This window comes from Haliotis rubra, unplaced genomic scaffold (assembly GCF_003918875.1).
Source record: "Haliotis rubra isolate DU_JTF1 unplaced genomic scaffold, ASM391887v1 Scf21, whole genome shotgun sequence".
Lineage (NCBI taxonomy): Eukaryota > Metazoa > Mollusca > Gastropoda > Lepetellida > Haliotidae > Haliotis > Haliotis rubra.
In genome coordinates, this window is record NW_025766114.1 from 2882883 (window position 1) to 2954971 (window position 72089).

A 72089-nucleotide genomic window follows, 5' to 3' on the forward strand; every position below is an offset into this window, starting at 1 on the left:
TAATCCCTCTACTTCACTGAGAAAGTGTAATCCCAAAGATAACGTATGATACGGGGAAATTCCTTGTTGGTGATTTTGTGTTTATGGGTGAAGGGTGGAATCCTGTTTTCGAATACCATCTTCCAGACCTATTACCTGGGTTGTTCACATCATGATGCAATATCTTCGTTTTCTTAGCTTTCAAAGGTAAACTCTTCTAATTACACTCATGTCAATATTAATTGCAGGGTGTCAACACAAATGAGAAGTTCACGTTTATCAATACATAGTGCGGCTTCGATGGTTTAATAAATAGCTATCAACATGAGAATAATTTACCTCTAGTCTTCTAAAATGACATAATGTCCCCATCAAGAAGAGCTACTCAATACTCATCAAAATGAAATCACTTGAAGAAGAAAATTAGAAAAGAATGCATGTGCTTGTAGTTCGCATGTATATAGTCTCATGTCACGAACCAATCAATTACTGGTCAAGTTGATCTTTAAAGGAAAAATAATTTAAAAAAAATAATCGATCATATAATTATAATTCAACGTTGGTTTCAGGGCGTGCCTCGGTATAGTTGTCTGTGTGCATTTGTTTTTTACCAATTTCGATTAATGTTCAATGTTGTGACGTTCATCACCTCCTTCAACCAATAAAACGCAGTTTGTTCAGAATTAACCGTCAGTGGGGTAATTGATGGATATATTGATTGTCGATTGAATACATGAGATCAGCCAACAGGAATGGGATTGGCTGTGCACGTCAGCCAATATGTATTGGTAATCAATGAAGAACTGAACATTAAACGAGTCGCTGTTGACATAATCATTATTTCAGAGTGTATAGTCGTTATATGAGGACAAGCCATCGGGGAAAGGTTTCGACACCCCCAAATGAAATACACCTGTTGAGCTGTTGGTTCTGCATTCAGTCCACCACATTCAGTCTGGATTGGAATCACCTTTGAAGATGTTGCTAGTTGAAGCTGTCAAACAGGTTGCTGTTGCTAGTTTTGTACTAGCGGTGCTACTCGTCCGGTAAGTCAATTTGGTTGAGCTCTTAGTGGGACACTAAAGCTTAAATCTCAAGCTACTGTGTGGTGATGAGCAATTTGATAATTGAAATTATGTGTTGTATGAAAATATATACTAGGCTATTATGTCCAGAAGCTATATTTCTATAGCAAAGTTAATTCAATTAAGGTACATACCACATTGACATTATTCGATATTTTGCTGTGTTTGTTTCTTTGTCTGTTTGTTTGATCGTGTGTGTGAGTGTGTGTGTGTGTGAGAGAGAGAGAGAGAGAGAGAGAGAGAGAGAGAGAGAGAGAGAGAGAGAGAGAGAGAGAGACTGTGTCTGGCTGTCTTGTTTGTATGTTTGACAGTTTAGTTATAGCATCCGAGGCCAAACTTTTCTATTCTATTCGGCAATGTCTGAAGCGGTGTTTTCGTTTAAAAATCAATTAAGGTCATCAAACGCATGGTGTACAACAGTCGATCCAAAACTTGCAGGTTGTTTTCTTGACGCGCATCTAATTTCTAACTGTGGGAAACATAACTCTTAGTTGATCTTATTCTTAAAGCGTCTTGTTTTAAAGCTTATACCCTTGTTCTTGTATAGAATATCCAACATTCGGTCGTGTCACGATGCCGACCAATAGCTGCTCACAGCTATAAACATCGTCATCAAGAACAAAAACGAAAATACAATTGTCTCCCATTATGCCGAGAGCATACATGTATTGAAACATGTTCAGGGCATGGTGTCTCATGTAAATGCCGCGAAAAACATTTTGTTAGCCATAAGCCGTAACGGTTCCTAAAGACTATTAATTAAAATAATTTTAACTTACAATGCTGCGGTTCGTTGAAATGATTGATCACAACTCTTCTAAGTTTGGCCTTATTGGTCTCTGATGCTATCGGTATGCACTAAACGGCAGTACCAGTAACTATATGCTGATTCTGTAATTGTGATGTGTCCTTGAAGCCGTTCTGTATATATTGATCTGAACAATTGAGGACATATACTGTCGTCATTACACAAAACAAGCCTTTGGCTTCTAAGAATGTCAGTCGCGACCACCTATGAATAATGCAGTTTCAGCTTCATAATCTCTTTGCTTTATGTGACGGTTGAATTGCGTAGCGACTATGTCGTGACACGCTAAAATCAATTATATATAAAACGTCTTGTTTATGTATTTATCAATACATGAAGCTGCTTAGGTTTTTTATTCAATTTTGACGAATGTTTTACCTTACAACGACCAGTCCATCATACTACATGCGTAACTAAAAGTGCAGAATTCCATAAATAACTTACTCATTGCTTGCATGGTTTGTGGGGCTATAAAGCAGCTTATGTCCTTTATTACTGATTTTGTTACGAATGCCTCGCATTGGCGTAAACACTACTTGCCCTTTCTTGCAAGCACGATTCCAAGAAAAAAATTTTAAAATATTTTTATAATGATTACATGTCTGATATACTGCTCTTAAGCATTAAAAACATGCTAGTTTCAAACCAACATCCCTTCTTTACACCGCACCTGGAAATAAAGTGGTGGTTTTATCATTATTACTACTCTATTCCATTGCCATAGTATGATGGAATGATCACAATATGATTTTTTACGTTTCTTTCCTAGGCAATCCAGAGGATGTCAAGTGATGGGCTTCACAGGCCTGACCAAATACAATGACCAGAAAATAACCCTCCCAATTGAACCACTGCAAACATTTGAATCTGTGAGAGATGATCTGGAATGCGCCAAGGAGTGCACATCCCTCGTTAGATGTTCAATGTTTGCTTTTAACGAGCAGAGTTTGGAGTGCTCCCTCTTTCCTGCTCCTGCCTTTAAATACAATTTTTTCCCGCTTTCTGCAATATCATCTCCCGGACTACGATATTATGCAGTCCATACAGGTAGGTGACATCTATAAAGGTTTAAAATAATTTTATAAGAAAAGCTTTTGACAATTGATGATTTGTGATTGAAATAAAAATAAGACCCCGATACCTTCATGGTAAAGAACAGTTGGAATGATGCTCCATAGATCAGAAATAAACCCTTGTTCATGACTTAATGAAGAAGAATATTAGGCGATTAGGTAGTCTGTGGAAAGATAGTAATGATTTGAATCTACATACGCAAACTAAGGCCAAGTAAATACTTCGATCCTGAATATATGCAATATAATGCTGACTTTTGAGAAAGTGATCACCGAAAGGTAGTAATGTGTGTGTTGTTGTTTTTGGTTTTTGTGTTTTCTGTTTGAAAAAAAACGAGAACCTTAAAATGAGGCCGCGTGTTTGGGACAGTAATATAAGGCTTTTTGCGGCGTTGGATTTACTCATGTTTGATCATGATTAAATGAGTCTCACGTCGGCTGACCAGCGAGAAACAGGCAACAATTTACATTTGACTTAATTATATATATTTTGATACGAGTAAGATATTATTTTGCATGACGTTGATATTTTTATAATATGTATCGATAACATAAACTACACAATGTATGACTTCACTAAATTGACAATTTGACATTCTTTACATTTGTATGTTTTCCTAAAGTTTTATCAAATTGGAAGCATTATTCATGTCTTTGCCTTCATGATAGGTGATGGAAGGACATGAAACATGAATGAAGTTCCAAGTTAAAACGCTAGTTCCTTTGAGGTGTTATGGGATACAAACTGTTATAAATATCGTAGATTTGAAACATTCTTTCCTTGCTTTCATGACAGGTGATGGAAGGACTTGGATCAAATTAATTTGAAACATGAATTCCAAGTTAAAACGCTAGTTCCTTTGAGGTGTTATGGGATACAAACTGTTATAAATATCGTAGATTTGAAACATTCTTTCCTCGCCTTCATGACAGGTGATGGAAGGACTTGGATCAAATTAATTTGAAACATGAATTCCAAGTTAAAACGCTAGTTCCTTTGAGGTGTTATGGGATACAAACTGTTATAAATATCGTAGATTTGAAACATTCTTTCCTCGCCTTCATGACAGGTGATGGAAGGACTTGGATCAAATTAATTTGAAACATGAATGGAAATTCCAAGTAGAAATGTTAATTCCTTTGAGGTGTTATGGGATAGAAACTGTTATAAATATCGTAGATTTGAAACATTCTTTTCTTGCTTTCATGACAGGTGATGGAAGGACTTGGATCAAATTAATTTGAAACATGAATAAAATTCCAAGTAGAAACGCTAGTTCCTTTGAGGTGTTATGGGATTATCCAACTGTTATAAATGTCGTAGATTTAAAATATTCTTTCCTTGCCTTCATGGCAGGTGATGGAAGCACTTGGATCAAATTAATTTGAAACATGAATGAAAATTCCAAGTAGAAACGCTGGTTCCTTTGAGGTGTTATGGGATACAAACTGTTATAAATATCGTAGATTTGAAACATTCTTTCCTTGCCTTCATGACAGGTGATGGAAGGACTTGGATCAAATTACTTTGAAACATGAATGGAAATTCCAAGTAGAAATGCTAATTCCTTTGAGGTGTTATGGGATTATCCAACTGTTACAAATATCGTAGATTTGAAATATTCTTTCCTTGCTTTCATGACAGGTGATGGAGGGACGTTGATCAAATTAATTTGAAACATGAATTCCAAGTTAAAACGCTAGTTCCTTTGAGGTGTTATGGGATACAAACTGTTATAAATGTCGTAGATTTGAAACATTCTTTCCTCGCCTTCATGACAGGTGATGGAAGGACTTGGATCAAATTAATTTGAAACATGAATAAAATTCCAAGTTAAAACGCTAGTTCCTTTGAGGTGTTATGGGATACAAACTGTTATAAATATCGTAGATTTGAAACATTCTTTCCTCGCCTTCATGACAGGTGATGGAAGGACTTGGATCAAATTAATTTGAAACATGAATAAAATTCCAAGTAGAAACGCTAGTTCCTTTGAGGTGTTATGGGATACAAACTGTTATAAATATCGTAGATTTGAAACATTCTTTCCTCGCCTTCATGACAGGTGATGGAAGGACTTGGATCAAATTAATTTGAAACATGAATGGAAATTCCAAGTAGAAATGTTAATTCCTTTGAGGTGTTATGGGATACAAACTGTTATAAATATCGTAGATTTGAAACATTCTTTCCTTGCTTTCATGACAGGTGATGGAAGGACTTGGATCAAATTAATTTGAAACATGAATAAAATTCCAAGTAGAAACGCTAGTTCCTTTGAGGTGTTATGGGATTATCCAACTGTTATAAATGTCGTAGATTTGAAACATTCTTTCCTTGCCTTCATGGCAGGTGATGGAAGGACTTGGATCAAATTAATTTGAAACATGAATGAAAATTCCAAGTAGAAACGCTAATTTCTTTGAGATGTTATGGGACACGAACTGCTATAAATGTCGTAGATTTGAAATACATGCACATTTACTGGAAATGTAATTGATGTGTATTTTAATGTCAGATTGGTGCCCGGCGAGGAAAGGCTTTTTCATAGACCGTGAATCAGAGCTCTGCTACTACCAGTCACAGGATAAGAGAACTTTTAACAACTCGGAGACCGCTTGTCAAGAACTGAGTCCAGGATCGAGGCTTTTGATGCTAAAAGAAACCAAATATCGAGAGGCAATTGCGCGAGTCATGAATTCAAATATACGTAAGTTTCCTGTTATGTTAAATCATTTGAACAAGAATGTTTATATTTTAAATTCAGCTGAGATAAGGGAAGACTATTCGACAATTCGTTTCCCATCACATGTTTATATAGTATGTGAGGTTTAATAAGAATGTGCTATTAATTTGTTTTGTATGAATGATTAATGGGGGCACTTTGGTAGCACAGTGTAATACGTTTGAATTGAAGTTTTTCTTGATTTGAATGATTTGGGTTTTTTTTCGAAATTTGGAGTCTTTGGCGTTACTTTGTTATTACATGTATTTTCGTAATAGTTCATAATTTTTCGGTATGTCAGTTACACCAAAAATCCAAATTTCGATTTGTTCCCCGTCACTTCGAGTTTTACCTCGTTATTTCGATTAGAGGGTCTGTGTCCTGTAGGTATAGAGAATAACCCGAGCGATTCTTCTTTTGTATCTTCCAAGAGAACTCTAAAAGCGGCGTAAAACCAAACTCAGTCAGTCCAAGAGAACACTACCGATTTGCCATTGACATTCACAGCATATATCTCCCCAATTCCATGATTCTGAATACCAAATCCTCGACGACAAGTCCTTTATTCGGATTAAGTTCTGACAATTTGCTCTTTCAGACTTGACTATGGACCACCTTTTTATAGGAGGCTTGGACCTGAACACCGGAGATGGCATCAAGACGTACCACTGGATTGATGGCACGGAAGTTGTCGACCCCTTCTGGTATCCAGGGGAACCGTCAGGTGACGCCAATAATCAGTTTTGTCTTGCGTACGCAGTTTTGAAATTACACGACATGGATTGCACGAATCAAAATCGATACTTTTGTGCAATACCCAAATGAGGAAATGTGTTCTTCGGTGCCTTCAGACCCATTCCGAGCTGGACATTATTACCCGCGCTACCATATGACGGGTTAATATGGAAGGTTAATATATAAATGTATTTCAATCAATGTGCATACTATGTGCACTTGTTATTTTGTTTAGAGAATGTCGATAACACGTTCAACTCTTCTTGAAATATGTCCACCTGTGCTGACATTTTAATAATGGTAAAAACAGATAGAGGGACCATGGTATAAGAAAGGACACGTGAGATACCAATTCGTATGGAATGGGACAGGTGTTGTTTGGTATCGTTGCAACAACGTTACACGCGAAATGCTGTCACAGCTGAACAGGAACGGTTTGTGGTTTGGGCACTGGATGATGGCTAGGATCCAGTTGAGCACACATTCTATAGGGTTTCAAGAGCACACTTCCGTAAATACAGACTTGGATACATTAATTTGCATGTACTGCACCATGTTCTATAGTATGTATGTATATGCATTCGTTGGAGATATGATGCAAGAGACCGTTCATAAGTTATGGCTAGGCGAGTGATGACGAATTTTAAGAGGCATGTACAATGTGAATGACACCACCACCACCATAATTGCCCCCTGCCCCCGTATTTTTGAGCATTAATATTTAATATGGTTAGGTATAAAATTGATGACCCCTACCTCCCAAGAACAATCTGGTGAACCCCACCCCCACCCCACTTAAAATCATCATCAACATCCCACCCCACATAAATTGTGAACGGTCCCTAAGATGGTCCATATATACTATTCCAAAAAAGAAACGCATAACCCAGAAATCTGTTGCGAAAATGTTGTATTTTCAAACATGTATAACTCGTCGACAAATACACTTTAGTACATGGAGTTTTGCATCAGTTTAGAAGAAGGTAATGTCTATACAACCAAGTGAATAATTTTAGATAACGGAGACGTTGAGCGCGATGGTGATCACGTAGGATGGTCCCGACGTCGGGTCTCCTGGCTCTCAGTCCAATCTCGCTCAACCTGTTCCGTACAGTTTGACCGGAAGTCCAGGCACCCTGGCTGCTGTGCTCTCACCCGTGGCAGTACGATCACGCAATATAGTACCCGGATGTATTGATCTTGGGCTACAGTGGTGACTCGAGGTCTCCCTGTACGGGGACGGTCATTTGTTAAACCTGTTTGGTTGTAACGAGCTGCAAGCAGTGATATCGTGCTCAGACTAACATTCAGACGCCTGGCATCAGAAAATTGGTAATCTCCAGCCTGCATTGTTCAATGGCGATGTTCCGTGTCGCAGCGTCAAGACGTGGCGTAGTGATTTGACCTTGAAACTCCCTCAAAACGATTGCCGATTTCCGAAAGTAATCTTGATTTTTATTGCCTGACAGTGCATGCTCCTTGCTGCACAATTTCAACTGGAAGGTGACTTCTGTTGCGTTGTGGCGATGCCTTTTTACTTCTTGTTAGAAATCTCATCAAAATCAACCTTATTCAGTAAATTCGATTTTTCACTTGTGCAATAGTGTAAAATCATGTTGTCAACACTTTTGTTACATATTTTGACGATTGTTTGAACACAATTGGTAATTAATAGATCTTTTAAAATACAAAACACCTATGCGTTTCTTTTTTGGGATAGTATATGTTGCTATTTCAAACTTCTAATCACCATGAAATAATTACTTATTGAAATGTAACTAAAGTTGAGGTGTATATTTTCAAATATTTTCAACACCGCTGCATCACAATGTAATTTCATATAATGTACAATCAGCAAGTGATGCACTTGCGCAGAGACGCCTAATGACACTGAGCTAAGCAAACGCTTAAGACCTGCTTGCGACACAGTATCTCCTTCAAGAGACAAAATTTCGAAATGTTGGTACGATAGAAGGGGACGTCATATACGAAATGTCCCAAATGTTTGGGAATCAAAAAAGTGTAATTTTTCAACTGAGTGCTGTCAAAAGGGTTGGGTCGCAAGAGATAAGCTCTTCGTACTGTACAACTGAACTACGCCAAAAAATCAAATCTGATTCTGTTATGGATACAATATCCAGTAAGGTGAATTTCCAAATCTACTGTAAGGAAAAGGCGGCTCAATGCAGCCCGCCTGAAAGCAAGGCGAGCTGACAAGGGCATGGCCAGTGCGGCCTTCCAAAGACAATTAATAGCAGGTTGGGCATGGCAACACTAGGGACGGGCTATGGGGCAATGGCGGTACCCTACGTTTATATCGAGGCTTTACCATCGATTCACAGATGACAGAATAGATTTTTTAGCAATTCCAGTGAATCTGCCAGGACAACAATTTTAAACAATGATCAATAGTTACGGGGCCGGTAGTGTTATAGTGCAGGGCGAACTGATTAGGTTTTTGTGAATTGGCATTTGAGTTGCCAGCGATTTGTTGAATACAGTTCGAGTCCTGTCGTTGTACCATTCGCTAGAAATTGTAACTTTAAGATGACGTCATCGATTATCTTCAACGAGAAGTCCTCCATCATATCTCTAATATATTATGTGTGGGATGTTTTCGGGGCAGCTCGTCGGGCAGAATAGCGGGCAATGCCAGGGGCAAATATGTACAGCTTGATAAAGTGTAAGTCATGAATATGCCGTGCATGCATCGCCTAACATGTTCAGCGGCCAGCTATTAATATACAGACTACAAATTGATTTTACTGCACCTTTCCAATCTTTTCATCAGATTGATTATTTCTTGTCAGCAATATATGATCACGGAAAACCATTCCAAGTTGCAAGAGCTGCTCATTCCCCTTTCTTCTAATACCTTATTTGTCAACATTGTCAGCCCTTCATGTTTTCATCAATTATGTTTTTGTTCTGTTTTGTTGAAACAGGGTATCTTCACTCTGTTTTGTCATACTTATGATACAAACAGCTCCACCAGCGTTGGCTAGTTGTCACGCATATGTTTTGAGGCGAGCTGCAAAACAATCTCTAGAAATTTAAATTGATCAGCAGCAATCCTTCGATCAAGTACAATATTTTGCCTGATAAATCCATACGTTTGATGTTTGGTAACATGTGTGTTGAACACGTTCATATTTGTTTGATATTGACCAAAAACATAACTGAAGCTCATCTCTGATGCTTATCCTATTTTCTCGCATGTATGTTGTCATATTTTGAATAATAAATAACACACATGCAAACGCACTTTGTCTTTATTGCCTTAGATTAGTAGTCTCAGAGCACGTTCTATGATCAATATCCTTTAATCAGCCAGAAACCTCATTGGTCGTATTGATTGGTTAAGCCTTTATAAATTAACTTATTGTCTTCAGTGATCCATTCAGCCATATGCATTTCAATTCTGTTCTTAAACGTGTCTCCGATTATCAATTTTGGATATCGAACCGATTTCACACTTGAAGTCAGTAAACATAGCTGGTTGTATGTAGAGACAGTGTACCAAATTGGGAGTTCATCTGGAAGACTCTCCCTGCAAAATCTCCCGACGCCTACTTCGAAATAGAAAAGAAACGACCTGGGTTCGATTCCTCACATGGGTATAATGTGTGGTATTGCTGCAATATTGTTAAAAGCGTGGTTAAACTATGCTCACTCACTCACTCACTTCTAAATGGCCAACGTCATTTATAAGTGCCGTCATAGTGAACGCAGTTTAATGTATTGATGCAAAAGACCTCATGGATTACAACTTCTTATACTTAATCCTGTATACTATCTGTGTTATCAACCTCTCTATTGTATAAACAACTCATGTTCGCCTCATCCTTCATCTATTGTCCAAACATCTCATGTACATATATCACCCAAAATTACTTCTCATGTATCACTTGCTTGACAACGACATTAGAATCTATGTCGAAACGTCGCCTATACAGAATAAAGAAGTTGTACATCCATAAAAATAGTCCTCATCCTTCTTGTTTATTGTACTAGGCCACGTTTATAGTTTTGTATATTTTTACACCGTTATCAAACTAAAACGGTCTAAGAACCCACACCGAAACGTTGTTACGACGTAAATTGTAATAAAACGCAAATTGTAATACTTGCAGCAAATTGTTACGTCAAGTTTATTACAATTTGCTGCAAGTATTACAATTTGCGTTTTTATTACAATTTACGTCGTAACAGTCTTTGTGCAATAAACAAGAAAGTTGTTCTCCATGAAGTCCTATGCTTCATTACCGACTCACCAACTTCTAGAATGCCGATCAAACAATAAGTGCAGCAATGTGATATGCTAAGCAGCATGGAGAGGCTGGTCAGTCTTGATAAAGGATACACATATAGATACTTTGTACCTGAAAGAAGATGAAGAAATAGATGAAGTGTTTGTACTTGCTCACTAATATCAATTCGACATCAATAACATGGTTAAATCGAGATGGGATTAAATGTGCAGCGATGTCAAATTAAGTGTATAGGCTATCTAGGTTTGTCCAAGTGACACTACAAAACTGCTTACTTGCAACTTTTCATTTGTCTTAAACAATATGAGTCAGTCTTTGTTTAATAATGTAATCGAAAACAATAAACAGAATTCGTCCAAACTCTACAAAGTATCTGATTACACAATGCCATTTATTTGTACAAAATATACTCCCCAAGGAAGTTGGAATCATGAAGTATAAGCGTTATGAACAGTCGTCAGGAGAGAGAGTGAGTGAGTGAGTGAGTGAGTATGGTTTTACGCCGCTTTTTAGCACTATTCCAGCAATATCACGACCGGGGACACCAGAAATGGGCTTCACACATTGTACCAATGTGGGGAATCGAACCCGGGTCTTCGGCGTTACGAGCGAACGCTATCACCATTAGGCTACCCCACCGCCCCTTCAGGAGAGAAAGATGAGTTTTGATAAATAAACAGAACAGTTTGGGAACCAAAACCTAAATACGGAACACAAGGACAAGAACCTGAATTCGAGATGTCTCCATAAATAAATATATCCATGGTGCATTAATTAAATTACAGAAAAATATTGTTGTTAAATTTAACAATTTAAATATTTCCAACAATTGTTAAATTTAACAATTTAACAGGAAGCACACACATAGATAGATATATACACACACATATACAAAACACACACACACATATATACACACAGACATATACATATATACACACATCTATTTACACATATATATATATACACACATATATAATTTCAATAACTCATCTTTTATGTTCGTAACAATGTATGCCGCTTATCAACCCTTCAAATGGTATATCATTTTTTAAAGTACGAAATATATATTCCTAAAGGCGTTCTGTCGCTGCTTGCCAGAAATGAAAAACAAAAACGCCAATCAAATCAACATTGATCAAGCAATTGATTATACGCAGTACCAAGTTAAAGTTAAACTGCTATGCAAAATACAAATTGGAGCTAAAAATATAACATTAGAACATTCATACTGACCCCCACTGTGTAATAAAACGAATCTATTTCACGTCGTCGTGTTCAGGCGTGCATTAGTCCATAAGGTGAATACATTAAAAAACCAACTTGATAGGGCAATATATATGTGTATATATAATAATAATACATATTGTTACATATTTTGACGATTGTTTGAACACAATTGGTAATTAATAGATCTTTTAAAATACAAAACACCTATGCGTTTCTTTTTGGGATAGTATATGTTGCTATTTCAAACTTCTAATCACCATGAAATAATTAATTATTGAAATGTAACTAAAGTTGAGGTGTATATTTTCAAATATTTTCAACACCGCTGCATCACAATGTAATTTCATATAATGTACAATCAGCAAGTGATGCACTTGCGCAGAGACGCCTAATGACACTGAGCTAAGCAAACGCTTAAGACCTGCTTGCGACACAGTATCTCCTTCAAGAGACAAAATTTCGAAATGTTGGTACGATAGAAGGGGACGTCATATACGAAATGTCCCAAATGTTTGGGAATCAAAAAGTGTAATTTTTCAACTGAGTGCTGTCAAAAGGGTTGGGTCGCAAGAGATAAGCTCTTCGTACTGTACAACTGAACTACGCCAAAAAATCAAATCTGATTCTGTTATGGATGAAAACGTCCATACAATATCAGTAAGGTGAATTTCAAATCTACTGTAAGAAAAAGGCGGCTCAATGCAGCCCGCCTGAAAGCAAAGGCGAGCTGACAAGGGGCATGGCCAGTGCGGCCTTCAAAGACAATTAATAGCAGGTTGGGCATGGCAACACTAGGGACGGGCTATGGGGCAATGGCGGTACCCTACGTTTATATCGAGGCTTTACCATCGATTCACAGATGACAGAATAGATTTTTAGCAATTCCAGTGAATCTGCCAGGACAACAATTTTAAACAATGATCAATAGTTACGGGGCCGGTAGTGTTATAGTGCAGGGCGAACTGATTAGGTTTTTGTGAATTGGCATTTGAGTTGCCAGCGATTTGTTGAATACAGTTCGAGTCCTGTCGTTGTACCATTCGCTAGAAATTGTAACTTTAAGATGACGTCATCGATTATCTTCAACGATGTGTGGGATGTTTTCGGGGCAGCTCGTCGGGCAGAATAGCGGGCAATGCCAGGGGCAAATATGTACAGCTTGATAAAGTGTAAGTCATGAATATGCCGTGCATGCATCGCCTAACATGTTCAGCGGCCAGCTATTAATATACAGACTACAAATTGATTTTACTGCACCTTTCCAATCTTTTCATCAGATTGATTATTTCTTGTCAGCAATATATGATCACGGAAAACCATTCCAAGTTGCAAGAGCTGCTCATTCCCCTTTCTTCTAATACCTTATTTGTCAACATTGTCAGCCCTTCATGTTTTCATCAATTATGTTTTTGTTCTGTTTTGTTGAAACAGGGTATCTTCACTCTGTTTTGTCATACTTATGATACAAACAGCTCCACCAGCGTTGGCTAGTTGTCACGCATATGTTTTGAGGCGAGCTGCAAAACAATCTCTAGAAATTTAAATTGATCAGCAGCAATCCTTCGATTAAGTACAATATTTTGCCTGATAAATCCATACGTTTGATGTTTGGTAACATGTGTGTTGAACACGTTCATATTTGTTTGATATTGACCAAAAACATAACTGAAGCTCATCTCTGATGCTTATCCTATTTTCTCGCATGTATGTTGTCATATTTTGAATAATAAATAACACACATGCAAACGCACTTTGTCTTTATTGCCTTAGATTAGTAGTCTCAGAGCACGTTCTATGATCAATATCCTTTAATCAGCCAGAAACCTCATTGGTCGTATTGATTGGTTAAGCCTTTATAAATTAACTTATTGTCTTCAGTGATCCATTCAGCCATATGCATTTCAATTCTGTTCTTAAACGTGTCTCCGATTATCAATTTTGGATATCGAACCGATTTCACACTTGAAGTCAGTAAACATAGCTGGTTGTATGTAGAGACAGTGTACCAAATTGGGAGTTCATCTGGAAGACTCTCCCTGCAAAATCTCCCGACGCCTACTTCGAAATAGAAAAGAAACGACCTGGGTTCGATTCCTCACATGGGTATAATGTGTGGTATTGCTGCAATATTGTTAAAAGCGTGGTTAAACTATGCTCACTCACTCACTCACTTCTAAATGGCCAACGTCATTTATAAGTGCCGTCATAGTGAACGCAGTTTAATGTATTGATGCAAAAGACCTCATGGATTACAACTTCTTATACTTAATCCTGTATACTATCTGTGTTATCAACCTCTCTATTGTATAAACAACTCATGTTCGCCTCATCCTTCATCTATTGTCCAAACATCTCATGTACATATATCACCCAAAATTACTTCTCATGTATCACTTGCTTGACAACGACATTAGAATCTATGTCGAAACGTCGCCTATACAGAATAAAGAAGTTGTACATCCATAAAAATAGTCCTCATCCTTCTTGTTTATTGTACTAGGCCACGTTTATAGTTTTGTATATTTTTACACCGTTATCAAACTAAAACGGTCTAAGAACCCACACCGAAACGTTGTTACGACGTAAATTGTAATAAAAACGCAAATTGTAATACTTGCAGCAAATTGTTACGTCAAGTTTATTACAATTTGCTGCAAGTATTACAATTTGCGTTTTTATTACAATTTACGTCGTAACAGTCTTTTGTGCAATAAACAAGAAAGTTGTTCTCCATGAAGTCCTATGCTTCATTACCGACTCACCAACTTCTAGAATGCCGATCAAACAATAAGTGCAGCAATGTGATATGCTAAGCAGCATGGAGAGGCTGGTCAGTCTTGATAAAGGATACACATATAGATACTTTGTACCTGAAAGAGGATGAAGAAATAGATGAAGTGTTTGTACTTGCTCACTAATATCAATTCGACATCAATAACATGGTTAAATCGAGATGGGATTAACTGTGCAGCGATGTCAAATTAAGTGTATAGGCTATCAAGGTTTGTCCAAGTGACACTACAAAACTGCTTACTTGCAACTTTTCATTTGTCTTAAACAATATGAGTCAGTCTTTGTTTAATAATGTAATCGAAAACAATAAACGGAATTCGTCCAAACTCTACAAAGTATCTGATTACACAATGCCATTTATTTGTACAAAATATACTCTCCAAAGAAGTTGGAATCCTGAAGTATAAGCGTCATGAACAGTCGTCAGGAGGGAGAGATGGGTTTTGAAAATACACAGAACGGTTTGGGAACTAAAACCCAAATACCGAACACAAGGACAGGAACCTGAATTCGAGATGTCTCCATAAATAAAATATCCATGGTGCATTAATTAAATTACAGAAAAATATTTTTGTTAAATTTAACAATTTAACAGGAAGTAAACACATAGATAGATATATACACACACATATATACAAACACACACACACACACACACATATATATATATATATATATATATATATACATACATATATATACACATCTGTTTACACACATATACATATATACACACATATATAATTTCAATAACTCATCTTTTATGTTCGTAACAATGTATGCCGCTTATCAACCCTTCAAATGGTATATCATTTTTTAAAGTACGAAATATATATTCCTAAAGGCGTTCTGTCGCTGCTTGCCAGAAATGAAAAACAAAAACGCCAATCAAATCAACATTGATCAAGCAATTGATTATACGCAGTACCAAGTTAAAGTTAAACTGCTATGCAAAATACAAATTGGAGCTAAAAATATAACATTAGAACATTCATACTGACCCCCACTGTGTAATAAAACGAATCTATTTCACGTCGTCGTGTTCAGGCGTGCATTAGTCCATAAGGTGAATACATTAAAAAACCAACTTGATAGGGCAATATATATGTGTATATATAATAATAATATTTTAGCTTTTACGCACAATTGACACACACGGTATCAAGTTGGCTTTCGTGTGTATTCACCTTGTGAACTAATGTACGTCGGAACACAACGACGCACCAATGACGTCAAAATCGGTGACGTTGGGGGTAATTTGTAAGGCGTGCATGCATGCATGCAGAATGCTTCCTCGTGCTTGAGAATATTTCGCTCATATGACGACGTATATGTATGTATGTATGTATGTATGTATGTATGTATGTATGTATGTATGTATGTATGTATGTATGTATGTATGTATGTATGTATGTATGTGTGTGTATGTGTGTGTGTGTGTGTGTGTGTGTGTGTGTATGTGTGTACAAACATTATGTCACACATGACTACGTTTTACGTCTCCCGCTCATGTCATACGCATGATACGTACGTCATACGCATGATGACGACATAGCTATTACAGTTATGCGTCGCCTATGACGACACATTGTACACCTGAAGGGCCGTTGAACGGCCAAAGATCTTGTGCAGATAAAGGAGTTTAGGCACGAAGAAATATCTCGACTCATCTTTTATTTATATATATTCGAACACATGTAGTCATCAATGATTTGCAGTGCTCCAGTCCTCTATTTTGCCCTTTACGTACCATGGAATGTGCTTCGACCGGTAATAGGGACTGATTATTCTCTGCCGTTAACGTTTTATGTATTTTACGAAAGCTGAAATAATTCTTTTTGTTTTTTATGAAGTGCCTGTAAAGATCATACGTCGGCTCCGGCTCTTGCTATTTTATTACAAACCGGAAGCGCCAGAGAAGCGGACAGTAAAGCCACATTGATTCCGTCATATATTACGGTCCTGTGCACTCTGACCGGACATACGGTCGGAAATTGGTGTATAAAACACTATATAACATTTCGATTACTACTTTTACCCAAGAAGCTGAAGTATAAATTTATGTCTGTGAATTGATATATTCGATAATGCACACGATGACATTTTATGCACGAGTTACCGCGCTTTGATGATGAATACCCTCATCCATTACCTTGATTATTAGTTGATCATTAATAAACCAAAGAAGTTACATTGCGTCCACTGACCGTGTGATTTATGAGTGGAGCTGATCCCACGCTGGAACGGATTACGTTTTTTCATCTGTTGAAGTCGATTTCACACTTCAGTGAGATAATTCATCAGTATTGTTTCTTTGTGGTATTTTTTCTTAGTATGTATATTTACAGTGTATTTTGTTTGAGTGATGTGAGGTTAACGGTGGTTCTACGTCGGTTAAAAAACGGTTGGATATACAGTCAAATCCCGATGAGTCGAATCGCTTGGGACCAAGTAATAAATTCGACTTATCGATGTATTCGAGACATAGGTATGTCTATGACGAATTCGTGTAAATCAAATGATGACAGCTATAACAGGGAATGGTCGGGACCGACAGGTACTTCGAGTTATGCATAATATTCGAGACACCGGCATTCGACTCATCGGGATTTGACTGTATCTAGTGATTTCCATGCAGATGTGTGTGTGTGTGTGTGGTGTGTCTGTGCGTATGTGCATGCTTGTTTTAGTGACCATGAAGATCCGGGTAGAATATATCTTCAATAACCCATGCATGTCGTAAGAGGCGACTAACAGTATCGAGTGGTCAGGCTCGCTGACCTGGTTGACACACGTCATCGAATCCCAATTGCTTAGATCGATGCTCATGCTGTTGATCACGGGATTGTCTGGTCCCAGACTCGATTATTTACAGACCGCCGCCTTTATAGCTGGAATATTGTCATTGGTACCATGCTGCAGGTTAACATGGATACTCAGACACTATGTACTGACTCTGACAAAACCATCACCTCAATGCCGTGCGCCAAGCAGGGTAGTGAGTGAGCGGGTGAATGAGGTTTTAGGTCGCTTTTAACAATATTCCAGCAATATCACAGCATGGGACACCAGAAATGTAAATTCATATTGTACCCATTTGGGGATCGAACCCGGGTCGTCATCGTGACGAGCTAACACTTTAACCACTCGGCTACCCCACCGCCGCGCAAGCAGGGTAACAACAATATTATCTTTTTACATCTATCAGTATGGCGGTCAGGAACCAAAACCGCGATCTCCAGTTCCCTGTGAAAACGCTGTGACCACTAGACCACTGAACAGCTCAGTCTATTGTTTTCGTAATAAAAAAAAAAAATTAAGAGAATTTCAAATCGGTCTAAACAACCTTGATAATTGATTTTCGGTTTCAATTAGCCGTAAATAAAAATACCTGTATAAAAGGTGTTCAAGCTTACATGTCTTGTCAATATTTAACTAAGTACAATTTGCCACGAGTGTTAAAATTGCATCCGGTAATGTTACTTGATGGAAGAAAGAACAGCGTCCTGAGGTCTTCAGGGTGCGTGTAAACGACATTGAATCATGAAAAGCTTTCACGTTTTATGGCACGGCGTCCTTGACATTGTGTGTCTGGCACAAACAGGTCCTCACACAGAACGTACACGTACTCATTTACTATACGGATCGGTATTGTCTGATGAAAATGTCTATTCATGTTCCTTGACAATGGTCTGAAAGAACCTGCCTAAGGAAACGCTGTGGGTGAGGACTATAAATATTCTCAATCAATTTAATCCTACTGGTTTATGGATCCTCAAATATGCCGAGCACCTATTAAAGATTTTGCTGACATATTAATGTATAACTAATGTCTAGAAGCCCATGGTTCTGACAGAGTTCTTTGTGTTTCGTGAGAAACTTGGTTTGGGAGTTTAGATCAAGGAGGAATGTATAAGGGTGTTAGAAAATTTTGGTTTAATGTCTTTATGCAGTATTTTAGTGTAGGCACGTCGCATCAATAATATGTCTTCACCTTCTTTAAAACTTTGAAATATTCAATTCTCCCTCTCACCGCGTAACTGAAATGCTCCACTTCTTCCTCGTTGATTTAGAGGCGGTGGGATAGCCCAGTGGTTAAAGCGTTCGCTCGTCACGCCGAAGACCCGTGTTCGATTCCCCACATGAGTACTATATGTAAAGCCCATTTCTGGTGTCCCTCGCTGTGATCTTGCTGGAAAACTGTGCTAAAAACGGCGTAAAACACAACTCACTCACTCACCCCTCATTGATTTAACATCTACCAGAGAAATCAACAAAAATGAAAAGCATTCGATAAGGGTTGACAGTGTCACATGCAAACCAAAACAATATAATGTAAATATTACGGACTTCCTCGTCAAAACATAAATACTGACAATATTACTCCGTGCCGGTAGATGCTTAACGAATATTCAGTGGTTCAATACGGAATGCAAAAATAGTGCGAAATGCACGAAGCAAAAACATACATAAGACATGGGATCATATTGCACCTATTTTTACTGCGCATCCTTTCACAAATGCCCAAATCCGTTAACATCCGGGTAAGAATTGGTCTTCAACAACCCAACGACTAACGAGATGGTCAGGCTCGCTGACGTGGTTGACATGTCATCGTATCTCAACTGCTCAGATCGATGCTTATGATGTTGATCACTGGATTTTCTGGTCCAGAATCGATTATTGACAGACCGAAGCCATATAGCTAGAATATTGCTGTGAATCAAAACATTCATTCTCCACGAACAGGGACCAATGTCATAATTTTGTCGTTTCACTACTGAAATAGCCATATAAACGAAAAGTTTAGATTTTTATCTCCGTGTGACATCTATCTTTGAATAGAAAAACAAAGGTAATGTTTCCACATTTTTGTATTTTACCTTGGTCTAAAGTACAGGGAAATTGTATCAAATAATTCTGTCGCCAGAGCATCCCTTTTTAGATATGGCTAGTCTAAAATCGAAACTTTAACTTTAATCAGCATGATTGAGTTGCTGCCCACTAGCTCTGAGTAAAACCTAAAAGCATAAAATACGATCTTCCTCTAACGAATTTCTACCAATGACAGAAAATGAGGCTGTTTCCACACAGATGCTGTGCGTTCAGGTGTAACTGATTGCTGTTACTGAAAACTATTTTCGGCCTGCAGATTGGCATAACAGAACGTTTTGCTTTACCAATATTATGTACAAAAAAGGTCATGTTTTCAGTTGGATGATGACAGGTAAGCAAGATTTTGAACAGACACGTTACCAGGGAACCTTGGATTAATCGTACCGTAGTAACTTCTTCACTACCGTATAACATTTTCAGTTGGATGATGACAGGTACGCGAGATTTTGAACAGACCGTTACCAGGGAACCTTGAATTAATCGTACAGTAGTAACTTCTTCCTGCCGTATAACATACATGTATCCACATGCAACACTCTCACCTTACTCAGTTCACATAGCCTGTCATTCGACACGTTACCAGCTGAAAGAGTACACACGAAGAAGAATTATAAACGTTATCAAGATATTTGTGTGACGACAACATATAAAAAAATAGGCAATTTAGTAAATATCCTGATCATGATCATCACAGTTCCTTTCTGGCTTACTGGGTGCTCTTTGACGTGTAATTTACCATGGATGTTTGTAGATTTAATAAAAATGCATTTCTGATCATTCTGACGGTAATGTAGACGCCCACAGTTCTTCAAATCCAAGACAGGTACAAGAGGTAGAGTCTTTCATTGCTACAGCGTATGGTGACCAGTGGTACGTTGGACAAGTTGTGGGAGTGGAGTGAGAAGCGTTTGTTTCCTTCATGGTCAGTTTGGCCTGATGAACCGGATGAGGATTTGGTTCCATTTCAGGACGTTCTCTGTTTAGTTGAACCCAATCCAGAAGGTCGCTCCAGAAGGTCCTACAGGATATCCAGTGAGGGTAGTATAAGAGTTCAGGTTAACTTCGCAAAAGAACCTTTCACATGACAACAAACATGAAACAAACATGAAGCCTGTCCACTTGTTTTCTAGTGAATTTGAAGTTTTGAAACCTAAAACCTTGACTGTTTTCGGAACAGGTAAGTTACATCACGTTGTTTGTCCTGAGCGAAGTGACACACCTAATAGTTCGTTTGTGTTAATGAAAAATATTATTTGTTCAGTTAATTAACACCACCATTTAGTGGTTCAATGGTTCATTTGCTATCAAGGAACCAATCTAGTAACAGCTACGTCACAAAATCAAAATATCTAGGACTTCTAAAGGAAAGCCCTTTTAACACCATTTGTAGCCACCATCCAATTTGAATTTAAGACTGGAAAAGTACAGTTCATTTTTGAAAGTAAGCAAAAGTGGATTGGCGCCTAAAATCAAAAAGAGTCGAGTTACTGTACCGCAGCTAAGTGGTCATTGGATTGACAGTGAATAGTGAGTTGAATTTTACGCCAGCGTTTAGCATTTCCTCCAACAGTAAGACAAAAGGGTTCCTAAACATTGGCTTTGGGCAAGTGGAGATTGGAATCACAGGTGCTACGTCGTAAGAAACCAACACATTAACCACGAGGCTACCAAAAACATTTATATAAAGTGAGTATGGGTATGTGTAGCGTTTGGAATATTCTCGCACCATCACGACCGGGTCACAGAAATGGGCTCCACTAAGTGTTCTTGATACATACAGTTTATATTGATAATCAATACCCAAATAATACCTGTACCACCATGATGGGCGATTGATAAAATAATTTGGCTCACTTTCCTTTAGGCCTAAATTGTGAATGGTTTTAAGTGCAAGTTCAAACTATTCTTGTCATATTCGAAGTGAGATCGAATGTTTCTTTGTACATACTTTTGAAAGGAAAAGGTACGGTATAAAGGATGTCTCCGATACGTGTACCCTGGTCAGAAAATGATTGTACAGTAAAATGAATGTAAACCAATTGTCGCCTATTGACACTAGCACACTTCGAGTGTCTGCTCCTCACAATGATTTTCGATATTGGTAAGTCTGTCATCAATTTGCTGAATACAAATATAATACAAATATCAACACGTCTTTAATCTGGTCAGGCACGGACATGTGTTTGTTTATCAATAGGGGTAACGGTGCCAGGAACTATAAGACTATAGACAACATGGTTAAGCACGAAATCCGAATCTGTTATTGATGAATTGACATTTTATCCTCAATGTTAAGTGTTCAAACGAAAAAAGACTTGAGGTCAAGCCTACTTATTAAATGACATACTATAAAGGACATGGTGTTCCCGACCCTCACTGTTTTCTAATTGGTGTTTACTGTTCGTACTTGTAGACCTGATGTTAATAAAAGCTTGAAAACCCAATCCAAATTATAACTCAATATTTCGATGTTATAATAGGATTCTTTTTTTTGCATTTTCGTTCTTGCAAGTTTATGTGAGAATACTTTATACTTTGTTATGTCTCAAAACAATACGTAAAAACACGCCGTCGGTTCAAAATGTATTCCCGTGCTTCAAATACTCAATAACAGCCGGAAATTGGCCAACACTTGATGGTTATCTCCTAATTAGTTTTAGTTTGGTTTGGTTGGTTGTTTAAAGCTGCACTCAGCAATATTCCAGCTATATGGCGGCGATCTGTAAATAATCGAGTCTGGACCAGACAATCCAGTGATCAATAGCATGAGCATTGATCTACGCAATTGGGATACGATGACATTATTGTGTCAACAAAGCCAGCGAGCCTGACCGCCCGATCCCGTTAGTCGCCCCTTACGACAAGCGGGGGTTGCTGAAGATCAATTCTAACCCGGATCTTCACCTGTTCCAGTTAGTTTTAACCAAGCTGGGAAACGCAGTAAGCAAGGACAAGGTCAGTAGTGCTTCCGCTAACAATTAGTCATTACAAATCCGTACAGGCGAACTTCATCCATGAATGTAAATATACTGATGTACATAAGAAAGAACACACCTGGTGCTTTGGGAATATTTTCCAAAAGCAACGTAACTATTTTATATTATGATAAATGTTGTATTCCATGGGTGTAACAATTAACGAAAGGGCTTTTGACGATTATGCCAAAACAGCCAAATCTATGGGAACGTGCACGAGAACTCAGGAATGCTTTGAACTAAAAACAATGTAAATTTTATATTAACGCATATAGGTGGGGTTCTCTTAATTTGGAAAATAATCTCCAAGCACAGGTGTATACTTTCTTGTGTACGTCACTTTGTGACCCCAGATATATTTTATTCCAAACTAATTTCATGAATTATATATATATATATAGTTAGTCTACCATATGTGGAGCTGGACTGTAAACAAAAAATGATGAGTATTTGGGTTGTGTTCAGCGTTGAAATGAACAATATCTAATTGAAATAAGTACCTAACAACATATTTCTTGTCCTCAAATGGCTTTAAGACTTAAATAACGACTTAAATAACAGTTCTGTTGACAACGATAAAAATAAACAAATCTGAAGTGTAAAATTTTGTAAGACATTAAATGTTACAGCTGTTTCATCTTCCAAATACCATAATATCAAATGAGTGCCCCCTTGTGTTTGTAACTTGAATACTCTACATTTTGTACCTGAGTAGAGGTGGGCTAGTAGATATGCGAATGCTCGGGCTCGATTCCCCACAACCATCCTCCCAACCTCCCAGTTGTAATGGTGAAATATCACTCACCACTCACTCACACACTCACTCACGGGGCGGTGGGGTAGCCCAGTGGTTATAGCGTTTGCTCGTCACGCCAGAGACCCAGGTTCGATTCCCCCCATCGGTACAATGTGTGAAGCCCATTTATGGTGTCCACCGCCGTGATATTCCTGGAATATTGCTAAAAGCGGCGTAAAACTAAACTCATTCACTCACTCACTCAGACTCACTCACCCACCCAAAACGCACTCACTCACTCATTTGTAATGCATAGCTTCGTAGTAAATGTTCATGATACTTCGTAGCCTGGCGAATACATTTATAGATCTTTCGGTACGAGAATAAAACCGCAATGGCATATGAATATCATGTTAGTGTGGACAGAGGGTTAGTAAAATGATCGAGGAGTACACAGTTAATACATTATTGATAATCGTCTATCGATACGCGCGGATCAGGAATAGTTGGACTAATAGCATACCCGATCATCAAATAATAGAATGTGAGTCCATGTGCGATACCCTCTCCAAACACGGTTCACGCTCTAAACTCTCACATTCAGGGGTTGAGGTGTCTGTCCAACTCTGCGTTAAATTCATAGCAGGGAAGCCAATATACATAAAGAAAATACACGATGATAATCAATCAGGCAAAACCTTTTCATGTACATCAGTATTATGGATTTGGAAAGCACGACTGCGTAACCGTTTCCAAAAAGATAATTTTCCAGCTGATCATATAAATGATTAAATCATATTATTCTTTATGGCAATAATTCGTATTGCAGGTGCAAGCATTCTAAATAGGGCTTGTCGTAAGAGGCGACTAACGGGATCGGGTGGTCATGCTCGCTGACTTGGTTGATACATGTCATCGGTTCCCAATTGCGCAGATCGATGTTCATGCTGGTGATCACTGGATTGTCTGGTCCAGACTCGATTATTTACAAATCCGCCGACACATACCTGGAATATTGCTGAGTTCGGCGTAAAACTAAACTCACTCACTCACTCATCAATAGGAGACACGTGATGAAAGAACATGCATTCTGTCCGTAAAATATATTTGTGATTTACTATACTTCGAATGACCATATATGGGTTCTATACACAGTAATTTCATGGATAGTGGATAGTGTGTACTGAATGGGCAGTTGCTTGGGTCTTTCAGCATTCATCATAAAAGGGCGGTGGGGTAGCCCAGTGGTTATAGCGTTTGCTCGTCACGCCAGAGACCCAGGTTCGATTCCCCCCATCGGTACAATGTGTGAAGCCCATTTATGGTGTCCACCGCCGTGATATTCCTGGAATATTGCTAAAAGCGGCGTAAAACTAAACTCATTCACTCACTCACTCAGACTCACTCACCCACCCAAAACGCACTCACTCACTCATTTGTAATGCATAGCTTCGTAGTAAATGTTCATGATACTTCGTAGCCTGGCGAATACATTTATAGATCTTTCGGTACGAGAATAAAACCGCAATGGCATATGAATATCATGTTAGTGTGGACAGAGGGTTAGTAAAATGATCGAGGAGTACACAGTTAATACATTATTGATAATCGTCTATCGATACGCGCGGATCAGGAATAGTTGGACTAATAGCATACCCGATCATCAAATAATAGAATGTGAGTCCATGTGCGATACCCTCTCCAAACACGGTTCACGCTCTAAACTCTCACATTCAGGGGTTGAGGTGTCTGTCCAACTCTGCGTTAAATTCATAGCAGGGAAGCCAATATACATAAAGAAAATACACGATGATAATCAATCAGGCAAAACCTTTTTCATGTACATCAGTATTATGGATTTGGAAAGCACGACTGCGTAACCGTTTCCAAAAAGATAATTTTCCAGCTGATCATATAAATGATTAAATCATATTATTCTTTATGGCAATAATTCGTATTGCAGGTGCAAGCATTCTAAATAGGGCTTGTCGTAAGAGGCGACTAACGGGATCGGGTGGTCATGCTCGCTGACTTGGTTGATACATGTCATCGGTTCCCAATTGCGCAGATCGATGTTCATGCTGGTGATCACTGGATTGTCTGGTCCAGACTCGATTATTTACAAATCCGCCGACACATACCTGGAATATTGCTGAGTTCGGCGTAAAACTAAACTCACTCACTCACTCATCAATAGGAGACACGTGATGAAAGAACATGCATTCTGTCCGTAAAATATATTTGTGATTTACTATACTTCGAATGACCATATATGGGTTCTATACACAGTAATTTCATGGATAGTGGATAGTGTGTACTGAATGGGCAGTTGCTTGGGTCTTTCAGCATTCATCATAAAAAGGGCGGTGGGGTAGCCTAGTGGTTAAAGCGTTCGTTCGTCACGCCGAAGACCCGGGTTCGATTCCCCACATGGGTACAATTTGTGAAGCCCATTTCTGGTGTCCCCCGCCGTGATGTTGCTGGAATATTGCTAAAAGCGGCGTAAAACAGTACTCACTCACTCACTCACTCACACATCATGAATACCACAACAACAAATCTGGATCGACATACTGGATTGGGTTCAAATAAACAGAGAATGTCCTTAAATGGAACCGAAAACCCGTCGGGTTCATCGGGCCATTTGAAATATTTTTACCTTTCGGTTGGGGACTGACCATGAAGGAAACAAACGCGTCTCCACCCACTGCATACGCTCCCAGACCTTATCCAACGTACCACTGGTCATCATACACTGTAGCAATGAAAGACTCAATCTACATCGGCGTTTAGCAACAAACAAACTTAATGATCGACGGGAGGTGGGGTGGACTTGAAGGTGAAGCGTCCCCCCATAGCGTCGAAGGTCCGGGTTTGATTACCCACATGTGTGAAGCCCATTTCTTGTTCCTCGTCTCCCTAGTCGTAATATTGCCGGAATATTGCGAAAAGCGACGTAAATCTGCTAAACTCACTCATACATTCTTAATATTCGATCCTTATATTTAACGGCACAATGAAAATAGTTTGATGTAATGTTCATGCATGTTCAATGCATAGAAACAACATCCACGTAATCGTGAGTGAGCGAGTTTACTCTCACGTCGTTTTTAGTAATATTCCAGCACTATCACGACGGGGAACATGAGAAATGTTCTTCACACATTTTACCCATGTGGGGAATCGAACCCGGGTCTTTGGCGTGACGAGCGAACGCTTTAAAACTGGTGGCCCGCTGCATCTAAAACATGTATTCGTTACAGAGAGTAGGAGATATGTTTTTACATTTATGACATAATTCCCTTTACATTATCATGTCGATATGTTTCATCACGAAGCGTCCGGGACGTTGTTATAACGCTGACGTATCACGCAGTAAATATTTACCTTATTCTCAGTTATTCAGACTTATTCATTAAGACACAAGCCCTGTCCTTAATCGCCTTGATGTATTATGCCGAACCGCTGTATCCACTCCTTCCAATAGTTGGTGACCCGTGGAGATCCGGGTTAGAGAGATCAGTAACCCACGCTTGTCGTAAGAGGTGACTAACAGGATCGGGTGGTCAGGCTCGCTGATTGGTTGACACATGTCATCGTATCTCAAATGTGTAAATCGATACTCATGCTATTGATCACTGGATTGTCTGGTCCAGACTCGATTATGTACAGACCGCCGCCATATAGCTGGAATATTGCTGAGTGCGGCGTAAAACTAAACTCACTCATTGCTATAGTTGGAATATTATCAGAAGCGTCATACAATATTTGTCTTTCGCTATTGTTTGTAACGTTTTTGATGGCAGTATAATGCAGTATGTATTACATGGTTTTTGTTAAGGCTCAGGAGAAGTTAATAACATTGTGTATTAACAGTAAATACATAATATATTACTATCAAATGTAAGCGGTATTGCAGAAGTAACTATTCTTTGATGATTTGGAATCGGGTGTAAGTTGGAAATCTCCAAGAACCCCTACAGTTTACTCCAACATGGTGTAGAGCTTTCTAGAAAGCTGGTTGGTTGGTTTATTGCTTAAGGCCGCACTAAGCAATATTCCAACTGTATGGTGGCGGTCTTGAAGTAATCGAGTCTGGACCAGACAAGCCAGTGGTCAAAAGCATGAGCATCGATCTGCACAACTGGGATACGATGACATGAAATTAAGTCAGCCAAAACCACAAACGGACTTTCCCAATTAGAGGTGAGGTGAGGTGAAATTTGGTTTAACGTCGTGCTTGAGAATATTTCGCTCATATGACGACGTGCATGCGTTTGTATGTGTATGTGCGGATGCTTTCCCAATTAGACCTGAGAGAAGTTTATGTTAGATCTGTGAAAGTACCACTAAGATAGCGCAACAAGATCGAGGATTAGACGTCCAGAGAATTAATTCAGATATCCATCTTTGATTTGGTTTTTTGTTGATGAGCACCACGCCGTATTTATTGACATATATTACTGGTTATGAATTTTAAATTTTATTTATCGAGGTAAGAGAAAAGGATCTGGCTTTCGTCATACCCTATTGACCTTACATTTAGTGTGATTTGGGATGAAATGTACTGCCACGAACGGGATGGTTTCTGGGATGGTTTGTGAAGCGCTCGTACAATATAATTTGTCACTGAATTCATATCAATATCAAGGACTTATTTTATATTTCTTTTGGTTCACGTGTTATAAAGTCAGGTTTTCCGCTTTTAAAAGAGACATTGGTCAATGGTCTTGTACCCATACTCCGAGGCTGTTAACGGGTTTTTTTTTCAGGAACAAATAATATTTTTTCCAAAAAGTCCAAGACAACCTGTCTTCCATCAGAAGAATACAGAATAGTGGGTATGCAGGAGGAGGGCAGTTGTAGTGTCCTTGGCCAACAACATGAAAACAACAACAACAACAAAACCAAAGCAAAAAGAAAAGACAAAAAGACAAAAAAACTTCCAGACAAATAAAAAGATAACTCTTCACAGAGTGTCCTTAGAGAGAGGTTTAAGTGGTACTGATCTAATATTATGAATGATTGACATCACTTAAGTCGAGTATTCGAACTTGACCTTCGAGTCTGCAGACAGAGGTCCTTTTGTGAGTTTACAGATCCTTGGAGATTGTTGGACATTGTTAACGTTGGCGCAATGATTGACAATGTAGAACGATCCTGTCGCCTGTTAAATTGTGAGCCGGAAGAGGGTTACTGGCAGATCACTGAGAAGAGCGCGCGGTATCGTCATACACTTAAGTATTGGTGAAAAACGGAAAATATTTTATCAGAAATCAATACATACACATCGGTGCTCAATAAATGTTTTCTTCATTGTCTCATTTTGCATGTCCAAAAACATGATGTCAGTCGTATTGGCCCTTGACTGATACTCTATGCAACCCACGTTGTCGTGTTGTTTCCCGAACATTTACGGACACTTCACTCGGTCATTTTCACACTTTAATGAAAGATTGAATGTGTGTTTGCGTGTTGCTTAACGCCGCAGTTAGCAGTATTCCAGCTCCATGACGACAGTGTGTAAATCATCAATCATGGGATACAATTACTAGTGCAATCGAATCAACCTTACAACAAGCTTAGGATCCGGCTTAGAATTGGTCATCAGCAACCCTTACTTGTAAAAAATGCAACTAACGGGATCGGGTGGTCAGGCTCGCCGACTTGGTTGACACATGTCGTCGTATCCCAATTGCGTAGATCGATGTTCATGCTGTTGATCACTGCACTGTCTGGTCCAGACTCGATTAGTTACAGACCGCCGCCATATAGCTGGGATATTGCTGAGTGATGCGTTACACAACCAAGCAGCCAACCAACACCAAGCTTAGGTTGCTGGAACACCTACGTAATACATGAAATGAGAAAGATACAATAATTGTTTTATTACAAAGAATAATAGGCATCTCGAGAATACAAAATAATTCATTAATGACGTCAATGTTGATATTCTTCCAAAAGCCAAGGATAAGGCTATACCTCACTGGTCTATGCAATATATTTGATCATCTTTGGTACCGTATTTTCACCACATATCTCAGCCGTATTTACTGTAGATTAACCAACCAGGGACGTAAGAAACATCTGTGCTGACTGCGGTGTTTACACTGAAACACTGATGACGAAGGACAGTAGTAGAGTTGTTGCCAGGATGGTAGCACGTCCAGTTCCATTTTCTGAAATGAATTTCAACATGTATATAGTTCTCCCTCCCTCAACCTTCTCCCTCCCTCCCTCCCTCCCTCCCTCCCTCTCAGGTCCTCTCTCTTCCTCTTTTTCTCTCTCCTCCCTCTTTTTCTCTCTTCCTCACACTTACTCTCTATATGCCTCCCTCCCTCTCATTCCCTCAGTCTTTCTGTTCTCTCCCGCATCACTCCCTCTCTCCCTCTATCCTCTCTGCATTCCTCTTTCAATCCCTCTCTCTTCCTTCCTCTCTCTCTCCCCTTGCTCTTTCCCTCCCTTTCCCTCTCACTCTCAATCCTCTCTTCCTCTTTCTCTCTCCCATCCTGTCTCCCAATATCTCTCTACCCATTCCTCTCTCTTGTCCCTCCTTTTCCCTCCCAGTCTCTCTCTCCCTCCTTCTTTTTCCCTCCCTCTTTCCTTCTCTATATATGATAATAATTAGCATGTTCTTTACAGTACGATCATTTCCTGCTTATCAAGAGGATTAAGTGGCAACACTGTATCACTAACACCACGTAGGCGGTTGTCACATGGACATTAATCTACATAATACTTCTATTACTGTACATGTGATAACGATGGATGCTCACCACACTTTCTCCCTTTCTCCACCTCTCTCTCTCCTCTCTGTCCCACTCTCTCTCTCATTTCATCGCTTGCTCTTTTTCTCTCCCTATCTCCCTCCCTCCCTCTCTTTCTCTCGCAACCCTCTCTCATCCTTCCCTCTCTCTCCCTCTCTCCTCCCTCTTCCTCCCTCTCACTCAATCCTCTCTCTTCCTACCTCTTCTCTCACCATATCTCTCTCCCCTTCCTCTCTTTCTCCCTCCCTCCCCCTCTCCTCCTTCTTTCTCCCCCAATTTTCTCTATATATGTATATGGTAAGGAAATTAGCATATTCTTCACATATTATTTTCATGCTTTTACCATGTTCCGACACTGTATCACGTTGGCGGTTGTCACATGGACATTGATCTACATAATACTCTGTTACTGTTCATGTCATAACGATGGGTACTCACCACACTTTCCGCCTGTATATCCAGCTGGACATATACATGTGTTATCGTTTGCACATGTCCCCCCGTTTATACAATCTGCGTTAACAGTGCAGAACAGCTTGAATACTAAAAATGGCCAAACGCCGAAGTGTCGAACCAAAGATGTGTCAAAATAGATTCTGGGTTGATGCGTGTTACATATGTAGTCAGAATATTCGGTTGTGTCGAGCATGGGATAACTCGAAGTATTCACGTACTTCGACACAATGGCCTTTGACTACTTTGAATGTGTGGGGTGTTCGTATACCAGAACAAAAACTCACCCGCATCCACCTTTCTTGGCTTGAGTATGGCTCACATTCAAAATCACATGAGTCCATATCAATATGCAAAACATCATAACACAGTTCTGAGTGAGTGAGTGAGTGAGTGAGTGAGTGAAGTTTTACGCCGGTTTTATCAGTATTCCAGCAATATCACGGCGGGGGACTGCCAAAATGGGCTTCGCATATTGTACCCATGCGGGGAACTGAACCCAGGTCTTCGGCGTGAAGAGTGAACGCGTTTAACCACTGGGCTACCCCACCGTCCCTGTATTCACAAAACACCTCAGGAGGGTAACCATGACGATGTACTTACCGTTTTGGCATGTCAGGCCTGAGTACCCAGGTGCACAAGAACACGCGTAGGGACTACTACTTGTGATGCATGTCCCGCCGTTGCCACATTCACTAGAACTAGTACAAACTGGAGCTGAAACATGTTAAATACTTTCATGTAAACTGCTCGAGAAACCTTAAACAGCTTGTATTGTTTTGTGATCAGGCACAAAAGGAAATAACGTTTATACCACTTGGCTACTCCACCGCCCCCCTTTACGACGTCCGTGGATATAGTGATGACAACCTGAACTCGTCACGTCGATGACCCGGGTTCAATTAATGCGTTGGGTGACGGTGACGCCTATTACCGAATTTTCAGAAGTCCAGACCATTACCGAATAATGTCCTGAACACTCTTTTGAATTGAAGAAACCGGGTACTCATCATTCATCCCCAATAATGACCGGGTCGTTTACTAAAGAGTTTTGATTTAACGTGCAAAAATCAGAAACAAAGATACATATTTCACAGAACAGCATGAATACTAAATGGCCAAACGCCGAAGTGTCGAACCACAGATGTGTCAAAATAGATTCTGGGTTGATGCGTGTTACATATGTAGTCAGCATTTTCGGTTGTGTCGAGCAAGGGATAACTCGAAGTATTCACGTACTTCGGCACAACGGCGTTTGACTACTTTGAATGTGTGGGGTGTTCGTACATCAGACCAAAAACTCACCCGCATCCACCTTTCTTGGCTCGAGTAAGGCTCACATTCAAAATCACATGCAAAACATCTTCACACAGTTCTGAGTGAGTGAGTGAGTGAGTGAGTGAGTGAGTGAGTTTAGTTTTACGCCGGTTTTATCAGTATTCCAGCAATATCACGGCGGGGGACTGCCAAAATGGGCTTCGCATATTGTACCCATGTAGGGAACTGAACCCAGGTCTTCGGCGTGAAGAGTGAACGCGTTTAACCACTGGGCTACCCCACCTTCCCTGTATTCACAAAACACCTCAGGAGGGTAACCATGACGATGTACTTACCGTTTTGGCATGTCAGGCCTGAGTACCCAGGTGCACAAGAACACACGTAGGGACTACTACTTGTGATGCATGTCCCGCCGCTGCCACATTCACTAGAACTAGTACAAACTGGAGCTGAAACATGTTAAATACTTTCATGTAAACTGCTCGAGAAACCTAAAACAGCTTGTATTGTTTTGTGATCAGGCACAAAAGAAATAACGTTTTACCACTTGGCTACTCCACCGCCCCCCTTTACGACGTCCGTGGATATAGTGATGACAACCTGAACTCGTCACGTCGATGACCCGGGTTCAATTAATGCGTTGGGTGACGCCTATTTTCAGTGTCCAGACCATTACCGAATAATGTCCTGAACACTCTTTTGAATTGAAGAAACCGGGTACTCATCATTCATCCCCAATAATGACGTTTACTAAAGAGTTTTTGATTTAAAGTCCAAAAATCAGAAACAAAGATACATATTTCACAGAACAGCATGAATACTAAATGGCCAAACGCCGAAGTGTCGAACCAAAGATGTGTAAAAAATAGATCCTGGGTTGATGTGTGTTACATATGTAGTCAGCATTTTCGGTTGTGTCGAGCAAGGGATAACTCGAAGTATTCACGTACTTCGACACAACGGCGTTTGACTACTTTGAATGTGTGGGGTGTTCGTACATCAGACCAAAAACTCACCCGCATCCACCTTTCTTCACTCGAGTATGGCTCACATTCAAAATCACATGCAAAACATCTTCACACAGTTCTGAGTGAGTGAGTGAGTGAATGAGTGAATGAGTGAGTGAGTGAGTGAGAAGTGAGTGAGTGAGTGAGTGAGTGAGTGAGTGAGTGAGCTTAGTTTTACGCCGGTTTTATCAGTATTCCAGCAATATCACGGCGGGGGACTGCCAAAATGGGCTTCGCATATTGTACCCATGTAGGGAACTGAACCCAGGTCTTCGGCGTGAAGAGTGAACGCGTTTAACCACTGGGCTACCCCACCTTCCCTGTATTCGCAAAACACCTCAGGAGGGTAACCATGACGATGTACTTACCGTTTTGGCATGTCAGGCCTGAGTACCCAGGTGCACAAGAACACACGTAGGGACTACTATTTGTGATGCATGTCCCGCCGTTGCCACATTCACTAGAACTAGTACAAACTGGAGCTGAAACATGTTAAATACTTTCATGTAAACTGCTCGAGAAACCTAAAACAGCTTGTGTTGTTTTGTGATCAGGCACAAAAAGAAATAACGTTTTTACCACTTGGCTACTCCACCGCCCCCCTTTACGACGTCCGTGGATACAGTTATGACAACCTGAACTCGTCACGTCGATGACCCGGGTTCAATTAATGCGTTGGGTGACGCCTATTTTCAGTGTCCAGACCATTACCGAATAATGTCCTGAACACTCTTTTTGAATTGAAGAAACCGGGTACTCATCATTCATCCCCAATAATGACGTTTACTAAAGAGTTTTGATTTAACGTGCAAAAATCAGAAACAAAGATACATATTTCACAGAACAGCATGAATACTAAATGGCCAAACGCCGAAGTGTCGAACCAAAGATGTGTACAAAATAGATTCTGGGTTGATGCGTGTTACATATGTAGTCAGCATTTTCGGTTGTGTCGAGCAAGGGATAACTCGAAGTATTCACGTACTTCGGCACAACGGCGTTTGACTACTTTGAATGTGTGGGGTGTTCGTACATCAGAACAAAAACTCACCCGCATCCACCTTTCTTGGCTCGAGTATGGCTCACATTCAAAATCACATGCAAAACATCTTCACACAGTTCTGAGAGAGTGAGTGAGTGAATGAGTGAATGAGTGAGTGAGTGAGTGAGTGAGTTTAGTTTTACGCCGGTTTTATCAGTATTCCAGCAATATCACGGCGGGGGACTGCCAAAATGGGCTTCGCATATTGTACCCATGTAGGGAACTGAACCCAGGTCTTCGGCGTGAAGAGTGAACGCGTTTAACCACTGGGCTACCCCACCTTCCCTGTATTCACAAAACACCTCAGGAGGGTAACCATGACGATGTACTTACCGTTTTGGCATGTCAGGCCTGAGTACCCAGGTGCACAAGAACACACGTAGGGACTACTACTTGTGATGCATGTCCCGCCGCTGCCACATTCACTAGAACTAGTACAAACTGGAGCTGAAACATGTTAAATACTTTCATGTAAACTGCTCGAGAAACCTAAAACAGCTTGTATTGTTTTGTGATCAGGCACAAAAAGAAATAACGTTTTTACCACTTGGCTACTCCACCGCCCCCCTTTACGACGTCCGTGGATATAGTGATGACAACCTGAACTCGTCACGTCGATGACCCGGGTTCAATTAATGCGTTGGGTGACGCCTATTTTCAGTGTCCAGACCATTACCGAATAATGCCCTGAACACTCTTTTGAATTTAAGAAACCGGGTACTCATCATTCATCCCCAATAATGACGTTTACTAAAGAGTTTTTGATTTAACGTGCAAAAATCAGAAACAAAGATACATATAATCGACAAAACGTTTTCCGTTTCAATGAGAAATCTCTAATAAGTAAATCAATAAAATCACTGCTAAATGCTGAGTTCATTGTAAGATTCCGAGGATGTGTTCAAGATTTACTAGAAACTTTTGATGATACCCAATGTTCCCTCTGAAGCGTTGCCTTGCCTTTGCATTTGTTTGTGACAGGTGCCATCGGTTAAGCAGGATACGCCCACCTTTTTGCCATCCATTTTCATCGCTACTTGATCTACGTGATAGCGTTTCATTGACACATGATTGGGATGTGGTTGAAAAAGTATTCGTAATCATACAAAGGACCCGGATTTAGCAGAATGGCCTTGAGATTATGTTAACGGTTTTGTCTATTTAATTCTATAATATTTTTCATACTAAGTATAATCAACGACTAAAATTACAAACTTACCACGTGCACACCCATCGCCACTGTATCCATTAGTGCAACTACAGACGTCGAAGTTGGGGTTAGGACAGACACCATGCCCACTACAGGAGGCAGCATTGACACAGTTTTGTGCTTCCACGTCAGTGACAAACATAGCTGAGCCTAAACGTAAAAATATACATGATATGTTTTATGGTAAAACAAAAGGTATACAACACATACTATTAATTATATGTAATGAGTTTTACGTCAACCTCTTTCCTTATCAATATGTATGTATTTTTATCTTAAGTATAAATTTGAGGAATATTGTATTTTCTACATTCATATAAACGTTAACATCCTCGTAAAGAATCGAGATAGAATAGGTCTCCAAGGCAACAAACTAGATCGCGTGGTCATGTTTGCTAACGTGGTTGATGCATGGCATCCAATCCCAATTGCGTAGATCGATGCTCGTGATATCAGACACTGGATTGTCTGGTCCACAACCGATAATGTACATATGTCTTGTGTATTGCTAAGGGCAACGTTAAACAACCATCAAAAACTAAGAACAGAGAACTATGAAAGTATATTCCCTGGTGTGTAGTGAAAAGGTACCAAATTGAAAAAGGCCCCTCAATAACATTTAAGACATTATTTTCAATCACTATAATCTTCCTTTGATTATTCATCACACACTGAAGGGGACAAAGTATATACTTTGTATATACACAGAAGTATGAAGAACGATGAGAAGAAGTAGATATCTCACGAAAATAGGGTATGAACGTATACCTACCCAGAACAACGGTGATCCAGAGCAGCTGCATTTTGAAGAGTTTGAAGCAGACTGGTGTTATGTGTACAACGTCGAAGTTCCGCCACTTACACACACATACATATCCAACCTATCACGAACCAACCGGATGTTGTCAGCCAATCGGCTGTAATATCGCTAGACACAAAGAAAGAAACGTCAGTCAATGGAAACCTGAATGAATTATTACATTAACGTGAGTCTCCAGTCATGGAATGCAGATTCTGCAATGTAAATTTGAAACATGATACAAAAAACCTATTCGATGTTGATAGAGGATAAATTAAAATCCTAATGTTTGTAACATCAGAAAGCATGATGATCACTTTACAATGGAACGCACCTGCAGACGAGAGGCATTATGAATAATAAAACTGGTGTTGAAGCATAGGCCTGTCATAGGCCTTTATATTCTCAGAGTTTCGTCTCTTGAATGTCCTCATCATCTTTATTTCCTCCAAATGTGTATGGTCCCCAGGGAGTTGAGATTGATAATACGACGTATGTATGTATGTATGTATGTATGTATGTATGTATGTATGTATGTATGTATGTATGTATGGATGTATGGATGTATGGATGTATGGATGGATTTATTATAAGGAAATGCGAAAATGAGATTAAAGTTCAAATTTTTATAGATAAGGTTATATAGTATGGAAAAAGAGTCTTTGACAAGAAAGTCGTCAGATGGGGTCTGGTCTGCTGAATCACAGTCTGTTGTACACAGAGGCAGAGACCATCCGGAAGCTGGATGTGACCCTCAGAAACTCGCTACGGCAGGATGAGTCTAGGTCGGTGGGCAGTGGCATCCCCGTCATGTAGAGTAGGAGTTGTCCGTCATCACAGGCGTTCAGTATGACGTATTGGATCAGGTCCATATATGGCGAGTCGCAATGTTGACAAGCACGCAGAAGATCTTAGGGCGGGGCTACCCACAGGCAGGAGAGGAAGTCGAGCTGTCTGACGTAACGCCTGTGATCTGACGTGATCCAGGTGACTGCTGGTTTAATGCGAAACCTCCGAAACCTTGAGAAGTCTCTGTCGGTCTGTACTCTGTCGTGGAGTAGAATTGATTGACATTGATGTTCACAGTTCATTTCCATATTGATTCTGTTGGTATACCTCCGAATTGAACATATTGCTGGAACAGGTCCTGTGTGTTGAATTTGCGGAGCTTTTCGATGATGTCTGGGACAAAGCTGTGCTTTTGACCTGGGAGGGTGCCTGAAGAATTTGATGTTGAAGAGGTGCCTGAATACTGTGCTGGAGCTTAACGAACATAGTAAGTGGAGGAACATCAGCTTTCTTTTGTCTATTTCAGCTTCGATGCAGTGCCAGCCTAGTCATGTCCGTTCTTTTTGCTTTCGGAACCCTTGAATCCTCTTAGCGAAATACTTCCAAGGTATCTCAAGCTTGCTTAGGTATGTTGTACTGATATTGTTCCACAAGTCACACCTGTATTACATCGAAGGCAGGACTATCTTTTTAACAAAGTTAACAGCAGTCAGTGGATTGAAAGATTTTGGTTTTATATCCAGCCCGATGATGCCATGAGAAGATGCTTTTCCTTTTGTACATGCATTATCGATAGCGTCAGTTGGCAATACAGCGTCAAAGGCCTTCTTTATGTCAATGAAGGCAGCGAAGACTCTACTCCCGAGGCTTTGACTATGTAAAATGGCTTCTTTAACGTTGAATGTGGCTGTGGTTATGCCAAGTCTTTTCTGGTATCCTTGCTGTTGAGGGTTGAGCAGGATGACATCATTTTTAAACTGTGAGTTTATATTCTGTAATGCACTACGTTCTCAAAAAGCTTGTAGATCACGAGAAGCAGTGGTTTAGGCCTGTAGTTTTTTCGGAAGATGCGTCGGTTTTCTGTTACCTTTGTACATAGGAAGTATTATTCCTTTCTTGCATGCTTCTGAGGTTTTGACTTTGACGTTTCTGGTTTAAATACTTCCAGAAGAGGCGTGAATCTACTTCAGCTAGTTCCTCGAGATTTTGAAATGCTTTTAAGTGCATATCTTCGATTGCTTTTCGTTGAGTTCATCGAGTACAAGGAAATGAATTATTAATGTTTTAAATTATTCACGATGGCGATCTGCAGCGTCTTAGGTCTCCCCTCATTGTTAGTCATTTGGGGAGTAAGAGCAATGAAGTTTTCTCTTTCGATTCGTATGGTTAGTTATATTGTAATTGGCACACGTCACCAGGACAAATAACAGCATGTATTTCCTAAAGCGTTTTTAAATCGTGCCTGAGTACGTTATGCTTCAAGCAAATATATCCATGAACATACACAATGTAATTTAGGAAGTGACCAAATATGACACATGCTATATTTGGGATTACTCTTTCTCAGACGTGCACGTGCACGTGCAACAACGTATTGCACGTCTCAAGGACGAATCCACTGACGTCACGGAACGTGGCACGTGCATGCATGTTGGATAGATGTCACTAATCTCTGAGTTTCATATTGTACTGGGCATATTGTAGTTTCTACATTCATATACACATTAACATCCTCGTGAAAATCCACCAGCACATAATTGTCCTGAGAGGAGACTGGCTTGTCGCAGGAGGCAACTAGCTGGATCGGGTGGTCAGGTTTGCTCACTTGGCTGCATGCCATCCAATCCCAGTGCTCAAGATGTCACTCTCTGGCGTGTCTGGTAGCACACCCGATAATGTACATATGGCTGGTGTATTGCTGAGTTCAATGTTAAACAACCTACAACAACAAAAATAACCAGAGAACTATCAAAGTATCTTCTTGGCTGTATAGTGAAAAAGCACCAAAATGAAAATGGCCCCTTAACATCTAACACTTTAGTTTCAATCACTGTAATCTTCTTTTGATGGGGAGAAATTATACTTTGAACACAGAAGTATGACGAAGAAGAAGGCGATATCTCACCAAAATAGGGTATGAACGCATACCTACCCAGAACAACGGCCATCCACATCAGGTGCATTTTGAAGACTTTGAAACAGACTGGTGCTATCAGTTCTGTACCAACGTCTAAGCCCCGCCACTTGCATATATACTACAAACAAAAAATAAGGGAACATCCTAAAAGTTGATAGTCATATATAAACTGAAACGTGGTGAGTACTCTAAGGCAAATGCAACGTTTTGTGTGCTTAATGGGCACTTTAAACGACATGTTGGAACATGCAGTGAAGCAACTGATTCAACATTCGTTGAGTTTGAGTGAAATGAAACATTGTTAAAACTGCGAAAAACAAGGATGCTGAAACACACCAGCACCATGTTTGTTTTAAACGCCCAAACACAACAGCCTAGTGCATGTGGAAGACAGACTTCCCATGCAGCTTATGGCAACTGAGCTAAGGCAGTTGTGAATCGGTTCCGAAGGGCTTTGACCATAACATATCGGTCATCTGCCCTTGATGCTTTTCTGGGTATTCCAGAGCGAGGTCTGTCCTTTACTCTACCATGGGCCTGGAACCTGTCCCTCAGTCTGTGAATGACAGAAGGAGACACCTGAAGACGGAGAGCAACACTTCTTATGGATTCACCATTCTGTAACCATGCAATGGTCCTGCTTCTGTTGCGGGCGCTTAACGGGTTGCGTTGTGGCATGGTGAAGAAGATGTGAGGCTTCAATACTGTCTGTAGCTTCTTTTAAAGGAAACGTTGCCACAAGTTGCATGGGAAGTCTGTCATGGGAGCAGGACATTCTTTCACCACAAGAGATACAGAATGAAGGATTCTCACCTTTTAATAAATATTCATATGAATAGGACATCGTCGTATAATGAACTTCTTAAATCCGGTCAGACAACTCAAGTAAGTGTTCCGTTATTTATTAATACCAACGTTTTTGCATTTGATCTAATCATACGTTTATAATCACTATAAGGTTTCAGAAGGGGTGTCATATATTTGTTGACTGCTGCCAGTATGACCCCATGGTAAACAGCTTCTGCTTACATGTTTTGACCCCTATGTCGCAAGGCTAGGACTGATGATTAAGGATTCTGTTTTCCATCAAAAGTAGTTTGAATATGATCTTGTTGACGTTCATGTAAACGCAATAGATGAATAGGAAGAATGAAGAATTGTTTTCAAGGAGAAAACAATGCTACCATATTCACAGCCATCCGATTTATGTACATCCAGACTGTCTGAAGTTACCGCAACATCCAGTGTCACATGTACCGCTGTGGCGAGCATATGACAAACTCTCGCTGATACACATCCGGTTTGAACATATAGATACATACATACATGCGTACATTAACAAGGTCGACTATATATTGTGACATATATCGAACTCTGCACTATGTGGATTGTGACACAATATGCAACACTGCATATATACTCTTAAAAACAGGGGAACTGAACTTTCAATTGGATAGGAAGTATAAGCGTTAACAAACATTTCAAAGAAAGCCACCTTATGAACGCACCACCATTTATCTTTGTCGTCACGCCTAAACACAACGCAGTAGCCCATATACGTGTATCGGGTGTCATTATCTTGATTTTGACGGTTTTCAAGAAGGTCGATAAATCACTGTAGACAATTAATTTGGACAATCATCTTGCATCACACAGTTGTTAGTGTTTGTTTCTAGCCGTTTTTTTTTTTTGAAACTGAAAATCGTAGATATGAACATTTCACGTCACACACCAATCATCTTTTAAGAGCGATTACTGTACACACAACTATGGCCATAAGGAAGTGCAAGTGGTGATGCACTCTCAAAACATTCATTATTATCATTTCAACATTGATTAACTGCAATATATCGCCCAATTATTTCAATCGCAAAATAATAATAAAGTTCCCCTCCTTTTTAAAGAGTATATGTACAGCATCGTAAATATTGTCAACTTTGTTAATAATCTGAAGCAAACCTAGCCCTTGACAGTGTAAGTGTTGACATGGTAGACACACACCAGATGATCAGGAAAACAGGATCTGCACGACTACAGTTTCCCGACATAACGCTGCATCTTGACTTGTATCGGGAAGAACTGTTTCCTCCCCCCCGCCCCCGATCAGCACGAAGATATGACATGCACGTCCTGACACAACGCTGGACTCGCATCCTTTATGGACTTCAGATCCTGGTTCAAGGATGACAAGGCAATCATACACAAAGGGTCATATTTGATCTACACGGGGACATCCGCCTAGCCCGCCCAGTCACTGCATGGGCGGCTGACTCTGTGTGCTAGCGAGTGGGTGCCAGGCTGTGGGGGTGTGGATCCTGGATGGGACTCGGCCCGGCAGGGGTGCGGGAGTCTGTGCTTTGCTGGGAGGGCGTGGTCCCAAATAGAACGCGTTGCATTTGACCAGATTATCAATGGCATAGTGTATTATGTGTTATAGCGCTCTAAAAATTATTTATATATTACATTAAATCTTACACTGTACTTGAGGTCTTCTGGCCCCGAAATACAATAAACTTCTGTTATTCTGTTATTTGATCTACTGTACTTTTGGTCTGTATATTTATGATGCATGTAAGTAGTAACAACGCGATGGTGATGAGATGTGGACTTTACTCCAGCCACATGGGGGATTTCGTAGGGTATCCACGGGTCCAAATTTTCTCAGCACCCGGGTACGGGTCCCACCCCCCTATTACCCTACCCTACCCAGATACCCATTATGTTAATTCCTGACATCAAATTTGTAAGAAATGGCAATATATTTTTCAGCTCGGAGGCTAAAATTTCTGAGTTTTTCAACCTTTTAATCTTAACCATGTATTATATTCAAAAGAAGTGACTGTAAATTATGTCTAAATCTTCGGAAATACTACAATACAACCTTTTAATCATGAAAGAATAACATATTACATTGTTTAATCTATTAGTCACATGATCATAACGGGTCCGGGTATTGAGACGGGTACGTGGCTTTGAACCGATACATGGTCCAACTCATTACCCACCCGTCCTTTGATGTGTGGGTATCCGGGTTACCGCACTATGAGCTCTTTGTCCTTTGGTTCGAAGATCTCTCTAACATGTACTTGACGTTTTTCCGGACATCTGTCACCTTACTCTTATATTATTAAATGTTAACTTTGATTTATTATAATATAGCTTGATACACTGTTGAAATAAAAAAAACATTTACGAACTCTAGAAACAAAACCCAAAGTTACTGTAGATCATCATAGATCAAGCACTATATAAAATTATTTGTACAAATTTAAAACAAAAACGATGGCAGACAAAACGTTTCCATAATCTTGAGTAATCTTAACTACAAATAGTTCATTTCATTAAATCTCACTGGGAATTCTCGAAACCCAGGTCTTGACAATGTTTAGAACAATCAAGTTTTTTTTGTGTCAGTGGAATTTGTACAAATTCCCTTATGCTATCTTTTTCGCATTGAAATGTGAATATAAAGCACTTCCAAGTTTTCCTTCAGAGGCTTCAACGGTGTCACATTGCCAAATCCTTCACAGGAAAGACACGACAGCAAAATATTTTTTTAAAATATCCTGTTTCGTTATTAAATTCACATCTAATGTACACGAGCTGATACAAGTGCACAAAGAATACATATATTGTATCTCCAATTGCACTTTTTGAGGAACTGCTCAGTACTGTTGTCCTCGCCTTGAGCTGAGCTATACAAGGAAAGACTTCAACTCCTGGAATAAAAGTGGTGTATGGGCCAGACTCGATTAAATACAGACCGCCGACATATAGCTAGACTATTGCTGAGTGCGGCGTTAAACAACAAACAAACAAACAAAGGCATGTCGATTTCTGGAAATATGCGACATTGTCAAACACATATTAAACTATTAATGATAAACGGAACACATTTGATCAGAAATCAATACATACGCATCGATGCTCAATAAATATTGTTATTTATTGTGCCTCTCTGCAGTTCGATAAACGTAACAGACAGTCGTATTGACCCTTGACTGATTCTTCAATGCATTGCACGTGGTCGGGTTGTTTCCTGAACATTTACGGACACTTCACTCAGTCATTATCACACTTTTGTGAAAGATTGAATGAGTGTTTGCTTGATGTTTAACGCCGCAGTTAGCAGTATTCCAGCTTCATGACGACAGTGTGTAAATCAGTCAATCTGATCAAGACATACCACTGATTGACATCATGGTCATCAATCATGGGATACAATGCCAGTCGAATCAACCAAGTAACATTACAGCAAGCCTGGGTTGCTGGGACCCCTACATAATACTTGAAATGAGAAAGCGACAGTGTTTTCTATTACAAAGAATAATAGGCATCTCGATAATACTATAATTCATTAATGTCAATGTTGATGTTCTTCCAAAGGCCAAGGATAAAGCTATACCTCACTGGTCTATGCAATATATTTGATCGTCTTTGATACCGTATTTTCCCCACATATCTCAGCTGTATATACTGTAGATTAACCAAACATCTGTGCTGACTGCGGTGTTTACACTGAAACACCGATGACGAAGGACAGTAGTAGAGTTGTTGCCAGGATGGCTGCACGTCCAGTTCCATTCCCTGAAATGAATTCCGATATGTATATAGTTCTCTCACCCCATTTCTCTCTCCCCTTTCCTCCCTCCGTCCCTCCCTTTCTCTCTCTCTTCTATCTTGCCCTCCATTTCTCTCACTCCCCCTTCTCCCTGCCCCGGGATGGTGGGGTAGCCTAGTGGTTAAAGCGTTGGCTCGTATTGCCGGAATATTGCTAACAGCGGAGTAAAACTAAACTCACTCACCCACACTTCCTTTCACTTCCTCCCTCCCCTCTTTCTCTTTCTCACACTCGTTCTCGTTCTCCATCTCCCTGCCCCGTCTTTCTAAACCCCCACCCCCACCCCCCCATACTCAATACTCACTGCACTCCCTTTCACCCCCTCTATATCGTAACATTACAAACCGATGTCGCACTGCGGGCCTGAGTAACCAGTTGCACAAGAACATTTGTAGGGAGTACTAGTTGTGTCGCATGACCCTCCGTTGTGACATTTACCAGAGTCAAGGGTACAGACTGGAGCTGAAACATGTTCAAATATTCATATTCATGTAAACTAAAACAGCTCGTGTGGTTTTGTGATCAGGCACAGAAAGAAATTATGTCACTAGCATATCGATAGCTTTATTGTTGTTCAGGCTGATGACCCAGGCTAGATAACCCGATAACACAGAGGTGGACTCGGTTGACGCCTTCCGTGAGTATATTGATAAAAGCTTTTTTTCTCCACAGTGATGCCCTGGGTTCGATGGAACGTTAACACAATGGGTGACGCCTACTACGAGCTTTCTGTGTCAAGGTCATTTCCGAGTAACGTCCTGAAGATTTCTTTTGAACTTAAGAAACACCAATACGACGCTTACTGAAGAACATTTCATTTAAGGAGGAAAAAGCAGGAAAAAGAAAGATTAATATATGCGACAAAACCATTTCCATTTCACTAAGAAACCTCTGCTAAAAACAGATTCCATTGTAGGATTCCGAGTATGTGTTCGGGATTCCTTAGCAAATAGTGATGACACCAGATATTTTCTATGAGGCCTTGCATTGCCTTTGCATGTGAAATCGATTAGGTAGGATACGCCCACCTTTTTCAAACACCTGTTTCCATCACTGCTGAATAGTGATTCATGCTTTCGATGTAGTCAAGGAAGAATTCAAAATCATACAATAGACTCGGATTTAGCAGAATGGTCTTGTGATTATGGTAACGGTCTTGTCTCTTCAACTGTATACTATTTCGCAGACCAAGTATATAATCAACGACTAACAGTACAAACGTACACTCTGTACACCCATTGCCACTGTATCCATCAGTACAACGACAGATGTCGGCGACACAGGCACTGTGCCCACTACAGGAGTTATCATTGACACAGTTCTGTGCTTCAAATTCCGTCACAAGCACTGCTGAGCCTGCACGTAAAGCAAACTGTATGCAACACATGCTATTGATTACTTATAATTATAATCTATATTTCAACGTCTCTCCTTGAAACTTTATGTCTTATCTTCTGGAGAATATATTTGGGGCATGTTGTTTTTTCTACATTTATGTACACATTAACATCCTCGTGAAGATTTGCGATAGATTATGTCTCATTTGGGTGGTTGCCTGGTTGTGGCGGCAGTCTGTAAATATTCGAGTCTGAACCCGACAATCCAATGATCAACAGCATGAGCATCAATCTGCGCAATGGGGATACGATGACATGTGTCAACCAGGTCAGCAAGCCTGACCATCCGATCCCGTCGGTCGCCTCTTATGACAAGCATGGGTTACTGGAGACCAATTCGAACCTGAATCTTCGCGGGAAGAATTGGTCTCCAGCAGCAAATGCATGACCTGAGAGAAGCGTAACCAGTCGCACCAACTTGATCGGGTGGTCAATTGCGTATATCGATGCTCCTGATGTCAGTCACAAAATTGTCTGGTCCAGACCCGGTAATGTACACATAACTGGTGTATTGATGAGTGCAACGTTAAACAATCAACTGAAAATAACAATAGAGACCTATCAAAGTGTCTTCCTGGCTGTGTAGATACAAAGCACCAAAGTGAAGATAGCCCCTTAATTACATGTAACACAATATTTTTTATCACTATAATCTTCTTTTGATTATTGATCACACACCGAAAGGGACAAATCTATACTTTGAACACAGAAGTATGACGAACAAGAAGAAGAAGAAGATATCTCACAAAAATAGGATATGAAGGCATACCTACCCACAACAAGGACCAACCACAGTTGCTGCATTTTCAAGAGTTTGAAGTAGACTGGTGTTATGAGTACTGTACAACGTCGAAGTCCCGCCGCTTGCATATATATATATGGAGAGAGTGCGGTTTGTACAACACACGTCTTGTGTGATCACATGTATTGGCAACAAAGGTCTTGGAAACGTAAACGTTCTGAATTGGACAGACTATTCCTCACAAGTAGCCAGCATGACCAACCCCACCCAAACATGTTTGTCATTTTGTCACGTATATACATGTTGTACAATTATGTTTCTGTAATCTTCTCCAATATATGCCTCGAGATTTACACAGACCTCGTGGTCTCACCTGGGCCTACTCAGAAGTGAAATGTGCCGTTTGCTGACGTGAATTATTCATTACAACAGTGCGCATTATTTGTCGGGCTCAAGATCATCGTCCATTTGAATGTCCATTTGAACGTCCACGAAGGGGGCACACTTTCTGATAAATTTGTCTTATTTAATGTGCCAAAGACTTATCGACTAAAAAGGCACATTCAAAGAGCCACGAAGGGGCACATTTCCTATGACACTGGTCTCAGCTGATGTGTCATAACCTTGAATGTCTATTCATATGGTCAATGCATCAATACATTTGTCACAGCTGATGTGCTAAACATCTTCAACCAGGATGGTCCATTTAAACATCCATGAAGGGGGCAAATCTTCTGATACTTTTGTGTCAGTCGTTGTGCCCCAATCCTTCAACTATTAATGTCTATTTAAACGGCCACCAAGGGGCACATTTTCCTATATATTTATCTCAGCTGATGTGCTAAACACATACAACGATGGATGTCCATTTAACAGCCAACTAGGAGCACATTTCTATACATGTGTCTCAGTTGATGTGTCAAACACCTTCCACTTTGAATGTCCATTTACACGGCCACGAAGGGGCACATTTTCTAATACATTGGTCTCAGCTGATGTGCTAAACACCCACAACTGTGAATGCACATTTAAACAGCCATGAAGGGACACCTTTTGTTACACATTTGTCTCAGCAATTTCAATTATGAATGTCCGTTTAAATGGACATGAAGGGGTACGATTTCTGATACATTGGTCTCAGCTGAGTGTCGAAGTCCTTCAACTATGAATATCAATTTAACGGCCATGAAGGGGGTACATTTTCTTACACATTGGTCTCAGCTGATGTGCTAAACACCTCCAACTACGATATTAAGGGCACATTTTCTGAGTAATTATTGATCATAAGCTGACAGAACTTTAAATTAACTTCTCACATGTGCATTCAGCATCCTATCATTGGTCTTTATATCGTCACACTCGATTCTCTAAGGTACTTGGCAAATTGAGACATATTGCATTTTCCACGAATGAACAAATAATAATAAGCACTTCCTATCTCCGATATCTTCACCTAATGTAAATACAAAGTGTGTGTCCCCAAGAAACAATGAAGACAAACATGTACGTCGGTATAGATCCTGTTTCACACCCAGCTACATGAAAAAACACAACCCAAAGACTCTTCACAACTGCAAAGGAAAACCTGAGTCCACTGTACGATACTAACCATGTCCTTATCGGATACCGATAATTCCAGTGGGCAACCGACACAAACACGCGCAAAGGCAAGTCAAGCGCTCAGGCAATTACAACACGGGAACATCTGATACAAGTGAAAGAAAGGTATTCAAACGTATAAAACAGACCAAAATCCCACAAAGGTCTTCAATGTGGCTTCCCTGGCACACGTATGACGCTATTAAAGTCTTCACTGGACGAGCACGCACGATTGCACCAAACAATGTGTGATTCAGACACTATCGGCTGGAATATCGCTAGACACAAAGAAGGAAACGTCAGTCAATGGAAACCTGAATGAATTATTACATTAACGTGAGTCTCCAGTCATGGAATGCAGCTTGTGCAATGTAAATTTGAAACATGTTACAAAAAACCTATTCGATGTTGACAGAGGATAAATTAAAATCCTAATGTTTGTAATATCAGAAAGCATGATGATCACTTTACAATGGAACGCACCTGCAGACGAGAGGCATTATGAATAATAAAACTGGTGTTGAAAAGGAAAATGCATAATTCATATAAGTGTATTCGCGGTTGCGACGATTACATTCAGGGCAAAACGGTCCCAATATATATAGCCACGCCATTCTCACGATGATCACATTGACAGTGTGAAAATACCGGTTAGAATTGAAGACATATGCATTACATCTGTAGACTGTACCAAGGATCTTCAGACTTGGTAAGGGAAAGTTACAGTTGAAAGCACCTGTAGACGAGCCGCATTAAGAACAGAATACTAAAACAGGTGTTGAAAAAGGAAATGAATTCACCTTTGTGATGATTATATTCAGGGCAAAGTGGTCGCAAACGTTTGGGTCGTTGACACCTGCTACGTGCATGTTAGTACATATACAGTATTCCCAGAAATTATTGAGAAAGTTGTTTCGGCAAATATCTAATACATGATTGTATATAAACTATGAAAGTTTTACTTAATGAATATGTTGAGATATGGTTCTCTTACAGTCTGTCTTTTCAGTACTTTGTGAGCCATCCTTGCCCTACAATGCACGACTAAATGCGCCTATGTACTACCGATCAAAATTTGTAGGAAATCGTGTGACAGCGAATCCCAATATTCATTCTTTTCTTTTTTATATCCTCAATATTTCTAAGTCATTTTTGGTTTATTCTGTCCTTCATTAGTCCCCACACATTCTGAATAGGGTTAAGATCTGAACTGTAGCTGGACCTGTCTAAAACTTGAACATTTTCATCCAACAACCACAGTTTTATGTACTCCGCACAGTGTTGTGGGTCGTTATCATGCTGGAAAATCCAATTATCTTCATACAGTGTTCGGGCCGCTGGAAGGAGGTGACCATTTAAGGAGTCAAATTTCAAGTGAAAATACACGTGATGATGAACACACATGTGAAATTTCGGGCTATGTTTTGGGCGTTGGTAGATAGGTTTCACGGTATCTTTTGTCCACATTTTCACAAGGTTAGGAAAAAGCCAAACAGTACTTTCATAAAAAACGAAAACGTTATCCCAATCTTGATTTTCGTGGGCCCTACACCAGTTTAAACGCTTTTCTTTTCGTGCATCTTTCATCAATGGTGAGGGAATTCCGCTTTTTCACCCAGTTCAGTCTTTGTAATTCTTTTCTAAGGGTTTCATTACATACCTGAGGATTTCCTCTATTAATCATCTAATTTCTGACATTTTCAACGTCTGTCCCGTACTTGATGTCATTTTGTCGTACCTATATCTATATATACACACTTTTACTTGATCAGTTGTACTACATTGAATGACTACATGCCCTAAAAACACAAAAAAGTAGGCTTAAGCAAATTCAAATTGTGATAAATTTACAGCCAAATTTGCCCGTGGACCCTCTTCAAATTATCGTCGGACACCTTTGTCTCTTTAAGCCTGTGATATAATATCGTCACTGTAAGTATGTGTACATAGAATGCCTGCGGTGACATCCTTGGTGACACATCGAAAGGTTCTCGATGCATTGTTCAACTCAAGCTACACACTCGTGTACTAATGGCCCACAGACCGCCTCCGTGGTGTAGTGGTTAGTAGCGTCCGCCCAATTTGCATTGAAATGTGAATACAAAGTACTTTCCAGTTTTCCTTCTGATGATTCAACGGTTAAACGGTGTCACGCGCATATGGTTATTCGCACTAAATGGTATTTTAAAGGAGATCGCTAAACGAGTACATTCAACTTGATCTAAATTTTGGATTTCTCTTCTAAGGAATGGAAATCAATATTTCGTGTCAAACAGTTTTGTCCTCTGTTGCCAAAATATGTTATTCTTCGAAAAACGTGTCCATAGATTCGCTGATTTCCACATTAGTCGCGTGTCTCCGTTTTGGTTAGACGTTAACAATTCTTGTCCCTTTTATCGTAATCAACTGACAAATACGTCATGTTCAAGAGTTTGAAGAAGACTGGTGTTATAGGTTATATGTAAATTCCCGTGAAATGTAGGCCTCCTCAACCTAGTTTTTACTTTATATTCTATTTGTCGGGAGATTAATCTTACAACAAATCATTTTCAGGCTCGCTGACTTGGTTGACACATGTCATCGTATCCCACATGCGCCGATTGATGCTCATGATGTTGATTTGTGTTCCAGATTCGATTATTTACATACCGCCGTCATATAGCATGAATGTTGTTGAGTGTGGCGTTAAACAACAAACACACACAACAAACACAGAAACAAAACTTATCAAAGAAAATATTCAGTCCAGCCTACTATGACAAGTTTTTCCTGAAGGTTTCCGTTTAGCTTAACGTTTCACTTATGATATGCCTTCTTAGAAACATTGTTATATTGTGACGATTCTTTAATAACTGTTAACTATTCACTCTCAATGTTATGTACAATTTCGACTATGTGTGTTACATGGTTGTATCTGAAGGTGTTGACTAACACATGCACCTTTGTGGTTCACCTGTAAAGGTATCAATACATGACGTTTTCATGCACACATTAAGGAAGTAATTATTACTGTTTAAAGAGGAACTCGCCTCAACCATTTCCATTCAGAACACGAATAAAATAGAATAGCCCGTAGCTCTCACACATGTTTACATTTAAGAAACATTAAGCTTAACGTTTTGGCGTTAAATTGAAATGTCGATTATTTACAGACCGCCGCCACATAGCTGGAATATTGCTGAGTGCGGCGTAGAAGTAAACTCACTCACTCACTGTAAATAATTGACCAAGTGACCAACTTCATGAGCATCGCAATTGGGATAGGATGACATATGTGAACCAAGTCAGCGAGCCTGACCACCCGATCCGATTAGTTGCGTTACAATGTCAGCGGTGTATTAAAGTGAAATACGTGTTCATTTATGTGACAAAAAGATATTTGAATGGCGCCTTAATTCAAAGAAACGTTACTGCGTGGAATGACGAAGACTTTACATGCAACTCTACAAATTCTATTTCCGGAATACGATTTATTCGGTAAGGGAAGGTGAGGATCCTCCAATATATATCTCTTGTGATGAAAACATCACGGTCAAGCATATCCTGCTTGACTGTGTTGATTTGTTCATCACAAGGTTACATATTTCAGTATGAAAACATTGAAGGATCTTTATAACTATCTCAATTATCAATTAATATTTGTTTTTAAAGATATTTAGTTGGTTGAAAAGTTTGTATGAATGTGTTCTGTAAATAGAAAAATAACACATTCGCCAAAGGCTGAAGTGATGGTGTGAATCCATTTTAGGTCATTTCAGTGCAGAAAAAAACTTACCGTAAGATCCCATTGTCAATAGTATGGCGATCTACACTCAGCTGTTTTATACGTTGCATTGTCTAGTTTTAGAATTACATGCTACTTTTACACATTAATCTGTGATTTCATGGTTGTTTTTAATGCAATTCGTCAACAGAATTATATATTATCGGTTCATATGTCATGAATGTATACCTTGTTTTAGTCACTATATGGCTGAAATACTGCCGATGAGACTAGAAATCGCTCAATCACTCACGGTATGGGATTGGTATGTGTGTTTTCTGGTTCACCTGCTTTGTATTCACATAATGTCCGTTACATGTGTAGTAGCTTTATACATGTATGACTCACGTCTCACAACAAAATGTGCGTCGTGGTTATGTATAAAATAGTCCCTTCCTGTTATAGTTAGACGCACAAAACAGCAGGCGAACACAACCTCAAAAGGAAGACGATTGCATTACAATTTCAGTTTACCTGCACCCGTTTCCATTGATCTTCAGTTCATGCTTGTCGTAAGAGGTGACTAACGGGATAGGGTGGTCAGGCTCGCTGACTTGGTTGACACATTTCATCGTATCCCAGTTGCGTAGATTGTACTCATGATGTTGATTTGTGTTCCAGATTCGATTATTTACATACTGCCGTCATATAGCATGAATGTTGCTGAGTGTGGCGTTAAACAACATACACACACAACCAACACAGAAACAAAACTTATCAAAGAAAACATTTAGTCCAGCCTACTATGACAAGTTTGTCCTGAAGGTTTCTGGTCCAGATTCGATTATTATCGACTTAACTAAACTCACTCCTTTTGCAATGACTTATTCAAGCAGACTGAAGTGGTTTGGGCTATTTTGGGCGTTTCCATTCTCACCCTTTATATATATAAAATAATAGCTTAATTAAAATGGGAGATAATCAATTATTAATTATATAAACCTGTAGCGATCAAGACTGCAATATTAGTCCATTATGTATGTGTTATTACTTTAGATTTTCATATAGTGTCGTTTAGAAAATAATGATGTTATTTTTACTTACTAGTTTTAAATCTAAAGCTGGGATATTTTAGTTATTTTACTGTTCTTTGTTGACAGGTTTTCATATCATTAAATGTTTTTATTAATCTGTAGGTTTCATAGTCATGATGTGGCTGAAAGATTGCCGATGTGACTTAACTCACTCACGAACTGATACCGTAAGTCGCTCTTTACAATAAGCATGGGTTGCTGAAGACCAATTCTAACCCGGATCTTCACGGGTTGATATAATTGTTTGTAGTGAAGTACAAAATAGTGTTCATTGAAAGACCAGTGTCTGGAGTAGCACAGTTCCCCGAGCTTTCTCTGATCACGTGGACGTCCCCCGGTCATGAGTCCCCTCATTTGTACAATGAGTGAGTGAGTTTAGTTTTACTCCGCACTCAGCAATATTACAACTATATGGCGGCGGTCTGTAAATAATCGAGTCTGGTCCAGACAATCCAGGGATCAACAGCATGAACATCGATCTACACAATTGGGACAGGATGACATGTGTCAACCAAGTCAACGAGCCTGACCACCCGATCCCGATCCCATTTAAGTTATCAAAATTGTAAACAAGTGCAGCATATTTCTTATTCACATTTGAAATCACTTCTTTTATAGTCAAAATATCATCCTTATCTTTCAGAAGAGAAGAGTTAAATTTCCAATACGAACTTCTTTTCCCCTGATCATTAAAACTAAACCGGACGTCTATAAGTGAATGGTCTGTTCTGTACGTAGTCAGCATTGATATCCATTCAAATCTTTGAAGGGAATTTAGAAGTGGAATACATAGGAAAAAGCAAGATTTTACGGATGTCAACGTTTCGGAGTGTATGCTTGCTCCTTCATCAGGTGAATGGTAGGGAGTATAAGGGGGATATACATATACACATACATGGGCACTTACAAAGAAAACATGTATAACAAGTTTAACAATGTTTAATACAAAAGAATATGTACACTAAAATAACAACATGAGGCCAGTGATACACTAAAAAACAACATGATAATAGATTGATGGGATGTAATACAAACACAAACAGGAGGCCAGTGATACGCTAAAAAAACAACATGGTAATTGATTGGGTAGATTGATGGGATGAATACAAACACGAGGAAGCCAGTGATACCGTACAAATAATACGATGGGGTAATACAAAGGAGAGGGCCAGTGAGCACTACAAACAAGAGATTGATGGCTAGGACTTCCTCATCAGCCCACTGGCCTCTTGTTTGTATGTAATGCAAACACACTGCCAGTGATACGCTAAAACAACATGGTACCTCGTGTTTAACACAGGAAGCCAGTGACGGTGAGCACTACAAACTGGCTTCCTCCTCAGCCCACTGGCCTATTCTACACCGAAAACGTCGTGTTATTCACAATAAGAAAGTTGACATCCATAAAATCTTGCTTTTCCTATTGATACCCATTGACTGAATATAAGGGAACAGAGATTCAGACACTAGAAAGAAATCTAGACGAGCTTGTTTAAGAGGATTTTTCCTACGCCAAGTGAATTTCATAGAATCTGGATTGTGATCTCTCCAGACATTAATTAGATTAAGCTCACCAATTAAATTTAACACTTGCTCCCGAGCAATTGGATTATTGACATTAATATAATTATTAACATCAACGTCTGGGTTTAAAACAAGATTCCAGTCACCACCAAAGATGAAGTGTTCATTGTTTAAGTGAGTGAGTGAGTTAAGATTTAAAGTCACATCGGCAATATTTCAGCCATATCGTGACTAAAACTAGTTCTAACTTCATAAAAAATACATATAATATATACAACACTGTCAACGAAGGACAGTAAAACCACTAGATTATCACAGATTGAGCTAGCATATATCTTTAAAAGTAGAAAATTATTTCTGGACAATACAATGTAAAAATGGGCTATAGATCGCCAACAACTGAAGGTAGATCACCATACTAGGGACCATGGGGACTTACAGTGCCTTTGCTACCTGCATGGACCCTAGTTGGATTTACACCATCCCTTCAGCCGCTGGCGATTGTAGGACAATTTTAGCCGAAATTTAAAGGAACAAATATACAACGTTTAAAAATCGGGTAAGCAAAAATTTCACTTTGAAAGTTTTGGGACTTGCGTACCCTCTCAGGAAGACAATACTTTTACGATACTTTAACCCCCTTCGAGGATACATCCACCAACAATCGCAGTTACAAATTTATACTACCTTGTTTAAAATACCATTTATCTATTTACAAATCATTTAACAAATCTAATTCTTTCAAAAATGTAATAATTAAATGAGAACTGGCATTACTAAAAAGATCCTAGTTTGTGATTTAAAATAGATGTCCCTTGTGATGGAATAATCAACACGGTCAAGCAGGACATGCTTGACCGTGATTCTTTCATCACAAGGGATACAAAACGGAGGATCCTCACCTTTCAATAGGTACTCATGAGTATATCTTGTGTGGCCAATACGACATCGTCGTATGATGACCACTTCAAATCTGGACTGACAACCCAAGTAGGTGTAACCGATATTTGGTTTTATTGCATGTAATTTATTGATACCTACTTTTGGCGTCCCACTTCTTTTGTATCAGATCACGGATGTAAGTTCTTATGCTAGCTTTGTAATCAGAGTATGGGATAAGAAGTGGTGTCACAGATTTGTTGAGTGCTGCTTTGGCAGCAAAATCGGCCATTGCATTCCCAGAATTGCCAACGTGGCTAGGTAACCAACAGAGGACGATGTCGTATTGGCCAGTTGCAAGATCATTATATAATTCTATGATTTCTATTAAAAGTGGATGTTTACAAGAAATATTTTTAATCGCCTGAAGGCAAGACAGAGAGTCAGAAAATATTATATATTGTTTATATTTAGGGTGTCTATTTATATATTTAAGAGCAGTTAGTATTGCATTTGCTTCTGCTGTGAAAATTGAACTGTCATTGAGTAATCTGGAAGATATTGTTTTGGACCCAATGACAGTGGCACAAGCAACCGCGCCACCATCCTTGGACCCATCTGTAAATAAGGATTTATATGTATTATATTTACTCTTTAATTGATTATATTCTTGTTTATATAGTAAGTCATTAGTTTCTGATTTTTAAAATTTAGTGAGTGTTAGGTCGACTTGTGGCCTAACCAATTGCCAAGGAGGAGAAGAAAGAAGACGGGAAGGAGATATATTTTCCAGCTCAATGCCAAATGAATGGTTGAATTCTTAGCCTAAGAGGCGGAACAAGAGAAGACTTTTTGTTGTACAAATCCTCATAGAGAGGGGATTAAAGACACAATTAAAAGCAGGGTTAAACTCGTTAGAATATAGTTTGGTAATATATTGTAATGATAATTTTATACGGCGTTGGGTAAGAGATGGTTCATCTGCCTCGACGTAGAGACTGTCAACAGGTGATGTTCTGAATGACCCAAGGCAAAGTCTCAGACCTTGGTGGTGGACAGAATCTAATAGTTTTAGGTTGCTTTTACAGGCTCCACCATATACGATGGAGCCATGATCAAGCTTAGAGCGGACCAGTGATCTATACTAGCCACATAAAGAAACTGTGCATTGTCAAAATATTATCCCAGTTGATAAGTACGATAACAATGTCAAAGGTACATATAAACTTTAATGGAGGGATCATGAGACCATAACAAGTCGGGAGAATTTCAACTGAAAAGTCAATCACAATGACGTCACGAGTCCACAAGCGGGACAGGGGTCAAACGACCATGTCACAAGCTCAATAACGGGTATGTCCGCCATCGGCATTGAGAACAGCAGTGCATCGAGGACGCATAGAGCCTATCAAACGTGCAAGGAAGGCTTGTGGGATGTCACGCCAGATTCTCTCAAGTTCTGTTGCAAGGTCAAGGACGTTATCTGGCGGAAGACGGCGTAGACGTCGATCCATCTCGTCCCAAACATGCTCTATCGGGGAGAGATCCGGTGAATTTGCAGGCCAAGGCAGTAAGTCAACGTTGTGCTGTTGTAAGAAATCCATAGCAACCCTTGCCGTATGAGGGCGGGCATTGTCCTGTTGGAATGTTAACCCAGGGCCATGACGTTGCAGAAAAGGAATTGCCACAGGTCGAAGAATCTGATCTCTGTAGCCCACACCAGTTAAGTTGCCCTGAACAATCACCAAAGGAGTTCTTTGGCGTACTGTTATTCCACCCCAAATCATCACGGAACCACCACCAAAGCGATTCCTCTCCAAGACACAGGCCTGTGCATAACGTTCTCCCACGCGTCTATAGGCACTTTGACGTCCATCACTATGGGAAATGTTAAACCTGGACTCATCTGTAAAAACAGCATTTTTCTACCAAAACAAGGGTCTGCGGACATGATTTCGGCGAGCTTGTCGATGACGTTGTGTCAGAATAGGCCGTATGGCGAGACGTCGTGGTCTGATCCCGTGATGACGTAAACGTTGTCGAACTGTGTTGGGGTGGATACGGCGAAGTCCTGGGATGGTTCGGTCAGTCATCACTGCACTCTGAAACCTGCGGCAAGATGGGTCACCCTTATCCATCTGTCCTGTCTTGGCGTTGTTACACGTTGACGTCCAGAACGTGGCCGATCGATGACGTCATTTGTGTTCTGGTAGCGTCTCACCAGTGCAGAAATGGTGTTCCGTTGGCAGTGGAAATCTGCAGCCACTTGTCGTTGAGACATTCCCCCACGGACCATCCCAATGGCCTCATGACGTTGTGCAGACGTGAGCCTTGGCATGCAATGCGTTTCAATAGCTGTTTAATTTTTTGAACGATCGCAAGGGCAGGGGTTGAGCTTACCAAAGTGACAGTATTGTGTGGCATTCATTTGCTCTGTTTCTCTTTCCCGGAATGCACGTGCAACAACGTATTGCACGTCCCAAGGACGAACCCACTGACGTCACGGAACGTGGCACGTGCATGCATGTTGGATACATGTCACTAATCTCTGAGTTTAAATCCTTATGTGTCTACACAGGTTTGATAAATTTCGATTTTAAATTTCTGTATGCACAGTTTCTTTATGTGCCTAGTATATATAGGTGTAGGAGGGTAGTTTGGTCCCCTCCCCACTTTGAATAAGAAACGACTTTCAATAAATCGAGTGCCTTCAGGCATTTAGTTTTTAGGGATTTAATATGCGGAAGAAAGGTTAAATGGGAGTCGAAAATCAGACCCAAGAACTTGGCCTCTTTTATAACCTTGATGGGAGTGCCATTTAAAAACAGTTCTGGGTCATTATGTGGTTTTTATTTAGGGCAGAAATGTATGCAATTAGTTTTTGATTTAGAAAATTTAAAGCCGTATTCAAGACACCATTTATTTATTTTGTTTAAACACAACTGTAGTTGCCGTTCAATAGTATGCATATTCTTACCGCGACAAGAAATGTTAAAATCATCCACAAAAAGTGATCCATCAATTGAATCATTTAAAACCTTGGACAAACTGCTGATCTTAATTCTAAACAATGTTACAGACAAAATACTGCCTTGTGGGACACCCTGATCCTGATTATAATGGTCAGACAGGGTTGAACCCAGTCTGACCTGAAATTGTCTGTCTGTTAAAAACTGTGATATAAAAAGAGGTAAACGACCCCTTAAACCAAAATCATGTAAATCCTTTAAAATGCCATGCTTCCAGGTGGTATCGTATGCTTTCTCAAGATCAAAGAATATCGATACTGCATGTTGTTTATTTACTATTGCATTGTTGACAAAGGATTCTAAACGTACCAAATGATCAATGGTACTACGATTTTTCCTGAAACCACATTGAATATTTGTTATGAGATTATTGGTTTCAAGATACCATGTTAATCTATTATTTACAATTCGTTCCATGGTTTTACAGACGCAACTCGTTAAAGAGATTGATCTGTAATTAGACGGATCAGTATGATCCCGGCCAGGCTTTGGTTTAGGGACTACTATGGCTTTACGCCACGAAGTTTGGAAATTCCCTGAAGTCTATATTGTACCAAAAATATTTAGAAGTGTTTCCAAACATGATTCAGGTAAATGCTTCAAGAGCTGATAGTGTATATTATTCTTTGTATCATGTTTCACACCTTTGACATCGGTGTGCGCGAATCTATTTTGGAAACATAGTTTCGCAAAGACTGACACTTATTCTGTTTAAAAGCGCGCCGCACCTTGGCATTTAACATCTTAACTTTATCTAAATTATGGACAGTAGGATGTCGGCGAAAATATGGGAGAATCATCGTTATATATACATAGGTGATTATCGGAACTAAATTCCTCAAGGATTTTACCTTTAGTATTAGTATGGTCACTTCCCCAAAGCGGGTTGTGATCGTTCAGATCGCCCAAGATGAGACATGGCTTCGGAAGCTGATCATATAGATTCTTAAGATCCGACAGTCGAATATCAGAAGATGGTGGTATATACAAGCTACACAGCGTGAGTGCCATGTGCAGTGTAATACGAACAGCTACAGTTTGGAGATTGGTATTAAGAGGGACAGGGCTATGCATTATACCCTGTCGTACCAAAATGGATGCACCTCCTGTTGCATATCTCCTATAGGAGAAAAAGTGTCATAATCACTGTACTGTCGTAGATTAAAGTTATCTGTATTTTTAGATATGTCTCCTGTAGACATAATGCTGATGGTTTAAAATCCTGTATTAATAATTGTATCTCATTAAAGTTATTCCTTAGTCCTCTGCAATTCCATTGCATTAAACTTGGCAATTGAGTCATGGTGGCTCAATTGGCGATCGTTGACGGGTGTGTGAGGAACTGTGCCTCTGCCTGTCCTGTGAGGACGGAGTAACCTCCATATCTAGAGGTCCAAATGCATTCTGAGTTGGAACCACTAAAGGTAAAGGGACAGAAGGTGGTTTGTCTTTTGTTTGTTGTTTTCCTTTCTTTTTTTAAGTTGGTCGCTGGCTGGTTTTGACATAGACTTTTGAGATGGGATCACGGAATCAATTTCATCTGTCTGGGAACCAGACGTAGATTGAGTGACTGGGGGTAGTTGGTGTCATGGCTGACGTTGATGAAAAAGGTTGAGCTGACTTGACCCAAGTCAAGTCAGTCTTACATGCAGTAAAGGTCATTTCTGCAGAGCGGGTGACTGCGGCGGAATATGAGATATTTAATTGAGTGGAAGACTGACTTGTGAAAGGTTTCTTTGCCTCAAGATAAGGAATATTCTTTTCACATTTGATTTTCATGATTTTCGATTCCCTTTGATATATAGGTCAGGACCTGGATGCAGCAGCATGTGGGTCGTCACAGTTTGCACATTTAAAATCGTTCTGACAGTCTGTACCGTCATGGTTGTCTGCACAACGATGACACACTGCAGAATTACGGCATGAATGACACCCATGTCCGAAATGCTGACACTTGTAACACAGAAGTGGATTAGGGACATACACATCCACCCCGATGCTAAAGTAACCTGCTTTGATAGATTGCGGAATCGAAGATCTGGCAAAAGTCAACAGATACGTATTTGTTTTAGTAAAGATTCCCTCTTTCTTGATGGTGAAAAGCTTTACTGCCGTAACACCTTGGTCCTCAAGCTCTGTAGCAATGTCTTCTTCGCGCATATCATACAAACACCGTGCCCGGTCACGTATGATACCCCGACAAGTATTTAGAGTTCTGTGCACAGACACAGCAACCTCAACATTTGCAAATGTTTTAACTGATAGAAAATTGAGAGATTGCTGCCTCCGAGCACATTCCACCAGAAGTGACCCAGTACGGAGACGAGTGACATTCTTTACCTCGCCACAAATCCCAGAGATAGCTTTTGAAATAGCAAACGGGTTTAGTTTAATTGGCAGAAAATCCGTAGCTTCAATAACTAAGAATCGAGCCCATGATTCAACGTTTGCAGAAATATTTGCGTTAGAGTGATCTAACTCGTTCAGTCGCCTCTTCTTTTCATTCCGAGATGAACCAACTTGTGGGGACGCCATAATGAAAGGAAAATAATTCACCATCCCTGCTCCCCACCCACCATGGAGTGTCAACAAGGACGATGTCAATTAGCACCGGATCTCCAAGATGCTAACACCAGGGATACAGGGATGTTATACTCCAGCGAGTATGATAAAAATAGCAATATTTGTATCCCAATTAAATATCAGGCTGGTTCTTGCACATGACAAGAAATTGGACACATATTGAATTTGGAGGTCAGCATCACCAGATTGGCCTTGAGCCACCGCCTTCTGACCGACGACTCTAGGCAATATAAAGTTATCAATAATTGAAACATTGCAAATCTAAATTTCCAAGACCCAAATGATAATTTATTGTGCAAATATATAATAACCATGCACAGGGCTTGGCGTGACCAGCCGATTGATAGAACCGGGCCAGTTCTACCACCCGTTTAGGTGAAGTCAGGGGCGAAGTGGTGTGTTGGGCAAAGGAACACTGTTCCTGGAACTAGTGCCCTCAACCACCAGACTCCCTTCCTCCACCGACACAGGGGCGCAACCCACGGCAAATGGGTTGGTGGACCAAATATACCCCCGGGTCCACAACGGGGGGTTGAAGAGCGCTTAGCGTTACCAAGCACCCACCACGAGGAAGTGGCTCTTCACGGGTGCCTCATTGTTAAAAGACAAAGCTTGTTGAAGTATGGAAATATAAAAATTTGGGCAGTCCTCGTTTGGCCCATAGAGATTGACCAACGTTATTTTTCTTTCACATATTGTTATATCAACAATCAGAAAATTCCCCTTGTCACCTTTAAATACCCTATGAATCTTGTAAGAAAAGTTGTTATTGATTAAAACACCCCGGGATTGGCTATTATTACAATTAATAACGTAAAACGAAAATATAAGGGATATTTGTTAGATCAAGGGCCAAATGGACTGATGAGGGAGAGAAAGTTACCAGTTATTTTTGTAACTTGGAAAACAGATATTTTGTCAGAATGAAATTGAAAGACCTGATGGATCTGTTATACATGAGTCTAGTGATATTCTTGAAGAAGCAAAGTCTTTTTATGAGAATCTTTATTCATGCAACAAGGACTCTCAGGCTAATTTAGACATTTGTGATGTGTTAAGTGAGGATTTGCCTGTCTTGGATAAAGCTGTTTCAGATTCTCTGAAAGGTTACATTACTTACGACGAATTATTGAAGTCACTGCAAAGTATATAAAAAAAAAAGTACCGGTACAGATAGTTTTACTGCAGAATTCTTCAAAATGTTTTGGATTGATTTGGGATTTTTTTGTGTTGCGGTCAATCAATAGTGCTATACTATGTGTATGAACATATTCAACGTTTGTGTTTATTTAATACAAACATAAGAAACACCTTATGTTTAACAAACATGGACATATTTACTTTTTGTGTCTATTCAATATCGAGATGTTTTTAATTTTGTGTTTACTCCATATGGACATATTCACATTTTCTTTCATCCAGAGTATATTCGACCTTGGTGGGCATTAATATAGTCATGCATCACGTATTAAATGCCTACATTAGCACACTTGACGTTGATCCAACATGGATACACTTATATATTAATATTCCAACTGTAACTATATGTAACTAACTGTATAAATCCATTAAGAAAGTTTGCATTTTCCATCAAAAACCATCCCGCTTTGCCCTCCACTCTCCACAACATGCCATCACGCGATAGATGCTCGTGAAGCACGTGCGTTATTCAGACACTGCAGCACGTGCGTTATTGAAACGTAGGTCAGATTGCCCTGCGTCCCAGTTATGTCAGAGTAACACATTGTCCACCATGAGTTTTTTCCTTTTTTACTGCAGATGAAGCTTTCATTCTGTGGTACCCTAATTTTTTTGCTTTTAGTTTATTACGTCGGTGACAACCATTGTCATAACTTGATTTTTAACACAAGGAACCACATTGTTTTTCAGAAATTAAAATGTTTTGTATTATGTGTATCAACATTTTACCTAATGCCAAATAACTTGACGTCATACGTGTATTTTTGTATACACAACGCTTAGTTTAATTCGTTACTGTATATTTTTGTATGAGCCCACCCATCATAACACTTGCATTTCCGTTTTTGAAAATGATTGCTATTATGCAATATAGACAAGCGGTGGGCTCATTTGTTTGTCATATTCATAGCAAATCTGCCTGTGAATTTAGAAAACAGTGTTATCATTTCTCGATATTACGTCTTTATACCAAACAATTTTCTCTGATTATCATTTTTCTTCTTTTGATCTGTGGTGATGTTCACCCAAATCCCGGACCTGTGCGAAACACTGATCTTAAGATAACACATTTAAACGTACGGAGTCTTAGAGATAAGCTAGATATACTCCAGGCTGAACTGGAAACATACGATGTCATATGTTTTACAGAATCATGGCTGCACCATGGTATAGACAGCAATGATATATAAATTCCAGGTTTCCATTTACCATTAAGAAAAGAAAGACAGAGTAAGGGTGGAGGTGTAGCAGTATATATTAAAAACGTACCTCTAGTACTTTGATTGATCTTATCTTTGTTTCACATGTTGCTACTGTACCAGAACCCGGTGTACTTGATCCTATATGTAGTGATCACTGTCCTGTGTATGTTACTTTGAAGGAAAAAATAACTAAAACAGTTACTTATAAAAGAAAAATCTATGATTATACATCAACCGACATCGAAGCCCTTACTGATGAACTTAGTTCTCTTGATTGGAATACAAACATTCTTCTCGTGACAAATCAAGTAGCAGATCAAGTAACCAATACCATAATTAATATATGTTACAAACACGTGCCTAACAAAATTGTCCCTATCAGGCCAAAAGATGTGCCATGGATGAACAACGAAACTCGGAGTTTGATCCGAAAACGTAATCGCTTACACAAGATTGCTAAACGGCGCGACTTACCTTCCAATTGGGCAAAATTCAGACTATACAGACATAAAGCTACATCATCCGTCAGAACAGCAAAACAACTATATACAGTCAATTGATAAATTAATTAATGACAAGCATGGAACCAAAGTCTGGTGGCGTCTGATTAAAAATGATACAAATGGCGAAATTTCACCAAGCTCCTTTCCTCCAGTATTAAATAATGATCAACTTTATGACGATAGCACTGAAATTGCAAATATAATGAATGAATATTTCACAAATCAAACAAAAGTTAGTTATCCAGACAAGAATATTGAAGATGTTGTTTCGTATACTGATAATTCTTTATGTGACGTTTATCTGAACCAAAACGAAGTTTATGATATTCTTTCTTCTGTAGATACAACAAAAGCAATAGGCCCAAACGGAATTAGCAATAAGTTTCTGAAAATTAACGCTCGATTGTTGGCTGCCCCTCTATCAGATGTCTTTAACCAATCCCTTTCTGAAAATACCTTTCCTCATGTTTGGAAGGAAGCCTCTGTCGTCCCCATTCATTAAAAAGGTAGTATAAATGACTGTTCCATTTATAGACCCGTTGCACTCACAAGCGTTCTGGCTAAAGTTTTTGAAAAGTGCGTTTTAAAACACGTTTTCAGTTATTTCAGAGATAACGATATAGTTTTTAATCTCCAATCAGGATTTAAACCAGGCGATTCTACTGTTAATCAACTAACGTATTTATATGATTTCATTGCCGGTGCAGTAGATAAAGGAAAAGAAATAAGAGCAGTATTTTGTGATGTAAGCAAAGCATTCGACAGGGTTTGGCACAAGGGTATCATTTATAAATTAAAAAGATATGGTATAAAGGGTAATTTGTTAAAATGGTTTGAGAGTTCTCTTGAAAATAGAGAACAACGTGTCGTAATTAATGGATTTAGATCTGATACAAAAGCTGTATTTGCTGGAGTACCCCAGGGTTCAGTATCGGTGCCGCTCTTTTTTATTGTTTATTGTTTATATAAATAATATAGTTGAAGGTATAAATAGTAATATACGCCTTTTTGCGGATGATACTTCTTTATATGCGATCATTGATGATCCTGGGGTAACTGCTTTTGTAATGAACGATGATTTACAGCGAATTGGCGAATGGGCAGAAAAATGGCAAGTATCCTTTAATCCCAATAAGACAGAGTCAATATGCTTTACTCGTAAATTGCAACCAAGTCCAATGCCGAACCTAACCATGAATGGTAATGTCATTGATTCCGTACAAAGTCATAAACATTTAGGTCTTATACTTCAGCATGATTGCTCATGGAATGAACACATTAACAACTGTGCTAAAAAAGTTGCACCAATGGTGAATTGTCTAAGAAGTCTCAAATATCGTTTAAACCGAAAAACATTAGAAACCATGTAGAAACAGTTCATATTACCAGTTTTTTTATTAATGCAGTCCTATATGGGATAATTGTACTAAACAGCAAGCAGATATACTTGAAAAGCTCAATCTTGATGCTCCAAGAACCGTGTGTGGTGCTGTTCGTGGTACCAGCCATCATAAAATATACAAAGAAACTAATTGTCACCCGTTGTGTCGTTGACGGTACCTTCTTAAAATGACCATGTTTTACAAAATTGTTAATAACACTACGCCAAGTTACCTTAGTAACCTTGTTCCGCCAAGAGTATCAGATATCGTTGGTTGTAATCTGCGCAGTGATTCAAATCTTCAGACTATAAACTGTAAATCTGTAAATTATGCGAGGTCCTTTCTCCCAGATACTGTTCAGTTATGGAATTCATTACCGGCTGAATATAGAGAATCGCCGTGCCTATCGAGATTCAAAAATGTACTTTTAAATGATTCTAATATCTACAGTCATTTTGACTTAAATTTCGGTAGCAGATTTTGTCAAATCATACATTCTCGTCTCCGACTTGAATGTAGTGACCTTAATGCGCACAAATGTGAAAGATTTATATCTCCAACATCCTCTTGCTCTTGTGGCCACAACTATGAAGACTCTGTTCATAATTTCTTCTCATGTACTCTTTACAACGATATACGTCAAATTATGTATTTTTATACTAAAGGATTTCACCTAAAATCAATTTTGTTTGGAAACCAAAGCTGTTACTCGATAGTAAACAAAGAACTTTTAATTTCAGTGCACTCGTTTATGAATTTAACAGGCAGATTTGATCCAAAATATTTTCTTCACATGACATAAAGTGTTTAACAATGATTGGCGTTATTTCTCGTTTTTGCAATATTTATATTACCATTCACATTGTACATTCATTATGACATGTTTACTCTTCCTTCCATTGTATCCCGGAGCGGTATTCATATAAGCTTAAGCTTCTTTGGAAATAAATATGTTAAATCACAAGTTCTAAGGGGCTGTAGGCAGGGAGACCCCTTGCCGCCGTATATATTTTTGGTGTGTGTGGAAATATTAGCAGGTATGGTGCGTAAAAACAAGGATATAAAAGGCATACATGTAAGCGATACAGAGTATTTAATTTCACAGTATGCAGATGATACTGATTTTCTTCTTAACGTTCCCTTGAAGCTGTCATTAGCTCTATAAGAAAGTATTTTGCTGGCTTGTCAATTGTGAAAGAAAACACTGGACAATGTGCAGGAAATACACCAATTACTCTGTTGTTACTTTCAATTAATAAAGGCTCCAAAGCCTATAACTATATCCTTTGTTCTTCAAATAGGACACCAAGAGCACAGTTAAAGTGGAAAGAAGATTTTCAGTGTGGTCTTGACTGGAACTGTATTTTCCTAAAATCGTTTAAATCAACACAAGACACCAAATTGAGATGGTTCCAGTACAGGATACTCCATAGAATTTTAACTACCAATACATTTCTTAAAAATGTTTAAAAAAAGGATTCTAACTTATGTTCATTCTGTAATGAAGAAACGGAATCTATTTGTCACTTGTTATAGGAATGGGAATTTGTGCAAACCTTTTGGTCAAATTTTTTATCATGGTTAACAGAAGGTTGTGACCACATCCATGATCTCAATCTCACTATGGAACTGATAATTTTTGGCTGTAAGAAAATTGTTTTTACTGACTCTGTTTTTGACTTGTTCGTATTATTGGAAAATGTTATTTGTACAAATGCAAGCTCAATATTGAGAATTTTGTTTTACCAAATATTGCTCAGTTCAGAAGTGAGTTGAGATAGAGATATAGTATTGAAAAATGTATTTTCTTTAACAAAAGCTGTAACACCGAGTTTTATTCGAAATAGCTCTTATATCATGGCTTATTCAAAGACGACTGAATTAATCATATTATTAATATGTTTGATCATTAAAAATAATCTGGTACTTGTGTGAATGGTGAGTGAATGGATTGTCTTGTTTCGTAAAAATTTCCACCTGTATCCCATTAAATAACTGTATATCATCAGACTGAGCTGTCCCCTGGCTGCTTGGTTTTGACTGTAACAGGGATTCAGAAATAAAATTTAAATTACAAAAAAAAAAGATTATGCAAACCTGTCCACAAATATCGGTAAAAACAACTAAAATACTACAGAACCAGAATGTAAAACTAGCATCTATCTTATAAAAAGATTTCTAAACAGAACAATACAATATAAAAACAGGCTGTAGATCGCCAGCAATTGAGCAACTCTGGTAGATCACCATACTAGGAACCATGGAGACTGATTCTACCCACATGGGCACAATGGGTGAAGCAGGTGCTGTAGATCGCCAGCAATTGAGCAACTCTGGTAGATCACCATACTCGGAACCATGGAGACTAACTGTACTTTTGCTACCTGCATGGATCCCAGCGGGACGTGCTTGACCATGAGTCTTTCATTACAAGGGATTCAAAACGGAGGATCCGCACATTTATATTCATGCATATATCGTGTGTTGCCAACACGACATCGTCGATCCTGACATCTTCAAATGTAGACTGACATTCCAAGTAGGTGTAACCAATCAATTATTGGTTTTATTTCATGTCATTATTATTACCTACCTGGGTGTCCCACTTCTTCTGCAGCAGAGCACGGATGTAAGATCTGATGATCGGAGTATGGAATGAGAAGTGGTGCCACAAATTTGTGGAGTGCTGCCTTATCGGCCATCGTGTTAGCGGAATTCCAATATGGCTTGGTAACCAATATAAGACAATGTTGAATTGGCCAGTTGCAAGATCATTATACAGTTCAATTATTGTTAATATCCTGAATGTACGAGAGGGAGTTTGAAAATATTATATATTGTTTATATTTAGGGTGTTTATCAATATATTTAATAGAACTGTTGTCGGGTAATCGAGAAGATATTGTTCTGAATCCAAAGACAGGAGCACAAGCCACTGCATCACCATCCTTGGACCCATCTGTAAATAAAGACTTGTATGCATTTTATTTACTATATTTAACTGATTAAATATTTGCCTATAAGGTCACACAATAACGTTTAAGAAACTACTAATGAAAGGAGAGCTATATGCAAGCCTTTAAAACATGAAGCCTAAAAACATACTCACAGTATCAATACACCAATTATTAATTAGACGTAAAGAATCAAGTGCTTTTGTATTGAGTTACCTTGTGGGACTTACTCACCCGCCAAAATCCAACTCACCAACTCACTCACTCAGTCACTCGTCAGCGGTTTAAAACATGATTACGCAGGTAAGTTTGTTTTTTCATTCATATTTTATTTCCTTTTCCAAACCACTTCATTTTCGCAGCTGGTCGATTTTATCTTAAGTTAGATATATTTAAATAGGAAAATCTCACCAACCAAAATTCATGTGTATCAGATTAAAACAATAATGCCCGAATTATTACTTGGTTTGCAAATTCCAAACGGTACTGTTAATAAAGAAATATACCATATCAATATTATTATAGGGAAAAACCTTACTGGAAGTAACTTATATTAGCTCCATATGTTTTTACGCGTTTACTTTGTTGATCCCTCACTAAATTCAAAAAATTCAAAACCGGTTTCTTAAGCAAGTCACAGTCCTGTAACGTGATAATGAAGTCATCATGCCATTCATTTGCCCTGAATGACAGCAGTTTGTTGGTAGTATTATTTGCACTACATAGATCTGTGGTTTTGGAGTTAACATCTTTGAAGTATTGAAGCTCTTTGTGAAAATCAGGCCCTTGTGCATAAATCTGTTCCTTTAGTCTTGTCAGATAGTGGTCATACAGGATACGATCAAGAGCTAGGAAAGGTTCGATATTCTCCGAACTTGAGTTCGCTGTGAGATGTTTGTGTTCATGCACATTTATTGTCAGAAATATCACATCTTCCATTGACCATTTAAACAACCTCCGCAAGAGCACCAGTGATTCAAGAAACATCTCCGAGACCATAACCAGGTGAAACTGTTTATCGAGTGTTCCAACGTACGTTTTGAACTTTGGTATGTTTCTGTAGTCCTGAGTAGGAAAACCAAAATCCCTTGCCATCTTGTTATTAGTATATGAATGATCTCCCCACATGGCTTCCAATGATGCGATATTGTTGAGGTAGGTTTTGAACGGGTCCAAACCTCTAAGTTTTCTCAAGATCGGCGAGTGTTGTACGTTTCGGTAGTAGTGAAAAGCTGAATACATTCTTTTGAGTGGTTCTCGAACTATGGCGATATATTTGGTGTCTGGTGGTAGGTAACGAGAGAATTGTTCTTTGCTGAATTTAGTCACATGATTGCAGAGGATGTCATACCCGGACATTGCTGGAGGGGGGACAACTGATATCACTCCTTTTTGATGAATCATACGTACGTAGTTACCGTTGATGGGAAGAACAAAGTTTAGTCCCCTTTTATAACCGAACCTATAAAAGATATTCAGCATGGTGGAACTGGCACATTTGTGGACCTTCAAGAAAGCAATATGGCGAACTTCTGACGAATATCGACGATGCTCTTGAAGAGCAGCTGATGCCATCTTCTTCCGTTCGACCTGACTGGCGGATGCCCTGTGCGTGATATTTATTCCTTTGTCACCAATACATTGGTTGTTGACGAACATTGGGATTTTTACATTCCTTTTAAGTGCGTCCCCGACACTACTGTAGGTTATACAGCTGAAGACTAGGATGATGGCAACGACTGAAACCTGGAGGAACAGCCTGAAACATTGACAATGTTGTATCAACTTTGCGTTATGCCATTGTATCAACTTTCAGTTATGTCATATCATGTCCTTATAAGAAAGTAGTGGACATTATAACACAAGGCCGAGAGACGCAGTATTGGTGGATTACATTTGGTGGCATATCTTCCGCCCACAATGTTTTTGGGAAACAACCACATCGTGACATAAGGCTGACATAAGGTATGCAATGTTATTCCAAAACCAAGCATTGAAATTTGACATTTCACAGAGTTCTCGTATTCACCTAATGCGTTGGGACAATGGGTACTTTCTTTTCGGAAGCAGTTATAGATACAATTGCTACATACTTCATACATATGGATAGGGTAAAATTAATATACTCTACAAACAATATAGTCTGATATATGGGATGTTCGAAAACAGGAGGTGATTACAGAAATGTAGAGAGTGATGGCAATGGATGGGTAAGAAACAGAAAGGCCTCGGTAAAAGAACAATGGAAGACGAAAAGAGTCTGCAGTTTGTGATGACCTGATGTCATGCAGTTCCCGTGTACCAATTTTCTTGTGTTTTTGAGTCAACTACGCCATTGTTTTTCTAATTACTTATTGTACAAATTATTATCCCCCGCCGCGCTTTTAGCGCGAAGCGGGGGATATAGTATTAGGCTCCGTACGTACGAATTGGAATATCTTAAGAACCGTTCTCTAGATTCTTTTCATATTTGGTACCTAGGTTCATCACACTATACGAAAGCAAATGTCAGGTTTAGTGACCTTGACCTTCATTTCAAGGTCACAAGGGGACTTTAACGTTTTACCTGCATGTTAAGCTATCTCAAGAACCGTTTCCTGGATTTACTTCATGTTCAACCCCAAGCTTTATCTATGGAAGCGCAGGGCAGTCGAGTTTGGTGACCTTCACATAATTTTCAAGGTCACAGAGACACTTTGAAGATTTCAGCATGTTAAACTGCATGTTAAGATAGTCAGCAAGATATCGCAAAAAATTATCAGTGGATTTTCTTCATATTTGACACCAAGCGTCATCTAGGAGGGAAAGCCCAGGGCCCAGTCAATTTTGGTGAATTGTCAGCAAGATATTTTAAGAACGGTTCACTGTTTTTTCTTCATAGACTTTCAAGACCTCCCTTGTTTTTCAATTAGCAATTTCTATTTTTGAAAGGTTGATGTACTGCAAACTTGGCCAGTTTTAATTAGGCGACGCTAAAGATAAGTAGTTTTCTCCGAAATCCGCTCTCGCCTCCTAATAAGAGTGGAGTAGGGGTCAACCCTTCTAGTGGATGCTGGGCCATGCGTGGTCGTCCAGCTACTCTTTGTACCTGGAAACTTGGATGCTGATTGTGTAAGATTAACTTAACCAGGCCACGTGCTTGCGTTATTCTTTGTAAAGTGGGCTAATTTAGTCGTGCATTCATTTATTTACCAAGAAAATAGTATTGTTAATTTCTGGCCAACTCCCTGCTTGTTTGTATAATAGGCTAACGTAGTCTTACTCACATCATATAGTCACTCAATGAGTTATATTCTGTGTTACTTAATTCTGTAAGCAATTATCGGAAGTGTAAATATACTCACCTAAATGGTGATAGAGCATTGGTCTATATAACATCGTCCGACTTTTTTTTGTTAATTTGGCCATTTTTACCCCGACAATCAATTGGCAAGGTTTTCAAGGTTCAGGGTTTTATTTTCAAAAACTCCAACGGTGGTACAAGAGCATATATACTAAGCAGCAAAAGAAACGTCAGTTTGGAATTTTCCTTCGCAGAAACGGATAACTGTAAACTCACTTATTGTTTTGATTGTATATTTTTGACAGCATCTCCAACTTTACCTGAGCAAAGACATTCCTTCCCAAACTCAAAAACGCAACCTGAACTCGGGGATAGTAAGGTGTTCTCCTTATTTTTTATGCAACTCATGCTGCACGTGCTGTTCACAAGGACCAGCCCTATACAATGCACCACCAAACCTGGTTGAAACATTCACATTACAATGTCAGCAGGATGCCGCGACTCACGACAGCTCAGAGGAAACCAGGCGCTAGGAAGACTTGAAGCTGGCCACACTGCACAAGCCGTTGCCAATCACTTCCAGGTCAACGTTCGGACCATCTACAGGCTGCAGCAACGTTTCCGGGCCACAAATACCTCATATGATCGCCCCCGTACTGGCAGACCAAGGGTGACCACAAGACGACAAGACCGCCATGTTGTGCAAGAGCTTGTACAGAATCCCCTCATGCAGGCATCCGAAACAGTACGCCAGACAGTGGGAACACACGGAAGACCAATCAGTACTGATACAGTACGCCGACGTCTTAACAGCGGGAACCTCCATTGCCGTAGACTTTACCGTGGACCTATCCTCACCTCTCGCCATCGGCGTGAACGTCTACAGTTTGCCCTACAACACCAAAACTGGAGATACAAGCAATGGAGAACTGTTCTGTTCACAGATGAGAGTCGGTACTGCGTATCAACTGCAGATGGCAGAACAAGAATATGACGGCGACGTGGCCAGCGTTACTCAGACCAATGTGTTATGGAAAGAGAATCATGGGGAGGTGCAAGCATCATGGTATGGGGTGGAATAGGCCTGACCCAGAGAGTGGGTCCTGTGGTGTTCCAGAACCTTGGTCCAGGGAGAGGAGGCGGCATCACAGCGGTGCGCTACATCGACCAAGCTCTCAGACCCCACGTCACACCACATTTCGCACGTCACCGGAACAACATTTTCCAGCATGATAACGCCCGGGCCCATACTGCCAGAGCTACACGGGACTTCTTACAGCAGAACGGTGACAACATTATGCAGTGGCCAGCCCTTAGTCCTGATTTAAACCTAACTGAACATCTTTGGGATGAAATTCAGAGGAGACTGAATATTGTCATACCAAGGCCGAACACAGCCGATTTATTGCGCCAGGTCTTCCTCAGAGTGTGGGTCTAGGTGCCAGTGGCCTTCATCAATCGATTGGTGCACTCCATGCATAGACGCTGTGCTACAGTTATTGCCGCTTGTGGTTGTCACACTAGATACTAAAGTCAAGAGTCGGAATGGACTGCAAACGTTCACGTAATTGGAATTGGGCCGATTTATTTATTGATGTGTCAGAA

At 39.5% G+C, this 72089-nt stretch overlaps 2 protein-coding genes and 1 long non-coding RNA gene across 3 annotated transcripts; 1 reads left to right on the plus strand and 2 right to left on the minus strand.

The window, feature by feature from the left end:
- Positions 1-842: 842 nt before the first annotated feature.
- LOC124276557 (C-type lectin lectoxin-Thr1-like) lies at positions 843-7202 on the plus strand. Its single transcript, XM_046712201.1, has 4 exons — positions 843-1025; positions 2642-2919; positions 5465-5656; positions 6270-7202. The coding sequence occupies exons 1-4, from the start codon at positions 958-960 to the stop codon at positions 6494-6496; spliced, it is 765 nt and encodes a 254-aa protein (XP_046568157.1). The 5' UTR covers positions 843-957; the 3' UTR covers positions 6497-7202.
- A 22017-nt stretch (positions 7203-29219) lies between these two features.
- Positions 29220-31238, minus strand: LOC124276559. The gene is made up of 3 exons (XR_006898568.1): positions 31131-31238; positions 30513-30609; positions 29220-29486 (listed from the first exon to the last, which is right to left on the minus strand). It is a non-coding gene; the product is annotated as an uncharacterized LOC124276559 (long non-coding RNA).
- A 1880-nt stretch (positions 31239-33118) lies between these two features.
- On the minus strand, positions 33119-35934 carry LOC124276500 (protein delta homolog 1-like). Its single transcript, XM_046712131.1, has 3 exons — positions 35837-35934; positions 35074-35214; positions 33119-33294 (listed from the first exon to the last, which is right to left on the minus strand). Exons 1-3 carry the CDS (start codon positions 35865-35867, stop codon positions 33119-33121), a joined length of 348 nt encoding a protein of 115 aa, XP_046568087.1. The 5' UTR covers positions 35868-35934.
- Between the last annotated feature and the right edge of the window lie 36155 nt (positions 35935-72089).

Excerpts from the sequence above, each read along its gene's own strand:
- LOC124276557 (XM_046712201.1), top strand. The coding sequence starts at position 958 with ATGTTGCTAGTTGAAGCTGTCAAACAGGTTGCTGTTGCTAGTTTTGTA. Across the intron at positions 1,026-2,641 it reads CTAGCGGTGCTACTCGTCCG|GCAATCCAGAGGATGTCAAG; the intron begins GTAAGTCAATTT and ends TTTCTTTCCTAG. Across the intron at positions 5,657-6,269 it reads AGTCATGAATTCAAATATAC|ACTTGACTATGGACCACCTT; the intron begins GTAAGTTTCCTG and ends TTGCTCTTTCAG.
- LOC124276500 (XM_046712131.1), bottom strand. The coding sequence starts at position 35,867 with ATGCAGCTGCTCTGGATCACCGTTGTTCTGG. Across the intron at positions 35,215-35,836 it reads CTGGATCACCGTTGTTCTGG|GCTCAGCTATGTTTGTCACT; the intron begins GTAGGTATACGT and ends TTTTACGTTTAG. Across the intron at positions 33,295-35,073 it reads TGGCGATGGGTGTGCACGTG|CTCCAGTTTGTACTAGTTCT; the intron begins GTAAGTTTGTAA and ends AACATGTTTCAG.